This window comes from Tenrec ecaudatus, chromosome 6, assembly GCF_050624435.1.
Source record: "Tenrec ecaudatus isolate mTenEca1 chromosome 6, mTenEca1.hap1, whole genome shotgun sequence".
Classification (NCBI taxonomy): Eukaryota; Metazoa; Chordata; class Mammalia; order Afrosoricida; family Tenrecidae; genus Tenrec; species Tenrec ecaudatus.
Genome location: NC_134535.1, coordinates 142,963,645 through 143,035,733, shown reverse-complemented (window position 1 = coordinate 143,035,733; position 72,089 = coordinate 142,963,645). Strand labels below are relative to the sequence as shown.

General features: G+C 41.6%; 1 protein-coding gene across 4 annotated transcripts; it reads right to left on the bottom strand.

The window, feature by feature from the left end:
- Nucleotides 1-26,905: 26,905 nt before the first annotated feature.
- Nucleotides 26,906-55,041, bottom strand: LOC142450415 (uncharacterized). 4 transcript variants are annotated; one of them, XM_075552305.1, is made up of 7 exons: nucleotides 54,618-55,041; nucleotides 50,448-50,578; nucleotides 48,774-48,992; nucleotides 41,235-41,560; nucleotides 38,500-38,694; nucleotides 35,402-35,528; nucleotides 26,906-34,401 (listed from the first exon to the last, which is right to left on the bottom strand). In XM_075552305.1, exons 5-7 carry the CDS (start codon nucleotides 38,512-38,514, stop codon nucleotides 32,120-32,122), a joined length of 2,424 nt encoding a protein of 807 aa, XP_075408420.1. In that variant the 5' UTR covers nucleotides 38,515-38,694; nucleotides 41,235-41,560; nucleotides 48,774-48,992; nucleotides 50,448-50,578; nucleotides 54,618-55,041; the 3' UTR covers nucleotides 26,906-32,119. The 4 variants fall into 4 exon arrangements, with proteins under 4 accessions (XP_075408420.1, XP_075408419.1, XP_075408421.1 ...); XM_075552304.1 differs by having other exon boundaries at nucleotides 41,415-41,560; XM_075552306.1 differs by having other exon boundaries at nucleotides 41,415-41,560; nucleotides 50,448-50,504.
- Between the last annotated feature and the right edge of the window lie 17,048 nt (nucleotides 55,042-72,089).

Sequence of the window (72,089 nt, the reverse complement as noted above, 5' to 3'; positions counted from 1 at the left end):
CAGCAGTTCTTGTGTTTCAGGATGTCCAATGTTGAAGGCTTTGTGAAAGACTGCCCCCTACAGTCAAGGAATAGCAAGGGGTAGGTAGATGGGTGATACCAAGGGTCAAGGTGAGGATAGAAGCTTAAAAGTACATGAGATGGATTCAGGAAAGAGAAGACTTATGAAACATTCTGTTATTTTGGGTAGGGCCTAGGTTCAAAATTTTCTAAGTAATACTGACAGATGCCAAACAACACAAACTATGAAAAGGGCTGATTGACTTCGTTTCAAGGATGTTTCATCCATGGTCTTGGTCTCCTAGGAAGAGGGAGAAAAGCTGGTGCCTAGACTTGAGTTTGTGAAACATGCTCCACCAGGAGACTGGAGGGGGAGGAAAACAAAATGAGTGCTGTGGGAAGAGCCAATGCTGAAATAAAGTAGGGAAGCATTAGCCTGAGTGCTTAACTGGAGATCATGATCACTGTCCTTTTGCAACCCCAGAGAGTTTCAGAATGCAGAGAAGTGTGAGGTGGCCCTAATTGGATAGGGAATGGGGGTTCGAGCCCCTCTAAAACTAGTCTGCAATTTAGGCTACTAGGAAATTACACAATTTGTTTTAGACTTTTTCATGTATAGTCATCATATATTCTTGGCATATAGGGCTCCCCATTCCCCTAAGTTTTAAGGACAGGTTTCAATCACAGGTCTCTGAGGCAGTTTGGTTGTAGAGCCAGGTGGGCTTCCAGTTCACTTGTTGAGAAATATTCTTTTAAAAAACATCATTTTACTGGGGGCTCATACAGCTGTTATCACAATCCATGCATTCATCTATTGTGTCAATCACCTTTCTACATATGTGGCCATCATCATTATAAAAACATTTTCTTCCTACTTGAGCCCTTGGTATCAGCTTCTCATTTTTTATCTCCCTCTCTTATCCTCCTGCCCCCATGAGCCCTGCTAATTTATAAATTATTATTATTTTCATATCGTATACTGTTCGATGTCTGCTTTCACCCACTTTTCTGTTGTCCATCCCCCTGGGAGGGGGTTATATGTAGGTCTTTGTGATCGGTCCCTCCTTTCTCCCCCCACCCTCCCCTTACTCTCCTGGTATCACTACTTTCCTGAGGGGTTTATCTGTCCTGGATTCTCTGTGTTTCCAGAACTTACCTGTACCCGTGTACATGCTCTGGTCTAGCTGGATTTGTATGGTAAAATTGGGGTCTTAATAGTGGGGGAAGGGAAGCATTAAAGAACTAGAGGAAAGTTGTATGTTTCACTGGTGCTGTACTACACTCTGACTGGCTTATCTTTGCCTTCTGACCCTTCTGTAAGGGGATGTCCAATTGGGCTTTGGCCCTCTACTCTGCACCCCCCCTCATTCACATTGATATACATTTTTGTTCTGGGTCTTGGATGCCTGATGCCATCAATACCTCATGACCTCACAGGCTGGAGTGCTTCTTCCATGTGGACTTTGTTGCTTCTCAGCTAGATGGCTGCTTGTTTAACTTCAAGCCTTAAGACCCTAGATGCTATATCTTCTGATAGTCAGGCACCATTAGCTTTATTCACCACACCCAGGTGAGCATCATGGAATGTCAGGTTATTAGAAAAAAAATGTTCTTGCATTGAGGGAGCACTTGAATAGAGGCCCAATGTCTGTCTGCTAGCTTAATACTTAACATATAAATATATTTACATAGATCTATTTCCCTAAATATATTTATATATGTACATGCCTGTATTTAGACCTATATAAATGTCCTTTGCCTCCTAGTACTTTCCTCTATTTCCTTTTACTTCCTTCTTGTTCCACTATCATGTTAGGCCTTCATTCGGTTTCAGTAATTCCTCTCGGCTACATTGCCCTTGATCAAGTCCCATCAGGCATCTATACCCTCTTCACCACTGATTTTAGATCATTTGTTGTTCCCATCTCCCTGGGTTGGTTAACAATCTCCTTCCTTTCCCCTACCTATCCCCCTCCCATGTCCCCGTGGAACTGTTGGTTTTGTTGTTTACTCCTCCGGATTGCTTATCCCACCTACATTAACTAAATAGACACGCAGAGACAATAATAAGCACAAAAACAAGACAGAGCAAAACAAAACAACAACAAAAACAATAATAAAAAAAGAAAAACCTATAAATAGTTCCAGGTCTGTTTGATGCCCTTCAGGAGTGTTTTCCAGTCGAGTCTGGTGGGGTGCCACACCCTGGCCTCAAAGTCTAAATTTGGTATTTCCTGGGGACCTCATTGCTTTGCTCCCCTTGCTCTCTATTGCATGCCTGTAGCAGGAGAAACATTCTTAATCTTAGCTTGAAAAAGTTTTAACTCTTTTCAGAAGAACTATTAGCTTTTGGAAAATTAGAAAACAACAGAATGGTGAGAGTAACAGTCAAGAAATTAATAGATATATTGCATTGGAAAAATCTGCAGAACAAGTCCTCTTTAGAGTGTTGAAAAGCTAGGTACTAGGTTCACCAGACCAAAAACATGGTGTTGTAAACTACTTCAGATGCATGTGAAAGTTGGATACTGAATAAGAAAGACTAATGATAAATCGATGTCTTTTGTTTTTTTGTAGTGCTGGCCAAGATTGTTGAAAGTGCAATGGACTTTCAAAGGATAAAAAAGTCTATCTTGGCAAAAGTAAGTTAGAGTGCTACTTATAGGCAAGGATGGCGCGAGTTTACATTATATACTTTGGACATGTTGTCAGAAGAGCACAGTCCCTAGAGAAGGATATTGTGTTTGCTAAAGTAGAGGGACAGTTAAAAATAGGAATGACTCTGAAAAATGATTGATAAAGTGACTGTAACAATGAGTACATCTTAAATTGTGAAGATGGCAGAGGGGAGGGCACTGTTTCATTCTGTTGTGCACTGGGTCGCTGTAAGATGGAATTGACTCAATGAGAGCTAACAAAATAGCAGCCTCAGTAAACAATAATCAATACCCAAGACACACACTAAATGCTAGTGTGATAGTTATGTTTATGAAGGCTATTTCCATGGTTTCAGATGCCAACACCCTCAAGTGACATTTCCTAAAACTGAAAATTACAGCAAAAAAGGTGATGATGAAATCACTGAGAAATTCTTGCCTCTCATTGATTTACACCATTCTCTTGGAGGTGTGCTAAAGAAAATTATCCAAGGTCCACCCAGCACATCATATGGCAGAGTATTTCCCAAAATCTGGGCTCTAAGGTAAGGATAGCACACAGTAACATAGATGTTAGTGATGATTTGTCTGGCAATGGTAGTGTAAATCATTTAACCTCTAAATTGTGTTCAGCCAAGAGATCAGAAGATCCACCCAGAACAAGGGGTCTACGGTAGTTGAGTGGGTTTCAGGCTATTCAGAATGTCTATAACCAATTGAATCAATATATAATTCCATGAGAAACGTCCAGCCTAACTGTAAGACAGACTAAAGTACAGATTCTGACAGCTAGAGACTGGAGTATTAAGACCATATGAATAAACACCATTTTACTGTTTTGTTACTTATGTTCAAATTATTGGGTGAAAACATAACAATACCTATGAGAGAACACTTACTAAAACTTTCGATGAGACCAGTAATAACCATTGTCAGATAACCATTCTTCAAGAAATCTGTGGAACAATATTAATAATGAATTCACATGAAAAAGTTTTTTAAAATATTGGAAATATAGTCAGATAATATTTTAAAAATAATTTTACCACGGTTTTAAAATAATTATTTAAAAATAATTTAAAAATAATTATTTAAACCATGGTTAAATAAATTTGTCCCAAAGTTGATTAATATAAGAAAATAAGCACCATAATATACCAATTGTTGGGGGGAAAAGAACCAATTATCTAAGTAAACACAGAAAACATATGAAACAAAGTCAAAAGTTTTTCATGATAAAAGAATATCATCACATATACCTTTAAGATCATTTTGGCGATGGTAAAAAAGAAAGCAAAGGCAGAAAATAGTTCTAAAGGTTTATTTCAGAGTTTCTGGGCGAAGTTCATGGGTCCCTAGGTGGGGGTCTCTAGGTACCACCTGGAAGGGAGAGGAGTACAGAAAGGGGACGGGAGTATCCTGAGCTCCCAGGTAAGGTTTCTGAGTCCTCAAATGGGGGCTTGTGAAGCTGTGCTGCCTGCGAGGGAGAGGAGGGTTTTATAGTACTGGTCTGAGGTAAGGGCAGCAAGACAGGAATGTAGTAGCAATGGTATCTCAAGCTGCCATCCATCTGTGTCTAGGTTTCAAAGGCCATCATCGGGAGCTGTGGCACACTGTCATCAGGGTATTGTTCCACTCGCCCGCCCCACCAGTTACCATTTCTGCATGACAATGCCAATAGACACTCGTGAAAACCAAACCAAATAAGGCAGATGTAACAATCAGTTGAAAGACAAAAAAAAAGGCACTTCACCTAAGAAACAGAACAAACATACATGTCCACTTTCACCTCTGATATTAGAAATTGTACTGTATGCTCTAGCTAGAGCTATCAGAAGAAAAATTTAAAAAGGGAAAAGAGGCTTCCAAAGAGAAGAAATACAAATTCCTCTAATTATAAACAAATATTGTTCTTATATATAAAATATTCTAACTATGCCATAAATAGCATAGCTAAAAATATTAAAATGTTGTAGGCTACATTTCAACACACAAAAATAACATTGGTACTTAACTTCCTCAGCATTAACGGCTAATCACCAACTCCCAAACCATAAATCCTTACCTTTTAACATGGTAAGCATCCTTCCAACATAATGGCAATATCCTAAAACACTGAACCCCTAACTACATGAAAAGCCTCTTACTATCCAGAATGTCTTCTAACACTCTGAGCATCCCCTGAAACCCACGACAAATTTGACATGCTTAATAAATCCTACCACTGGAAACTATAAACCTAGTATAATGCTTCTTTCCCAATCCTATGACTCAGGATCACAACCTTGAATATATTCTATAAACTTAATCCAAAATTTATGACCATGGATCCCAAATTCAGGAACCAAACTCCAAAATTCTAACCTTTAAACCATAACGCTACATGATTATACCTTAATATATACCCTACATACTCGAGTATAAGCCAACCCGAATATCTGCTGAGGCACCTAATTTTACCACAAAAACCACATAGAAATGTGCTAAAAAAACTCAACTTATACTCACATATATACAGTAAGGTTCCAATCAACTCCAAACATAATCTGTTAGGCACTAAATGTACGAACCATAAAGCTGTTCAATCTGGTTACTAAGACCATACTCTTAAATCATGGCATTTAACTCCTAACTCTGTTTTGGCTCTTATACTTTAACTGGAAACAATGATTAATCCCAGAGCCTAGATTTTGATTTGAAGGACAGACTATGAACCTACAACCCTGAACTGAACCCCAAATCTAATCCATCTAGAAACTTATGTTGCTAATTGTGTGTGTGGAGCTGTCTTTTCTTTCAGGCTTTACCTAAATGTAAGGAACTGCAAATGGTAGACAGGCAAAATCAGGAAGCACAAACATATCATTTGCATTTGGTTCATGGCATTTGGAAAATAAAGTAGTATACAAATGTTTAAATATTACAAACAACATAACGGCCATGGGATATCACAGGTATTTCGTGGATCTCTAATCGACGGTGTCCTAGCCTAAAGGAGCCTTTTCTGCTACTAGACATATGCAAGGATATATTAAACAATAAGCAAGATGACCGAGGCCTCAATTGTATGTATTCACTAATATGTAGATCCTAATTTCACCTGGTTTATCGATCAAAGATGTGCTGAAAGCAATGGTAAATACAGCAAATTAATTACTGGTTATTCTATCATCAACCCCTTCCATTCCTCATTCCCAAGGGATCCTCATGTCATTAGAAATGCAGAAGCAAGCAAATTAAAAGTATTTACATTGGAACTATTGTCTCCATTTTTCAAAACTAACACTGGCCCTTCCCTTAGACCTAGGAAAGGACTCAGAGGATGATTTTTTGTACACCCCCTATACCAGTGTGATCTGGAAACCCTAAAAATTGTGGATCCATGGCTCCTTGAGATTCCTGTGAGTCAGCAACTTTCATTCCTATGACTTACAAGACATATGCAAGTAGAAGCTGTATCTGACCCCCAAACTGGAAAGGTGTCAATCTCAGGAATAGCCTGGTTATCTAGTGCCTGGAACTCCCTCTCCAAGCATACTAGGGCTCTCCACTCATGGAGAAATAGTCCTCAAAGAGTTACTCCTGATAACAACAACAGGCCAACCCCTCTCTGAGGGATTCCCTAACCTGTGAGAAGCTGACCAGGCACTGTGGCCCCGTGGATATCTCAATATACCCTGGAATGAAAGCGAGGCCCTGGTGTGGAAAATCAGCAGCTAATAAGTCACTAGTGGAGGTTTCAATGTCAGGATGTTGTCAAAGGACCGTGTAACTCTGAGTTTAACCCCAGGGACTTCCAGAGGCAAAAGGCAATGTTCTTCCTGAGCCTGTCTTACATACCTACTACTGGCTGAGGGTAAGTGTCCTGAGGTAGGTCCCCCTGTCCAGATTCCAGAGTCTTTTACCTTCCAGGAAGCACAAAATATCCAAGCATGAATGATCCACTGTCTTATCATGCAGCAAAGCCTGATCTGAAATCCATTTCCACCCCAATTATAGAAGCTTAAATTCTCTTCCTCCAGGCTCACCTGGTTCCTGAACCTGAGTTGAGAAATAAAGGAGGGAAGGCTAGAGACAGATTAAATGGTAAGCACCTTTACTTACTGAGGCAGTTAGTTTATTGTGCCAACCTGGCCGATAAACACATGTGGGGTTAATTGAAGGGCGAATAGATAAGTGGCTCAGTGATCCTCGCTTTTCTAGTTGTCTGGTCTCTTGCTTTGTGATGGTCGGACCAGGGTGCAGCTGCCTTAGCCAGTTCTCTGCTTTAGTTGGCAAGGCTCACTTCCTGCAAGATATCCCTGAAGAGAAGCCACATGGATCTACCCTGATGCAGCCTGGGTGTTGGAGCAGCCGTGTGGAGACCCCTGCCAGCGCTGAGATGTTTACACATTCACTGATGGTTTTCCTTCTGCGGTTGGCATCTGTTTTGTGAGATGGAGGAGGACTTTGTGGATTGGTGTCGGACATACGGACTAATGTTGGACTTGCGTTCTTGGGCAACACTGGGTTGGGATGTTTTCTTAATGCGCACTTAAACTTTATATAACACTCTCTCTCATATGTATGAGTTTCTGTGGATTTGTTTCTCTAAAGTACCCAAACTAATACACTTACTTCAGCATGATTAGTAAATAAGCATGATTTATCCTCCAGGCACCTTGCTTATTGGAATAGCTATCACTGGGTTAGTTCAGGTGAAGTTATAGTAGACCCCAAGTGGTTCAGGTTAGGTTTCTACAGGGAAGTGAATTTAGGGAACACATGTAAACCCTAGGAGCATCTTTGTTCCTCCACACATACATACACGCACACAACTAAACACTCATTAAACTGGTAGCAAACTAGAACTTAACATAAGCAGAGAGAATGGGGAATCTGAGTGAAAGTAAGAGACGATGGATACTATTTCAGATCCATTAGGGTAACACCTACAACCCAGAGTTTAACACTTCTGCACATTTGCTCCATTTGAAAATGTGACACTTTGTGACACTTTTTCTGTTAATCTGAATTATCAGACCACTTTTGCTCAGCAGTAAATGTACACATTGTCTAACATCATTAAGCATTGTTAAACCCTTTAAGTTTTAAATATGCTCTCTGTGTTTCTTCAAGTTTTGACAGCTTAAAATTTGTCACTGTTTTAATTTGAGTATTAAGAGGGCAGTATAGCATTGTAGCAGAACATAAAAAAATTAACGATAAAGGTTGTATTGGCTTAATTCTGTCTTCTTCATGTGTTTCTTATTTGAGGATATTTAAATGAAAGGAATTCACAACTGATGGTAAGCTATTTTCTGTTCAAAATTATTTATAAAATACTGTCCAATTAACAGTGTCTGGTGGCCATGTTACATATATATATATATAGCTGCTGCTGTTTTCCCCCCAACAGTTTTATTTGCACATAATTTACATATCACACGACTCAAGAGTTCACTCATTCAATCATATCAAGGAGAATTGTACAATCATTACCACATCAATTTTAGAGCATTCTCACCCCTGTTGCTAAATCACCTTTAAAATGAGTTGTGTACTCACAATCCATTCCAGTTCTCCCTTCCCCTCCCGCTTTCATTATTTACTCCCGAAATCTCCTTTCCCTCCTGTCACTCACCCCTACCCCTGCATTACCTATAACCCGTGTATCATTATGCATTCTGAATAAATGGATATGTTCATTGATAAGATATGTTAAGTAACATGTATATTGTGATTTTTCCTAAAAAAAACACACGAGAGCATTGTACTTTATCAATAAAACACACATTTTAAGCCTTGTCATTTCCACATTAAAATGTCTTTCCAAATTATAGAGAAAATATTTTAGTCATATAAATATTGCCATGTTCAATGAAATTTTTGAGTCAATATATACCATATGCCCAGGTTAACATATTTAAGAAGCTTAACTCCTGAGATAATATTTTCCAAAGTTTACAGTTGAACTGGAATTAAGATAATCTCTGGGTAACTTTTAGCTTGCCATTCTTCTGCTGTAAAATATGGGTATATTTTGGGATATACAATGAGTACAATATTACAATGAACGAGTAAAATAATGAACAATAAGCAAACTTCCTCTAACCTCCCAGTCAACAACAACTTTAAGCATATTTAGACCCCAAAATGACTCTCTTCGATGAGACATTATCAACTTTGTGAATCCTATTGAATGCAATCTAGGAAAACATGATTGCATATGTTGAGTAAATTTTACAAGTCCCCCATTTTGACACTTGATACTGTACCTGATCTCTTTACATGGCAACAAACAATAGTAGTTCTATCTGGATACATTCTCATCATACCTCACCCTGAATATCAGGTACTCCTCTCACATTACCTGCATTTTGAGGCAAGCATTGGGGGGAGGGGACTGAATGAACAACAGTAAAGGAAAACAGGAGGGCAAACAGTGATGTGTGCATTCTACCCAGTACTCATTTGGAGGCTATATTACTTAGGGTTTACTTTCTTTATCTCTAATTTAATAATTCCTTCTAATCTATGGTGGTTGTTGTTTTGTGTATATTTGTTAAAGCAAGTGTATTCATATGGTCAATAACTTTGTAAAAGATATCTATCAATCTGGGTTCCCCACAATGCAAACAGGTTTAAGTGCATGCACTTAATTGGGGAAAATGCTTGTAAGAGAAAGTGCAGACACCAATCAGGTTGGAGGAGCACTAAGGTAAGGTGCAAGTGTTATTACCCTGGGAGAAGGAACAGAAAATGAGATCCGGGAGGAACTTTCTTAAGTGACAGCGCAGCCCAACAAGTGTTCAAGAAGTTGAGCAGGTTACGTCAATTCAAAACCATCCAATACCGACTGCCTCATTTCTCATAGACATATGTCTGTGTTTTGTTTATAAGCTCTTCTTGAGCTTGGCTTGAGCTAGCCCTCAGAACTGCACAAACTCGTGGTGGAATTCAGAAACAGTGTTTCTTCCTTGGCTCATTATGCGCCTTGCGGTTACAGGGATGGAATTACATTCTCAAATTTGATAGTGCTATTATCTTCTTACATTAGAAAATGTGTTCATCTTTTCTTGAAAGACACATAGATATTTAGGATGGTTTATTTTCTGGATTAGATAGAAATAAATGCTTTCTCATGATCAACATTCTCATGTATAACAGTTTCAAATTTTCTTTCTGAATAATATCCTGTTCCCCTTTGCTTGGGACTTTTATTACATTTCCTGAAAACTGCTTCACTCTTCTCTTTATTTCCTTTAAAAGATAAAAATGTAGTGTGTGTTTGTTATTAGTTAACTCAGAAAATTAGCTTCCCAGTTGACATTTCCTTCACACATTTTCAGTAATATTAATTATATATTTTCTTACCCCAATGCTGTTATTATTTCTTGCTCTACCTCACCTTGTCTTTTCATCATTGCCTTGCAGTAATCACTAGATTTTTGGACTTATAAGCATATATATATTGTTTAGATTTCCAACGGTGTCCTGTAGTCAAAAGTAATATTCTTTAACTTTTGTGACATCTTTGGTTTGGGACAAAAGTTGATTCCAGGGACAGTTTCCTTTCAAGGTTGAAAGTATTGAAGGAAGAGAATATCAGATTGTCCCGCAGACTTAAATGGAAGGAAGACAAATACTCCTTAAAGAAAACCTGGTCTTATTTGTTCTCTTAGCATAGCTATAAATGGTTCGGATATATTTCTTTTATTGATTATAGTGACTTGTGTACTTCTCAATCTAGTGACATTCATATGTGACAACTTCCAGTCCTGTTTAATGCCTCTATCCTCTTCTCCTGGGAATTTTATTACATACCCAAAAGACATTAAAACTCTGAATTCTTTACTTTTTAGATTCTTATCTACATTTTCTATCTATTTTATATTTTAGAATGAATGTTGGATTCTGACTCAGAACATACCACAGATAATCTCCTCCTCTTTCTCCTCCTTCTTCTTTTCACAATACTCAATCAATGACTGATAGCTATATGTTTTCAAGAGAAAAATGAACACATTTTTTGGTTAATAAACACTTTCCTAATAGTATGAAAGACACAACACTCTTCATCTGTTGAAATCTGTTATGTGGTTCATTTTGCTTAAGCATGAATGTAAATGTACTCAGAAAATCTTGAAAAGAATATAATGAAGTCATCTTTCTGAAAGTCAGAAACAGTGTACTGCTTCCTTTCTTCCTGCTTGCAGCTCAGAAACGAGGTTAATGCTTCTCAGCCCATCTTGAGCGCATGATGGGATTGAGAAGGGAACACGCTTGCTTATAGTTAATTCTCATACATGTCAATCAATTTTTCAAAATTGTGTTTCTAACCTATATTTGTAGATCATGGCATAGAAATCCCTGTGACTCAATGTTCAAGATCATGGATGTTAAAAAAAAAAGATCATGGATTGTGGGGGGAAATGCCAGCCCCTCACCACTAATCATGAGTTTGATAGGCACAATTGTACGATTGAGATGTATAAATATTATATTAAAGTCATAGAGAGCATGAGAGATTTAAATAATGGAGTCAGACATAATTCATAGTAACATGCTCACTTCAGCCCCGATTGGTGGTCCACATGGAGAGAGAGGGAGGGGAAAGAGGACAAGGGGAAAGGAACAGGGAAGAGAGGATGGGAGAGGAGAGGGAGATGAGGGAGCCTGAGAGAGATCAAGAGGGGAACCGAGAGGGAGCTCTTTATTGCTAACCCAGACCTATATATCTTTGTGGGGAGTGCAAGCCCACCAATTAGAGGTAAAGACATACGTCATAGGAAGGGGTGGAACTATAGGTTATACAGCAATGAGAGGGGGACAATCTAAGGATATACATACAATAGGAAGAGAAGGGGTTGGGGTCACATATGTGACAAGAAGAGTGGATCCTAGATTCAGGATGGCAACTTTGGATGTCACTGAACTGGTTTGACCTGTTCTCTGGGTCTCCACAGAAATCATTATCAGTAGGGTGTAAACCCCACCTACAGGAACTAGACTAATGGTCCCAAGTCTTTAGGGAGAAGTAGCCCATTGTCCTTAACAGCAGGGAGCAGGGCCTATCAGAGGTGGACCCAGACAGTTGTCTGGCAACGGACTGCCTTCAGGGACCTCCCACCATATGCTGGCAAATAGCCTCTAATGTTTGTCATATCTTTGGGAGAGACAAAGCTGGAGAAAAGTCTCTTTATAATCCCACAATGGATGTTATTTGAAAGGGGAGCAGTTAAATCCACCAGCCTGTCTCTGTGCACACAAAAGACATAACAATCTGCATCCACAAAGATTATTGTCCAGGGGACCCTATGGAGAAGTTGTAGCTGAAGATAAGTAATTCACAGTTATGTCTGGAGACAGAGCTCAATGTTCCTGGAGAAGTTTGGCCCAGGAGAATGGACATTTCCCAGTCATTCTTAAGTATGATGCCGTCTGGTTTCTCCCTATAAGAGATTACCCTCATGACTCTTTCCTGGTGCTCCGAATTCTGAATTCTAGTCTTAGTCAGCTGTTTGGGACAGCAATACATTTGCTATTTCTGATACTATTTATGTATCACAAATAATTTTCATTTTGTCTTTAAAATGACATGTTTTACTGAGGCATCTGGCTTCAGGTATTACTTTCATTGTGACTTTGAAATTCATTAAATACTGTTATAGTTTGCTTTATTTGCTGCTGCACCCATTTTACTTTCTATTAGAACGTGATCATCTCTTTAGTCTTCTCACTTTTTGTTTTCAGATTTCAATATGCTCTGGAGAGTGTTTTGTTTCATGGTCTCCTCTTCTGTGAAGAAAGACTCTGTTTCATACAGCACCCCATTGCCAGAACCATGTGTCCTACACACTCTGTTAGAAAAACGATGGCAATTTGTTAAAGAATTTTGATTGGTTGAGAGGTTGAAAAATATTCAGTTCCGTTTTCAATATAAAATAAAGTTAGAAAACCTTCAGTAAGACTAACGAGCTAGATTTGAGGTATGACAATACTTTATAGATATAATCTTAACTACACAGAAAATAAATGTTCAAATGACACTGATGTATTCAGAAAATGAAAAATTGATCTTACTATTTTTTAAAAACATTTTATTAGGAGCTCATACAACTCTTATCACAATCCATACATATACATACATCAATTGTATAAAGCACATCTGCACATTCCCTGCCCTAATCATTCTCAAAGCATTTGCTCTCCACTTAAGCCCTTTGCATCAGGTCCTCTTTTTTTTTTCCCCCTCCCTCCGCACTCCCCCCTCCCTCATGTGCCCTTGGTAATTTATACATTGTTATTTTGTCATATCTTGCCTTTCCAACCCACTCACCCTCCACTCTCCCAGCCTCGCCCCTCACACCCCTGGTCCTGAAGGTATTGTCCACCCTGGGTTCCCTGTGCCTCCAGCTCCCATATGCGCCAGTGTACAACCTCTGCCCTATCCAGTCCTGCAAGGTAGAATTCGGATCATGGTAGTTGGGGGGAGGAAGCATCCAGGATCTGGGGGAAAGCTGTGTTCTTTGTGACACTGTGCCCTGTAACAATAACAGGCAGCTCACTCTCCCGCCCGGTCAGGAATGGATGCCCTGTAACAGTAACAGGCAGGTTACCACCCCCCACCCCCCCAACCCCACCCCCCCCCCCCAGTCAGAAATAGAAACATTTTAAAATTGCAGCCTGAAACAGGTGTAGCCCAGCTCAGAATGTTTATGCTCCAAGAAGCAGCCTAGCATCGTTTGGCAGACCACTGGGGACAAACTGATCTTAAATGTAGAACTTACTTTATTAGACTTAAAAACTGTTTTGTTTCACTTTTCTGAGAATGCTTTGCCAGTTTCACACAAGAACTTGCCTTCCCCCTCCCCTTGCTTGGCAAGACGCCCCACAAGGATGTATAATAACTTCCCTTTGAAGCTGTTCGGGGCTCTCGCCTTACAGACTGAGCCTGCCTCAGTTGCTGGTGAGGGCCCAGATTCGAATCTGTCTGAATAAAGCTTTACTGTTTCCATCTCTGTTTCAGTGAGTGGTCTGAGTGAGGGTCTCGCTCTCTAACATTCTTCATGGGTACTACCTCGCACCCTGACTGACCCATCACCTCTCCTAAACCCCTGTTTGAGGGGATCTCCAGTGGCCGACACTTGGGCCTTGAGTCTCCACTCTGCACTTCCCCCTTCATTCAATATGGTATATATACACACACACATATATATACATATACATATATATCTATTTTTTTTTTGCATGATGCCTTATACCTGGTCCCGTTGGCACCTCGTGATAACACTGGCTGGTGTGCTTCTTCCATGTGGGCTTTTTGCTTCTGAGCTAGATGGCAGCTTGTTCACCTTCAAGCCTTTAAGACCCCAGACACTATCTCTTTTGATAGCCGGGCACTATCAGCTTTCTTCACCACATTTGCTTATGCACCCATTTGTCTTCAGCGATCCTATCATGGAGGTGTGCAGTCAATGATATGATTTTTTGTTCTTTGATGCCCGATAACTGATCCTTTCGGGACCACTCGATCACACAGGCTGGTGTGTTCTTCCATGTGGACTTTGTTGCTTCTGAGCTAGATGGCTGCTTGTTTATCTTTAAGCCTTTAAGACCCCAGTCACTATCTCTTTTGATAGCCGGGCATCATCAGCTTTCTTCACCACATTTACTTGTTCACCCACTTGATCTTACTATTTTTCAAGGAAGAAACTATATCATGCTTTTTCTCAGAGCTAAGTGTTGTGAGGATTTATGCTAATCTGGCAAGAGCTTGAAAATATTGTTTGGTATATCTCATTAGCTTTTTCTCCTTAGAGGAGCAGATTCTTCCCTTTCAAAATTGTAATCCACAATTATTATACTGTATCTCACTTTTGATGGTGATAAAGTGAAAGGACAGAGAGTTTTCTGTGGGAACTTCTGATTGAGTCTGCATCATATATAGGACCTGGGTAGTGGGGCTCTGATCTTCATGCCTGCGGTATATTTATATTTTCCTCTGTCAATGTCCTTTCCTTCATTGCAGCATCCCTATTCTTTACCTTTGAACTTTTTTGTTCGTGATCACTGTGCACCCTACTTAGGTATCAAAGGGTGTGTGGTTGATAGAGGAAATATTTTCTCTCCAGCTATAAAAAGTCAATGAAAGTGATCTTCCTCTGGTTAGACATATTTTGAATTAAGGACAGTTCTCATTTCCAGTGTCAGAAAAATGAAGGCTAATTTAGTGTTCGGAATGCTTACTTGAGAATCTGGAGGAGTTTCAGTTAAGGCACACAGAACGTGGGGCTCCATAATGACTCCCCCAGTAGTTTCTCATTGTCACAGTAATCAACACTGCACCTCTAGAAATGTATCACATTTTAATTTACTTGTTCCCCCCCCCCCCAAATACATGATCCAAGCAAGAAGACTGCTGTTGTGCCTCTCTGAATATACTACTCTCTAGATTTTGGGTGTCATTTTGACATGCCAATTCACTTCTGTTCTCTGATGGGTGAGTTTTTAATATATCTTGTAAAGTAACTGAATTTATTTGGAGAATAATATCAGACTTATGGTGATAAAAATAATATTCCCTTATATTTTAAAGATTGTATTGCTTTGTTTTACATGTTTTTTGGGGTTTATATATTTCTATATTATTCAATTGGCTCTTTTCAATTTTACTTATGTTGTGCTTTGTGGGCTGGTTTTTATGTTAGTAGAGAAAATGAGCAAAATTTATGCCCAGTTAGATGATATTTTTATTTAAATTCTTTTAAATGAACATGAAAATATAAGTTCATGGAAGATATAGATTGCTATTTATGAAAACACACACATTATATAAAGAGTAAGAGTGAGGTGGATACAGTAAAATTAGTAAGATTTCCCCCTCCCTCCAGGTAATCTGTGAGAAATCACTACACCTCATCACAGACACAGAGAAATGGCCCCCTTGAAAGGTCAATATTAGTGCTTGAGAAGTTGATTTTGTCACATCTCACCTATGTAGTGTAATTGTAAGAGTGTGTGTAAGTGGATAATATCTGTACCAGTCATGACCAGCTGTCAGCCTGCTTAATGAGGTACAGCCATTATTAGCCACCAGGATTCCAGAATATACTTGAGATGTGAAGCTCAGCTATCCCTAAGTGTATTGTCTAGTATTTAGGCTTCCTATTACTTATACCTGATGTAGACCAGAAATGCATTCGTGAATGTGAATTATATGTACATACAAGTGCCAAAGAGAGTTGAAGGCTGAAGCCATAGCCCCTGATGCAGCATTAAGCAAGGACATTGCACCTAAACCACTGACACCAAAGTACACTCTCATTCATGGGATGACTATGGAGCTTCATTTTCTTTTCCTTTAAAAAAATCATTTTATTAGGGGCTCATACAACTCTTATCACAATCCATAAATACATCAATTGTGTAAAGCACATTTGTACATTCATTGCCCTCATCATTCTCAAAACATTTGCTCTCCACTTAAGCCCCTGGCATCAGGTCCTCATTTTTCCCCTCCCTCCCCACTCCCACCTCCCTCATGAACTCTTGATAATTTATAAATTATTATTTTGTCATATCTTGCCCTGTCAGATGTTTCCCTTCACCCACTTTTCTGTTGTCTGTACCTCAGGGAGGGGGTCACATGTAGATGCTTGTAATTGGTTCCCCCTTTCCAACCTACCCTCCCTCTACGTTCCCAGTATCGCCACTCATACCACTGGTCCTGAAGGGATCATCCGCCCTGGATTCCCTGTGTTTCTATTTCCTATCTGTACCAGTGTACATCCTCTGGTCTAGCCAGACTTACAAGTTAGAATTCGGATCATGATGGTGGGGGGTGGGGGGCAGGGAAGCATTTAGGAACTAGAGGAAAGTTGTTGTTTTCATTGTTGCTACATTGCACCCTGACTGGCTCATCTCCTCCCCGAGACCCTTCTGCAAGGGGATCTCCAGTGGCCTACAAATGGGCTTTGGGTCTCCACTCTGCACTCCCCCTCCATTCACTATGGTAAGATTTTTTTCTTCTGATGATACCTGATACCTGATTCCTTTGACACCTCGTGATTGCACAGGCTGGTGTGCTTCTTCCATGTGGGCTTTGTTGCTTCTTAGCCAGATGGCCGCTTGTTTATCTTCAAGCCTTTAAGACCCAGACGCTATATCTTTGGATAGCACCGTCAGCTTTCTTTGCCACATTTGCCTATGCACCCATTTGTCTTCAGCGAACATATCATGGAGGTGTGCGCACAATGATATGATTTTTGGAGCTTCATTTTCCTACTGGCAGTCAGCCTAAGTAAGGTAACACACGAGGCTGGAGAGAATACGGTGGCAACTCCATAACCTATACCTTCTGGTTCACTTCCTCCCAGGTGTGTGTGCCCAGAGGCAGTTAGTGCAGTCTGGGGTCAAGGTGAAGAAGCCAGGAGAGTAGGTAAAAGTGTCCTGCAGTACTTCTGGTTACAACTTCCCCAACTACAGTATGAATTGAGTGTGACAAGCACCAGGAAAAGGCCTTCAGCGGATGGGCTGGATCAACACCTACACTGGGAAGTCAGCATATGATCAGAGCTTCACACAGGACTCTGTCTTCTCCTTGGATGCCTTAGTCATCACAGCTTACCTACAGATTAGCAGTCTAAATCTGAGGACACTTTTGTATGTAGCCTTCTCATCTCTCTGTGTAAAGACTTCCATCTCAGTACTAAGAACTGTGCAGACTCCGTGAAGGGTCGATTCACCATTTCCAGAGACAATGACAAGAACACAGTGTAACTGCAAATGGATGGTTAGAAAATGGAAGACAAGTCCATCTATTACTCTGTGAGAAAGAGAGTGAGAGGGGAGTCAGTGTGATCCCAGACACAAAACTCCCTGCTGGCAGAGAGCTGCCGTGCAGGAGGTGCTCAGGACCCACAGATCACAGGATACACCCCAGAGGCAAGTACAGATGGACAGTTTCACGGCTGGTTTCCTGTTGTGGTCTGTGGATGCATCTCCAGCACACTGTTTCCCCAAAGGAATTTCGCTATTTTTATGACATAAGAATACAATATTAACATATAGGGAAGATGTAAAATTGGACCTATTGGATGTGGGATGTACAATAATATCATTGAAATTTCAACAACAGAAAGCAGGGAAGAAGCATCAAATAAAACTCTATTTTTTAATTGTTAGTGTTATGCCTCACATATTTGTATGTTAAACGTGGCAGCAAATATATTGTTCAAGTAATGTTTAATAATAGTTGTAAGTTTGGATTTCCTTGAAGGCAGATTTAATCTTATCACAGACAGTACTGTATTTCATGATGTATTTAGCAAGATCCTTTCTGACAATGAATGTCATGCCATTTTTTGATTGTGTTATTCCCAGCATAGTAAATCCTAAGGTTTCCTGATTCAAATTGGCCAGTAACAACCAGTCCAATTAAGCACAGTAATTCCTAGAATACTGATCCTAATGCATTCCATTTCATTTTTGACCCCTTCCAATTTTCCTAAATTCATAGTATGCAAATTCCAAGTCCTAAACCTTAGAAGATTTTTGTAGCTGTTTCTCTTCACCTTAATTAAGTCATGCCCCATCAGCAACTGAAGATCCTAATGGCTCCACTCCCAGAGGCTTTACCCAAATCGCGTCATCATGGAAATCAAGATGATTTCAGCTCCTCTTCAGTCACATTTTGAGTGCCCTCGAACCTGAGAGTTCCTCCTCTGGCAGTATCTTCAACAGTGTTTTACCTCCTTTGCTTAGGCGTCAGCATTTGACAATGCTTCAAAGTTATGCACAAGGCTCTAGCAGCTTCTTCCTCTGAAGAGGAGGGTGGGGTCCTTCTGCATTTTCTGTTCTTAGTCTAGAAGCTTTGCTGAAATCTGTTCACTTTGGGGGCGAGCTGGCATTTGATATTCCAGTGATATAACTTCTATCATCACCACAATACACAAGCCACCATAGTATGATAAACTGATATACAAGTGGTGGGAATATAACATTATTCCTCCAAAATATATCAAACAAATTCTTGATAATATTTTAAATAAGTAACAGCATAGCTTGGCCAAATAGTGGAGTACTTCAAGTCAACATTTTAAATTATGGACTTAACATTCAAATAGAAGGTCCATGAGGATATCAAGAATTAATTAAGTAAACAAACAATTAAATGGGTCTAGCAAACTAGAACCAATGATCAATCTATAGCACACTCCACCAAGAACAAAACATATTTGCTCCCATTAAGCTGGAATGAATTTCATAAATAAAGTTAAGTTTGAAAGGGATGGAAATAGAAACAGAAACATAGGTAATAGAAATAAAGACAAATGGCAGAGAGAGTCAAGATATAGCCATGATATGTAGAGAAAATAGATGATAGCCAAATTGATAGTCCAGTAGATTGGTAGATCAATGAATAGATTTATGATAGATAGCAGAGATAGGAAAATGTATAGATGGATGTGTGTGTGTATGTGTGTGTATGAGAGAGAGAGAGAGAGAGAGCGAGAGAGAGAGAGAACGAGCAAGCAAGTGCGAGAGAGACTTGTTCATCGACTCCAATGTCATTGTGATTTCAGGCTTAGGGGTTTGGGCCATGTCTAGGTAGATGGTGTTCAGACAATACTCTTGTCTATCTTGGGATAAATTGGAAACTAAATGTACAAACTAAAATGTGAGGTGTTTCATCAGAAGTAAGTTATTGTACATGAATGTTAAAAAAACGACTCACTCTTCAAGAGATCATCTCAAGTACCTGAGTCCCCACAACAGGAACATACCACTCATTTTATGCCTGTGGTGATGCAGACAAAAGTAGGTCAGGGAAGCTATGTGAGACCAGATTGTAACCACCACGAAGGGAAGATTGGGACCTATGGCACAGGACCTCAGGACAAACAGGCACATGACCCTGATTCAAGAGTCAGTACATGGGGAGGAAGACATAGGTTTCCTAGCAGAGTATGGGGACCCCCCCTATCTCATGCTTTGAGTCCTCTTCCTGCCCCTGATACTCAGGATTTAGATGTTTTTAGCATAAACGTTGATCACAGAGAACAGAGGGAGGAAAATGAGACATAGAACTAGGACACATTCTCTGGGTCCTTGTTTGTTTCTTGGGAGACCCAGAGTGCACAACTGAAGGGAATATGTTTTGATTTTATTTTCTCTTTAGTTCTTCTTGTGGATTGAGTGAAGGTTTAGTGAGATTAATGTCCATTCAATAATTCATACTCTTTTGTTTCATTTCACTGACTGCAATACACACAAGGAAACATCTTTTATCCAATTCCCCACACTGTTTCTCCTGTTAAAATCACTTTTTCTTTCTGAACATCCTGACTTTTCCCCTGGATAAATGTTGCCCTTTTGACCGCAGAAGTTTGAATAGTCTAAGGTAATTGTATCTCCCCAATACTATTGTTTCCTTGTAGACTTGCCTATTGCTTGGCTGGAAGTGTTTTCAAGGGTGAATTCAGTCCCAGACATGAAGTGAGGCTAACAATCATAGTCTGAGGGCTTTCACAAGCATATCCGTCCAACCAATAAGTCTATTATTTTCCTTATCTTTTTCATGTTGGTTTCACTTTCTTCCCCACTCTACCCAACTTTCTAATGCTATCCCTTCTAAAGAAGTGGGTAGATAGGAGGACACCACCTAGTCTTCTGGCCTTAGCATTCTGGAGACTCAGATCCACGCTTCGTTACAGCATTGGACAACTTGTTTCCATGTGTCCTCAATGATCATCACTCTAGAAAGGGAGAGGCAAACAGTTGCACAACAGGTGGTTTAAAGACCCCAGTCACTGCTCTCAAAACCCATGGAACAGTGTCTTTGTGGACTATGTTATGTCAATGGTTCTTGGTGTTCCCTGAGACTATGCCCTGAACCCCAAGGTCTCCTCAGAGAGAGAGAGAGCGAAGAAAAAGTTAACATTTTGTTTTTTTTTAGTTAAGGTCCAGATAGCTCATAGAAATATTTAGGGACAGATTATGAAACCGATGAAGGTGAAATGTTCTCTATGTAGGACTTTTAACTTCTCTTATGAACGGTCAGAGAGACAGTAACAAGGGCCAGATTGACCATGAGTATTCAGAGTGACACACTCATCTTTGGCTTTAATCAGCAGATTTGTCTGACACTCCGAGTAAAGCTGACATCCCCTGAGATTGTTTCCTCTCCTCAGGCAGCAAGAAGCACAGGGCAGACCTGGGCGCTAGGACATACCTGAGAGCTTATTGAGAAGGAGTCATCTAGGAGATCAGATTTTCAAAATCTTCGCTAAAAAGACAGAGGTGCTTTCTATCCTGGACCGAATTCCCCACGGACATTAAGGAGGGGCCATTTGTGAAGGCCCCAAGGCTACTTGGACTATAGCCTCACACCGGTTTCAAATCACTCTCCCTGAGTGTGCACTAAGTCAAGAGCCACAATTCAATACTCTTCAGGGTCAAGGTGCAAGTGCCTCGCTGTGTGTGTGTGTGTGTGTTATGTTATTAGGATCACATTATGCCCCTCCCTTGGGATTCCAGGGTTATGAGGCTGGAGGAGTCTGACATGGAGGACATGGCAGAAATATGCAAAGTGGAAGACATCCATTTTAGACCCCCAAGCTGCCTCCACAGGGGAAGCGCCCTTATCACCCATATGGGGACCACTGTGTGATTCCTTTCCATCTTCCTTGCAAGGTGGAGTCTGCCACCCTAGTTCTCCTCGTTGTTCTTCTCCCTGGTCATGACCTCTACAGGGTTTGAGATGAATTAAAGGGAGGGCAAGGGGTGGTGGTGGTGGTGGGGGTTGGGGTCTGCGTGAAGAGGGAAACTTGGATCTCTGAATCCTATCTCGACAGGTGTCTGTGCTCAGATGTAGCTGGGACAGTCTGGGGAAGGGGTGAAGAGACTTGGGGAGTCTTTGAGGATCACCTGTAAGACATCTGAGTCCAGCTTTATGGGAAAGTGGATCAACTGGATTAGGCAGACCCCTGGCAAGGGCTTGGAATGGATAGGAAGGATTTATCCTGGTGACTGATACCAGGTACAACCCATCCTTCCAAGGAAAAGTCACCATCTCCACAGACAACTCCATCAGCACCATGTTCCTGCAGTGGAGGAGCCTGAAGGGCTCAGACACGGCCATGTATTACTGTGCATGGGACATAGTGAGAGAACCCCTTCCTAAGAGAGGCAGAAACCTTCAGCCTGATGCAGCTGCACAGAAGTCTGAGAGGCATCTGAGCATCAGAAGACACCCTGTTAGCTGTCTTCCGGAGAATGAGAACATGAGAACAAGAACACAGGCCACTGACATGATAGGGAGACGTCTCCCCACTTGGGAGCACTGAGGATTCTTATTGGATTGGGTTCTCTGGAGTAGCACAGTCTGTGACATATGAATAATAGCAGGCCTATAGAGCAGAGGCGGTACGGTTTCTTAATGAAATTCTCCGAGTTTGGCCCTTGCTGTCCTTGAAGAAGGAGCAGGTGCATTGCCCTAACAGGAAAAAAACAAACCCGTCAGCTCAAATTTCTGGCCTTTCTCTCACCAAGGCCACCCCATTTTATTAGAAATTCTTCCTAATAAGTAGCCATTGTCATCATGTGTGTTCACTTCTTTGCTGTCTTACTTGATTCACCTGCGTACATTCAACTTGATTTTGGAAACAGTTTTATAGAAATCTGGTGGCACCGTGGCATTAGGAGACTGTTCAGGATCCCAGACCTTAATTCCCCAGTTACAAGCGCAGGGAAATACTTGGCACTGTTTCCTGGTAGAATGTGGCCTCCACAGAAGAGACTCCAGCGCTTGCAGAGCTAGCACAACTGCGATTCAGAATTGTCTGCCTCCTTCCTACCCTTCTTCCTGAAGGTGCTGGTCCTACCATGGGGTCAGTGTCAGGGAGAGGGTATTTTGGATTGACTGGATCAAGCAGCACTTAGTAAGAGGCCATGGTAGATGGGAATCTCCTAAGTCACTGTAGTAGTGACTTTGACCCTTCCAAAAACAGTTCCCTCTACACCTGACCTCTGTGAGCACTGAGGACACATCTATGTATTATTGTGCAAGTGGACACAGAGCGGGAAGTCAGTGTGGCCCTCATATAAACTATCCTGTAGGACAGCTTGGGGTGGGGTGGGGGCTGGACTGTACAGGGCGTTCAGACCTGCAGGGGGCGCTCAAGACAAACAGCACAGGCCCAGGATCCAGGAGCAGGTGCACAGCTGAGCACAGATTGGGCTTTCTGCTATGTTTTGAGCTGGTTTTGTTCCCACAGCTCTCAAAGAGTCGGGGGAAATCTCTATTTACAAGCAGAGGAAGTGTACTAGTGCCTCCTAAATTGTAACCTGAAACTCTCACTGACATCGAGTTAATTTTCAACCCAAAGTGACCTTATAGGACCAGCTTGCACTACTCCTGTAAAAGGTATTTGCATAAAATTGGCTGGTCTTCCAAAATTATGTCATGTGATCTGCAGGATTTTCATTTTTTTCTTCGTTTCAACTTAGTTTAAAATATAGAAAATATGACATTCATTACATAAATAAACCTGGAGTGTGCATGAAAGTAACATAATAACCTGTGAAATAGGCCCCATGGGGCCGAGATATAAAGAGGCATGGTGTTGTTGAAAACTAAGTATTGGGCTTCTAACCACAAGGTCACTGTTTCAAACCAAACATCCTCTCCTCGGGGACTGTACTACTTTGTCTTAAATTCAAACAAAGGAAAAGAGAGTAAAACCCCTAAAAGTTGGTGCTTCTAGAAGGGTTAAAACATGGCACAAAAGTAAAATACCATTATAGACCACAAAATAAGTGAGAAAAATGGGAAACTTATTCCCTATAGATAGTGGTAAATTTGTGAGTCCAGGGAGCTGAAGGTGTGTGGGTGGTCAGGCAGTCCCAGTGGGTGGTGTCTGTTCACAATATTCCATCCTTTGCAGTGTAGAAATGAATGCATTTCTAATTTGCTAGTATTGTGATGAAGGTAAAATAAATTTATTTTTTTATGTTGACATTTAGAGAACTGTGAATCTTTTTCATAAAATGAACATTTTCATAAATGCTGTTTCTGAAAGTTACTGCAATTTGGTATCACAAGTAGAGAGTATTTAAGAATAGAAATATATTTTGTTGAAAATATGAAGACTAGAAGTTCAAATTCAAGGTCAGCTCTAAGGGAAATCTACAGGGCAGGGTAGACTCTTGTGAGTTTCTGAAGCTCTAACTGAAGATGAAAGCCCCATCTTCCTTCACCTTCCTGCTGTCGGACCCTGGTTGCTGCCAGAGCCCTGGAGATGCGTCCTCCACCATTGCATCCACAGGACTTTTCACCCACCAGCCTGTGATATTCCTGTATTCTGCATCATTTAATGTGGCTTTGTGAGTCCAAAGAGGGACTTATAGACTAATATCGGACGTAAGGACTTTAGCTGGTCTGGGCTGGGATGTTTTCATGATATACAATTTCACATTCATATAAAGCTCTTTTTACACGAATGTCCCTGCATTTGTCTCTTAGTCAATCTGGCCTGATACATATGTGCTATCAAGTGTCAACTGGGTCTAATACATATGTGGTATCAAGTGTCATTAGTAATTACTTGCGAATGCAATGCAAATGTTGGTAAAAAATCATTAGCTAGCAAACACAACCTTGGTGGTAGGAAGGATTCTATACATTTCCTAAGGAAAATGAACAACATGGGCACACAGTCAATGCGGTTAATTTGGAGAACTACGGATACCTGGGTTCCTCACAAACAAAACTCGGGAGAAATGAAAGAGGCTCAAATAACCCATTCTTCTTTACTTAATTTTCTAGAGGGAAAATGAGGTCTGGGTGTAGCATGAATGATTGAACTAATTGATGGAACTGTGACTTTTGTGTTGTTGTTGGTCTTTAGGAGTGTTTTCCAGTCCAGTCTGTTGGGGCACTATGCCCTGGCCCCAAAGCCCACCTTCAGAATTCCCTGGAGACCTCGCCACTCTGTTCCCTTGCTGTTCAGTTGCACCCCTTTAGTGCTTTGCCTCAGTGTGGCGGGATCAGATCGGATGCAATTCCCGCAGGGCCATGGGTCAGTGAGGGACGTCATGTTTCATAGTAGGGCCGGCCACGCCGTTCTCTCTGTGGACTGGCTGCTCTAATTGGGGTCATCGTCCTCACGGCCTGGTGGGCCAGGATGTGCTCCACTCTCCTCCTCCCCCTTCATCTACTCTTGTGTGCTCTGACCCAATATGTCCCTCTCCCGGAGTTCAGCTTCAATGCCATCCTTTGAAATAAATTCTTCTGGGGGGAGGGGCAGGTGTCCACGTTGGGATTGGGGCCGGCCCCTCACACCTCTCCACTAGTTCCCTACTCCATGCCGGCATGTTACATTCACATCTTGGAGCACTGGGTTGAAGTCTGGTCCCTCTCTCTCTGTGGAGATATAATAACACCCCCCCCCTTGGGTGGGTTAGTGCCCCGTGCCCCCGCTACCCATTTCTTCTTATTTTTCCTTTCCCCCCCTTTTCAGTTGTCTATGCTATGCATTCCTGGATTTGGTCTGGCCCCTGCCATATTACCCGGTCCTTGCCCCGGGAATGTTTGTAGACAGTAGCTTTTTCCCTATGCCCCTTTTGCATTTTTTAAAGCTTACCTCAGCAGATTCATGTTGTACTTGTCCTTTTGTGCTTGGCTTACTTCGCTTTTCATGATTTCCTCCAGTTCTTCCATGCAGCGATGGGCTTCATACTTGCATCACTGCTTGCTTTTTAGCGATGCGTAGTTCTCCACTGTATGTATGTACCACTGTTTTTAATCCATTCATCGGTTGATGGAAATGTGGGTTGCTTCCAACTCCTTGCAATTGGGAACTGTGCTGCAATGAACAGCAGAGCACAGATGTCTGGCCGTGGTTTGTTTCTTGCCTCTTCTGGGTATATGCCCAGTAGGGGGATTGCTGAATCATATGGTAGCTGGATTTCCATCTGTTTTTGATATCACCAGAAAGATTTCCATAGTGGCTGTACATAATTACAGGTCCACCAGCAGTGGACGAGAGTTCCTATTTCCCCATAGCCCCTCCAACACTTGCTGCTTTCTGATTTTTTGAAACTGTGACTTTTGATGGGGTTTTCTCTCTTTAGCCACTGGCATCCTCTGTTAAATATCTAGTGGGGTTTGTCATCCTGGATTATTGCTTTAACATATATCTGTGAGAACAAAGAGACCAGGGGACTGTCATTTGACCAGAGATCCTCCTGGTTCTTTTTCCTGCATGAGAAAATGAAATTTAGAATCTTTTTAATCTACCTGTTTCTGTAATCTAGCAATAATGACGTGGAGATGTGGGCCCTCGTGGTACCCGCCTTACGTTTTCTTCTTTTTGTGGTGGTGGCGGGGCATGTGAAATATATTGTAGACAGTAAGCTATCACCTTTTGCCATACTCAGAAACCAATTTATTTTACTTTATACAAATCTGAAATGTTTTAGTAAATTACCACCACCTGAAATCTAAGATTTTTTTCCCCCTTGCAGTGGTACGACCATTTCAGTCTCTCCAAGTCATAGGAAGAAAGAACATTTCTGATTCAGAAGGTATCTGAGTGAGGCCACGGTATTGCAAAATAGAGTATCTATTGTGTCATGTTGGATATCAAAATGGGTACAGAATTCATACCATTGGCTTTGAAATGTACTTTGAGAAGTCATTTATAGATATTTTACATGAACTCCGGTTTCAGGATAACCCTGGGAAACATCTGTTATCCATCAGCAAATATAGAGAATAGCATTTTTCAAGCCTTAGGCCAGCTTCACAAGGTCTTTGTTTAATAAATTGATAGCGGGTTCCAGATCTTAATAACTAAAAGTCACATAAAGAAGAGAAGATTCTCAGCATTAGCTGGCCCTTTTAGGGGACATCCACACCCAATCTATCTGCTTTTGAGCAATGTGGACAGTTATAAAAATTCCATAACTTCATTCCATAAAGCATCTTATATTAATTGTATTTTCTAAGGAGAAATTTCCTAAGGATATTAGTAAAACAGTTTAGGGTACACGAGGAATTAAATGCAAGGATTATTTAATAAATATATATATTTCTATGCAAAATTTTATGTGAGTCAGTGATGGGGAGATGAGAGTGTGAATGAAACCTTTAAAATATACTATAAACCTACCTGACTACACAAACCTAAAAAACCCATTTGCTAAATAATAAAAACAAGCCAAGAGGAAAATGGTGACATAATCATGAAATGTAATTTTAATAAGATAGATAGCAAACAGTATTAAGAGAAATATAATTAAATTTGTCTTTTAAAGACTTCCAAAGTAAAAGTGTACCTTGAAATTTACAAAATTTCATTCTCACTGTAGATCAATACAAGTTAATCATCCCATTATTGTTTCAGAACAATCATATGCACAATAGTAGCAAATATTGCCTAGTCCTACACCACAAAAAGAGAAGGAATTTGAGAAAGACTCATTGAGATGGACTGACTCATGGCTGAAGCCATGGGCTCTACTATGACATTGGAGAGGAGGGGACAGGACCAGGCAGTGCTTACTTCTACTGTAGGCAGGCTCACAGTGAATCAGAAGTGACCACAGGGCACCCAACGGTTGGTTGATTACACGGAATCATCATAACAATAGCTGCTGTTTGAGCCTGCTGTTGCAGTCCCTGTATCAATCCATCTCCTCGAGGACTTTACAGAAGGAAATGTCCTGTCCAGGGTCATCTCAGGCAGCGCCGCCTATGTTCAGACTATCAGCCTGCAGTCTGAGGACACTGCCACCTATGACTATGCAAGAAACACAGTGAGAACCCACATCCTGAAAATGTCAGAAACCCAGGACAGAGCGAATGACTTTGACAATTTGTTTGCTGTCTTTTTTTCTTAGTGGTTAAAACTTAGTGGGGGAAAAGAAAAGGAAGCTTTCCTTTCCTGTGAACTATTTTCAGTTTGGGGCTGTTAAGCCAGCTCCACAAATAGGAGGAACACGCTCTTTGACTCAAATCGGACAATTAGGCCATAAGCACCGTCACCGAGTCAATTCCAACTCACAGGGGCACTGTAGGGTCTGCTGGATTATAAATCTTTTGAAGGCAGAACCTTTAATCATTCTCCCTAGAAGTTGAATTTCAGGTGGTCAACGTCCTACCCACCATGCTGCCAGGGGGTTTCTACATGATCATAGCAATTAAACAAACCAAACCAATCTAGTACTCTTTTAGAATCCATGGGGGTGACTGATTCACTCTGACCCATTGTGCACAGAGTAGAACTGCATTTCTAGGTTAAAAACTGAGACCTTGGAGAAGTAATTCACTGAGTCTGATGTCCAAAGCATTCTGGGTAAGTCTGAATCACCAGTCATTTTGTTAGCAGTGCAGTGCAGTATGAACCTCTCCCAAGCTTGACTCGTGTGGTCCCATTTTAGTTTTTAAAATGCTGTCCAGGCCTCTTTCATCGCTAAAGTATGTAACCTCTTTCTACCCCACAGCTGATTTTTCCCCTTCACAGTGTGTTATCCAATGTCAATATCCTCCTGTTCTTGGAAAGTGTCCTTTGTTACGCACCCCATTCTAAATCTTCTTCCGGACCTCCAGCATGGTTAAAAAAGCATGCCAAGCAGGCAGGACTGCAGGTGATGTTAGAAAATTCCCACTCAGGGCCTTTGTTGAAAACAAGGGTAGTGTATTTCCTACCCCAGATCTGCAGGAGCCAGTCCCTAAGGCAGTTTACTCTGCACTTCCCAAGGAGTCAGACCTTCCCCTGCCTCATGTTAAACACTTGCAGGAAGCAAATGCCCCATTAACACCTGCAGAATCAAAAGATAAGCCTTTGTATCCTCTACACACCCCTAGTGAGGTCCCTCAAAGGGTCCTAAGTCTTGAAAGAGACAAAGGTCAGGTCCCAAAACCAACCCTTGTTAGTTTTGCAGTTTACCCCATTCCCTCCTGCCTCCCAAAGTTAGGAAAAGATGAATGCTTATCTTACCCTCTCTGTAAACTACTTGCTGAAAGGAATGCTGAGGCCTCAATTCTTCCCTGCTTACCCACTGAAAATAATGTAATACCCTCCTGATTACCAGACCAGCTTCGGGTTTTGTTCTTATAAACCCAGCCTGCATACATATTATTTTGGACCTCGGGGAATTTCTCAAAGACTTGAATCCTCCCAATGGCCCCCAGCTAGAATAAAGACACCCAATTTGAACATAAAATGGCATTATAGTGGTTATTAATTTCTCATGACATACAACACAATATATCCAAAATATGTAAGACAAGTCTTGCTACCATTTCCTCAAAGGAGCATTCTGGTCCTATTTCTTCTAGGACAGATGTTTGTTGGCAACAACCCATAGCGACACCATACACCACAGAACAACCCTATTGCTGGGCACAGAGAGACTACCTAATATAACGGAGGAAGCACATTCAGTAAAGACAAGATAGACGATCTGGACATGCTGACATAACATCACTTACGCACGTCGAAAGAATGCAGGAGCCCACAGAATGGGGAACAATTTTATCAATGACACATCGGACAAAGGGCTAATTCCGAAAATATACAGAACTCTACATCTCAGTAAGAAAATAACAAGAGCCCTAATCAAGAAATGGGAAAAAGATATAAACAGACAGTTCAGCAAAAATGAAGTGAGTGCAGAAGAGTAACACATCAACAAATGCTCACAATCACTAGCCTTCAGGGAGATGCAAATTAAATCCACAATGAGATACCACTTTGCTCCCACAATGTCAGGTCAAATCAAAGAAACAGAAAACAACAAATGCTGGAAAGGATATGGAGCGATTAGAACATGGATATACTGCTGGTGGACATATAAATACATACAGCCACTGTAGAAAATGATAGGGGGTTATTTAAGTAACCAGAAATTAAAATCCCATATGATCCAGCAATACCATTATTAGGTATCATGGATTTGATATGCAGAGAAAGTATGTATATTAAAAAAACACATCATTTTTTCCTCTTCCCACCTTCCCCACTCAGAAGCCCATGAAAGATTGTACATTGCTATTATTTTTATCTCACACCGACCGCTGTCTCACTTCAAGAGGAGCTGATACCAAGGGCTCAATAGAAAGTAAATGGCTAGAAAACAATGAAGGCAATATATGTACAAACATGCTTGATTTAAGCGGTGTATGGATTGGGATAACAGTTGTATAAGCCCCCAATAAAATTAAAAAAACAAAACACCATCAATAACAAATTAAAAGATAAAATTCAATCTCCAAAGAGGAATATTAAAAACTACATGATTTAAAATGCGTCAAAAAGGAGCTCAAAGGATAAAGGGATATATTTTAACCTAACTGCATCTGCAACACTTCACTTTCCAACGCACTCTGCACAACATAGCAAAGTCATTCACATTCCTGGTCTAGGGTCAGAGTATTTTTTTCTTCACTTTTTTAAAGACTGAAAGTACGTTAACATGGGTCAAAAGGGACATCACATGTACAATCAGATTTCTCTTGATATCAGTGTTTATACAGACAGGATGAGCCTATCAGGCTTTCCTAGGCTCTGTATTCATATGATTTCCCGCAGTATACAGTGTAGTCATACAATGAGGAAGACATTTTGTTCAGTCCTCCTTTCCAATTAGTGCATCACAGCTTATCCTATGGGCTTTGCGGAACATAAAATGTAATTCTATACGTCAATACATACGTACTGCCACATTCACTGTATTCATATGGTTTCTCTGCTGTACAAGTCTTCTGTCACTTTAACTCCTTTCTGGCCAAAGGCCGTCCCACCAGAACTATATTAGTTACATTGGATCCCACTGGGGTTTATTGACATGAGAGAAGCCAGAGAAGGCATATGCAAAGTCACTACATTGTCAGGGCTTTCCTTCTGCATAGATCACTGTATGTAATGACACATGACTCCCTGAGGACAGCTTTCCCACCTTGACTGAATTTAAATTTTCCTTTTTGTGTTTATGTTAAGAAAACTTAGAAACACAGGTAAAACTCATTACAATTACATGGTAACTCTCCTAACATGTAATCACTGACACATAAGCTTTCCGTTTTGGGGGAAAAATTTACTGATTTAAAATTTAACAAAGTAAATTGGTTTTTCATTCACCAATTCATACATTGATTGCAGTTCCCCAGCACTCTTCCCACTTGCGCCCTCCCTGTGCTTTTCATTATTCATCCTTCTTTCTTGTCCCTTCTTGCTTTCAAGAGCTTTTATCTGGGGTTTACTGACACACGAGAGAAGCCAGAGAAGGCATATGCAAAGTCACTGTAGTGAGGGCTTTCCTGCTGCATAAGATCACTGTATGTGTCTGACACATGCCAGTGTCATTAGCAAACACTGTCCTCATTTTGTATGCTTCGTTATTCTGAGGAGTGTATACCTCTCGGATGTTATTCTTCCCTTCAGCCTGCATATTTTTTTTGGCTGAAAGCAGAGTCAAAGAAGAGAGTATAGTTCAGGGAGTGAATTGTTAATGAAGGCCATAGTTGGGATTGCAAGTATCCATCAGACCAGTAAGCCTAGTCTGTTTTATGATTTGGGGTTTTGTTGCACTTTGTGCTCCCATTTAATCAGGACACTCTTTTGTGATCCCCTTCAGAGTAATTAGCAGTAGAAGCTGGGCACTATCTACTTCTGCTGGTCTCAGGGTCATGGAAGCTGAGGTTCGCTGTGGTCCATTCATCGTCTGGACTAATTGTTCCTAAACATCTTCTATTTTCTTCATTCTTATTTTGTTACTTTTGTGCTCTCTCTGGAGGGTAACAAAGAGCATGCAGATGGGGCAGGCACTACTGGCATATGGGTGGGCACTCTACTGCTTGGTATAGCTGTGATCCAGAAACACCAGGTCCAGCTCTCTTTCGGGCACTCAAAGTTGGAAGAGCAATGAGGTGCCTATGCACCCTGGGGAGGTCTGGACGTCCCTCTCCCCACACCCGTGGGCAATGTCAGTAGAGGGACAGTAATTCAGAGCATGGGTAGGCACATAAGAAGTCACAATTGTCTGGTCCCACGCACAGCCCTGGCCAAACCCTAGGCCTCTTCCTTTGTTTTGAAAGCTTTGTTACACTCTCTCACCCCATTGAAAGGTTTTCTCATTACGAATTGTCTCATGTTGAATAATACTTGACTTTAAGATACAAGTTTCCAGTTAATTCATGCAAAGGGCTTCTTTCCTATGTGAAATGTCTACTGTGTTCAGAAGCATGGTTTCTGACTGAAAGCTTTACCACACTCACCACAAACATAATGGTTTTTTCCAGTATGAGTGCAGAGGAGTTTTGAGATGTGATGTCTGAATGAAGTCTTTGACATATTCATCACATACATGGGGTTTCTCTCAAATATGAGTTTGCTGAAGAACAGCAAGGTCTTTTTTCCTGATAAAGGCTTTTTAACACTTCCCACATACATGGGTTTTCTCTCCAGTATGAGTTCACTGGATAGTGAACTCATTATTCCAGGTAAAGGATATTCCACATTCACCATTTACATGGGGGTTCTTTCCAGTATGAGTTCGCTGATGCACAGTGAGTTTATTCTTCCTGATAAAGGCTTTTCCACATTCACCACACACATAGGGCTTCTCTCCAGTATGAGTTCGCTGATGAACCGTGAGTGCATGCTTCCAAGTAAAGGCTTTTCCACATTCACCACATACATGGGGTTTCTCCCCAGTATGAATGCGCTGATGAGCAGTGAGAGTATTCTTCCTGATAAAGGTTTTTCCGCATTCACCACATACATGGGGTTTCTCTCCAGTATGAGTTCGCAGATGGACAGTGAGTCCGTTCTTTGTGATAAAGGCTTTTCCACATTCACCACATACATGGGGTTTCATTCCTGTGTGAAATGTCTGATGTGCTGTAAGGGATCGCTTCCAGCTGAAAGCTTTCCCACACTCACCGCATACATAAGGTTTCTCTCCAGTATGAATTCGCTGATGAGCAGTGAGTTCATTCTTCGTGATAAAAGCTTTTCCACATTCAAAGCACACATGGGGTTTTTCTCCAGTGTGAGTTCGCTGATGAACAGTGAGTTCGTTCTTCCAAATAAAGCCTTTGCCACATTCACCACACACATGGGGTTTATCCCCAGTATGAATGCGCTGATGAACAGTGAGAGCATTCTTCGTGATAAAAGCCTTTTCACATTCACCACATACATGGGGTTTCTCTCCAGTATGAGTTCGCTGATGAACAGTGAGAACATTCTTCCAGCTAAAGGCTTTTCCACATTCACCACATACATGGGGTTTCATTCCTGTGTGAAATGTCTGATGTGCTGTAAGGGATCGCTTCCAGCTGAAAGCTTTCCCACACTCACTGCATACATAAGGTTTCTCCCCAGTATGAGTTCGCTGATGAGCAGTGAGTTCATTCTTCGTAATAAAAGCTTTTCCACATTCAAAGCACACATGGGGTTTCTCTCCAGTATGAGTTCGCTGATGAACAGTGAGAGCAGCCTTCCAGGTAAAGGCTTTTCCACATTCACCACATACATGGGGTTTCTCTCCAGTATGGGTTCTCTGATGCACAGTGAGAGCATGCTTCCTGATAAAGGCTTTTCCACATTCACCACACACATGGGGTTTCTCCCCAGAATGAGTTCGCTGATGATCAGTGAGAACAGTCTTCCTGATAAAGGCTTTTCCACATTCACCACATACATGGGGTTTCTTTCCTGTGTGAAATGTCTGATGTGCTATAAGGCATCGCTTCCGGCTGAAAGCTTTACCACACTCAACACATATATAAGGTTTTTCTCCAGTATGAGTTCGCTGATGCACAGTGAGAGCATGCTTCTTGATAAAGGCTTTCCCACATTCACCACACACATGGGGTTTCTCTCCAGTATGAGTTCGCTGATGAACAGTGAGAACATTCTTCCAGCTAAAGGCTTTTCCACATTCACCACATATGTGGAGTTTCTTTCCTGTGTGAAATGTCTGATGTGCTGTAAGGCATTGCTTCCGGCTGAAAGCTTTACCACACTCAGCACGTACATGGGGTTTTTCTCCAGTATGAGTTTGCTGATGAGCAGTGAGATCACTGTAGCTGGGGAAGCCTTTCCCACATTCACTGCATACACAGGGGGTCCCTGCCACATGAGTTTTCTGATGTTCCTGGAGATATGATTTATTGTGATAAGCTTTGCCACATTCCAAGCATTTAAATGATTTTTGTCCTATATGAGCTGCTCGATAATGTGCAGTGAGTTCAAATACTTTGTCGAATTCTTGCCCGCACTGACTGCAGGTTTTATCTAGTACATGAATGATCTGATCCTCACAGAGAAAAGATTGCTTGATGAAGGTTTTCCCACATTTATCACCTGCGTCTGGTTTCTCAAATTTGTCAGATTCCTGATGCTGAATGTGTTGTGACTTCATGCTACTGGATTTTTCACACGTAGAGAATTTCATTTCAGTACAAAATTGGTCTTCTTCAAGAATGAAAAAAGTTTTCTCATCTTCATGGAGCAAAATTGACTCCTTTACTTTGTTACTACTCTTTTGATTTAATACTGGAAGGATTAAATCTGGTTTTACTATTTTTTCATGTGTGCCAAATAGCTCATAATTTTCCTTTAGAGGAAAATTGTTTTTATGATGAAGAATATTTTCCAATGTATTAAATTTATAGAATTGTTCAGTCCTCTCCACATTCCTTTCATGTTGCGACTGATCGAGCAAATGATCATCAACATTCAGGATCTCTATAAAAGAACAGAACATTGAAACTTTTCACCATTTTCATTAATAATGGAACCCTGAAAACACACAGATTGATACAAGGTATATCTTTAGTGATAATGCTCTTATATGAATGCAAATAAAACAAGTGTGTAAACAATACAAATGGTAAAAGCAATTACTGTAGATTAAATGTGAAAATAATGAGTGAACACAGATTTGGTAGGTGCTTAAATAGGACCATGAAAATATACTAAAAATGTATATACACACAAGACACTGAGACCCACAGACCACAGGGGTAGTAGGGCTTCTTATCTCAACTGTTAGAGGGCAGATGTAGTCATTCCATCAATCTTTACTGAAAGACAACTTAGTACTAGACAACCTTGAGAATGAGAAAGATGCAGAATATTCTACTTGGGTGAAAACAACTGTCGCAGCTATTTATGAAAGGCATTATGGTACACAACATATCCCTTATGTTTATGGAATCCACACTCTAGCTTCACCCACTCATCTTCCAGTGGCGTCCTGTGGTGGCTTACATGTTGCTGTGGTTCCGGAATCAATGCCACCCAGTATTTCAAATACAAGTAGGATCACCCCATGGTGCACAGGGATTAGTAGAGTTTCCAGAAATTCTGACTGGGCGGAGAACCTGGTGATCTACGTTTAGAACATGAGCCCCTCAGGTTTTAACTTCTCTAACTACAGACAACAGTAATGATGTGAATGCAGCAAAGCTTTGGGGACCTTCAGTGGGTGACATGGCATGACTGAAAATGAGAAAAAATAGCTGCAAACATCTACTAATAATTGGAAGACAGAATGTATGAAGTACTATCAAGAAAAGCTTTTCTGGGGAAAAAAATGTTCAAAGCAACTAAGTAAGGCTGTTCTCTCAAGGGTAGAAGACTGCCCACTAACCTAGGTCCAGAGAATGCAATGAGAATCTTTCTCTTTGAGAACAACAAAGACCCTGCCAAAGATTTTAATGCAAAAGATAGGAATTCTCCTCACCAATGGACACCAGGTTGTGATAGTTCTCCAACATCACATCCTGATATAGAGTCTTCTGAGCAGGGTTCAGGAGCTGCCATTCCTCCCAGGTGAACCTTACTGCCACATCGTTGAATGTCAGTGATTCCTGTAGTTAGAGGAGCCTATTTAATGAAGTATTTTCCATTTGAAGATTTAAAAAATATATCTTACAGTAAAGAAAGCGAAATAGTAATTAAAACTATTCTGTGATAGTGCATTCCATAATGTGTGGTAAACTGAGGGCTTGGTAGAAAGTTTTTGACCTAATTTCTACATTTCAACCACAGCATGGAAAACAAGCCCCGTTTAGAGAAAGATCTCCATTGTTTGAGATAAAAATGTTTTCAAATACATGTTCTCCAGGCCAAGTAATGTGCCCCCAACAATAGCACTCCATTAAGGAGCAGATTTAAAAGAGCTACCACAGTAGATGAATCATTTCTGTGTCTGGCTACTTCACTATGCCTGAAGGTTATCTGTAGATTAGCGCAATCAGGTCCTATAGCCAACCCACCATATATGTAGTAAACTCCTGGGCAGGGCTCGGGGTGGATTGAGGTCAACTAGCTCTCAGATGGTGACTCACCTCCTTCCTTGTTTATTATGTTACCTGCCTATGATATTATCCATTGACTATGTCTTTGTTAACTGTATGACAGGCATGCCTTATGAAAGATCTGTAAGCCACATTAAATACACGCATGTAAAAATGCATTCGCTCTCTCAGTCCAGACATGGGAAGAGGAGCCCCTGTGCATCACTGTCAGTGTTTCTTTAATGTTTTGCACAACTGAAAAATCACTCCTGAGAACTGTTTCAAGTGTTGGGGACATGCTTCCCCAATAATAATGTATCCACTCATAAAATTAGACTTTTGAGTAGCAGTGAAATGATCTGAATTAGCTAGAAATAGCTCAGATTTCCACACAGCAGATAAAACTATACCAGTTTATATTAAGTTTACAGCCAAACAAGTTTACAGTACATTGTGATCGAATTAGTCCTAGCAGTATCACCATTATGCAACATACCTCAGCTCTCCAACATTTTTATAAATTCTTACACAAGTCTTTCCTCCCACACCACTATTCGTCTCTCTTCTGGATTTGATAATCCATTGCTATGGCCACACAAAACTCATAGATGAAAGCGGTTTATTAATGAACAGTGTACAACTCAGGATCAAGAACAAGAAGTGACGAATCAAGAACAAGCTCATAGGCAAAGTCTTCCTTCCTGAGTGCAGAACAATTTTCTAAGTTCTTACAGGCCACCTCGACAAACATCTCTTGTCTACCTTATGACAAATTCTTCTCAGCCACCTTTGGACAGTATTGCCTTAACTGTAATTACAAGGTCTTCTTCAACCTGCCATATTTCATCACATGCTCATCAATGGGTCCTTCCTAGTTCTGCTTCCATTGGCTCGACCTGTAGAGTCCTCCTAATCTTGCCTAAGCAGGGAAGGTGCTAGGTTGGCCCAAGAAGCCATCATATCAAGAGGGAGAGAGAGAGAGAGAACTACCTACAGGAATGGTTGAGAAGAGGTAGTGAGACAATGGCCTGTCTTTTGACCTGTTGATTTGGTATTGTTAGTGCCTGCAGCTATATAGTTCAGAATAAACCCGTGGACTGGGATTTGCCAGCTTCCAGAAATGCATGAGCTATTTCCTTAACATTGTTGCAATTGGGAGGCACTTATGTGACCTGATTTGAGAGCTTCCTCCACTCCATGAGCCAACAGCCTACTGTGTGACCTTTCAATGTGGGTCCCTCAACCCCTGAAACCTATTATCTGACCAGATACTGCAACTTCGCCTTGTGAGGCAGTGGGCTGTTGTCTGACCTGATGTTCTGGTTCATCTGCCTTTGCAAACACATTGATGAACACAACCCTCCAAACGGAACCTGACCTTTGGATTTGGGACTCACTAGTTTCCACATCCTGAAGACTTATTTACTTGATGGCTATTTAGTTTTGCGAGATGGTGCACAGCAAATCATGGAACATCTTGAACCTCTACTTCATAGGGACTGGTCTCCTGCTGGCCCTGCACAATGAACTGTACTATTCATGGGTAAGAGCTGTACCAATGGAGACAACAACCAGGGCAGAACAGACACAGTGACAGAGCCAATGATGACAGTTTGGAAAAGGGCACTTCACCTAAGACAGTGGGACAGGCAGGTAAGATCAAGAGGAGGATATCCTCTTGATACTGAGCGGAGCCTATACAGATGGAGCTAAGCAATGAGCCTACCTTCGGGGGCAAAATGTCTGAGAGGGACAGAGACAACAGGCCTGCCATGAAGAAGAGCAAATTTGCCAACATGGTTCTTTAATATGAATCCCAGTGTGTAGCCTATTGATTCTGATACCAAATTATATCTGGACTGTAGTTTGTATATGGCCACTAAAAAAATTAATGAGCTGAGTAGGAGAGGACTGTGGGAAAGATACCTAACTGGTGTCATAACTGGAAAAGTATTGGAGGGCACAGGTATGTTTAAGCTCTGCCTCATAGGAACCAGGGCTGATGCTGATGGTTGATTCTCCTACATCTATAGTTTTATAGGTGAGAAGCTGTCAATCATTTTAAAACTACTATTGCTACAAGGCCCATTTTAGATGCATTAATGAGAATGCTGCCATTTGGATGACTACATAACATATTATCTGCAGAAAGAAACATTAAAGAAACTTAATCAGACAAACACCCCATGGAATACTGAACTGTCCTAAAGAAGTGATCTTATTTCTCCTTAAAAACTAGATATAGCACATAATTTAAATGATTCTCATGGGTTGGTCATAGAATAATGAATTATGAGTTGGAAGGTAATATCTTCCAAAGAATCCACCCTGACATATTATGTTCAATGTCAATAGTTTAGTGTTAATCCTAGATTAATATATTCCTAAACTTCTCCGGCCAAATGTTCAAGTCAGAATCAAAGTTTATCCCTAACTTCTACTATTTCAAATGTCCACTTCTGCAATGAACTGAATCAGCATTATAGAGGCTTCTACAATTCTAGTAGGAAACACAGCAAAGGATAAAACACATCAGAATCACCTGAGCCTTGGTCATTTTCTTTAGTCCTTAGAACACTGCCGGTAACTGGGATGCTCTATTTTTTTCTTATCTGGATCAGCTTTAATGATGTTCACAAATTTCAATCTTTCATGAGGACATCACAGAAATATTAATACCCAAACCAGGCACTTCTTCCTCCGTCCTCTAAGCTGCTGGTGATTCACAATCTGCAGGCTGATGAGAGAAAACAATGTGAGTAATACATAACCTGTAGCTTCAGATGCTGTTACTGTTCTTTCCCTCTTCTCAACCCCAAGTCCCCAATACTGTTAACAGTGCTCTTATTGAGTGACAGAAAACATGCTTATAACATGAGCAATAAAATCTAAAACTCATAATTGACAGACATGTGAATAAAACATGACTTTATAATAAGTAGAGATTGGACAAATATACATGTCAAAAAGAAGAACAAAAAAGCTGCATCCCTACCTCACAGCATACAGAACTATCAATTCCTTACTGTGTCACTCTCAAGGAGAATGACAAATCAATGAGCCTTGAAGATGATTATGTTAATTAAAGCATCTGGAAACATTTTAAATGGGCTATTTTAAAGAGTTATTATAAACCGAAGATTATTTTATAGAGAAACTACAAATTGTTCAAGCACTTTAGAAACACTTTAAAACTCACCATCAAGTAGAGTTAGACGTATAAACATCTGACAGGACACAGGAGAACTGCTCTACAGTCTCGAGACAATGAAGCCATGACAGGAAGCTAATGGGTATGCACCTCTTACCTTAAGGTAGCAGTCCAACTCTTAACACATGTCAAAACCAGGGCTCCATAGCACACACTTACATGTCATCGATTAGATTTAAATATATATATATTTTGAAATGAAGTATACATCCCACAATACTGAATCCCAATATAAATAACATTTTAATGTAGCATTATTTATAGTAGTGAATGCAGTTAGGTTGTTGGCCTATAATGTATATAGTCTCTCTAGCTGTGGCCCCGTAAGTCCTTCCAAATATTTAGCTGGGTGTGTCATCTGTCAATGTGAATGAGGCAAAGGAGCACTGGTGGCATAGTGGTTACTGTTGGGCTGCTAACTGCAAGGTCAGCAGTTGGAAACAAATTTCTCCTCCTTGAAACAAAGATGGCGCTTTCTTCTCCAAAGAGTGACATGGCTTTCTACTCAGCTACAGAGTTACAGTCTTGGGAACCCAGAGGTGTAGTTCTAACCAGTCATATAGGCTTGATATGAGTCAGTGTTAACTTGATGGCAGTGAGTTTGCGTATTTTTTTGGGAGGGGTGGGTTTAAGAGGATTTGGCAGCTTGCCCAACAATAGATTGGTACCTGTGTGACTTGCAGCTACATAAATAAGCTGTCTGAAACCTAAGCTCAGGATCAGTCACATTGGAAATCATGTTAGGATTTCAGAGTCAGGAATTTGGATCACACTACCATCAAAAAAGAAGAGCCAGGAGTAGGGGACTTTGGCCTAGATTTTTCCATTGAAACTCTTCAATCCAGAAGACAGAGCTGTGACACAAGAGAGAAAGCGATGGGGAGGAGCAGCAACAGGCACATGATGGCATCAGAACCAAGAGACTGAGACAGAGCAGTGGGATTCCCAGGCCACAGAACAAGACAGCTAAGTGCCTTTGGGCAGGAGGTTAGTAGGTGAAGTGGCGTGCATCTCAGTACGTATCTGGGGAACTAGATTTACTAACCTACACAGAGCTGAGTGTGTTTGTTCCGAGGCTAAGGGCTAAAGTGAGTACTTATCCACAGAACTAAAAGACCTTTGTAACATTTGCCCATTTAGGACAGAAATCAAGGAGCTGCAAGGACTGACCTTACCTGCAGGTGTGGCTGTCAAAATTCCGTCCCAAAGAAGAACTGTACCTTGAGTCATTTATAATCCTAAATTGTGTGTTAGTGTAGAAAAGTGAGCCCTATTTCAAATATAGTAATCGAAGGAGAACACTTATTAAACTCTAAGAGACAACAAAAGACACACATACATCATATGGATAAGGGAGGCCATTAGCAGGACGTAAAAACAACTGAGGAGTCAGTCTGGACCCTGGATAAATAGGGCATACCTCAAAAGAATGGTGGCAGATCAATACATCACAGACACAGATGGAACTGCAGCAGCAGGAATGGAACCATGATTAGGACATACACATTATAGATACAAGGACTTATAAGATTGGTCCAGGGCCTTCACACAAGGCAGTCAAGGTCAGACTCATGACAATGGCCCTGTTCTGTCTTCAGTAAGGTGACCTCGATCAAGAATACACCTAGGTAGGCCTACGGAGAGGGGCTGGCTGGAATGACAATCTACTTCTAAGGCATTCTCCCCGAGGGGAAGATGATCTGCATCCTTGGTGAATGATGAGAAATAATTCAATGGAGGCTTCATCAAAGTGGGGATGCAGCAAATGGACACTGAGGTGTCACTGTCCTCAGCAACCCAAACCTAAAGCCCAAATCACTGCCATCGAGTGGATTTTGATTACAGCGACCCTTTAGGAGGTGATGGAACTGCCCCCGTATGGGCTTCCCGAGACTGTACCTCTTTACAAGAGTAGAAAGCCTGTCTTTCTCCCCAGGTGGGACTTGTAATTCTGAACTGCTGACCTTGCAGCTAGCAGCCCAATCTGTAACCACTACGCCAACAGCCTTTTGCAAATTGGAGAGCTCAGAACTTAAGTTCTAAAACAATTATAAACGGTTACTTACCCAGTGAATTCTATCATTCAGGGAAGTGCGTAAAGACCTTGGACCCTGAAGACCAGGACAGCCTGGGTGCTCATACACTGGCGCTCTCCCAGGGTCAGACCCCAGGAAGCATGGATTCCTCCTGCTTCCCCTCAAGCTCCTCCAGCTGGCGCTTCCCCCAAGAACCCCAGGGTCCCTCACCCTGTTTGGAGTCAGGTGAATGGAATTGGTTCACAACTGATAGAAGTTGAAATCCTTCCTTGTGATGCTTCAGTGTGCAAGATAGTAGTGTAACAGATTTCTACTTCCCTAGCTTGGACCGTATTTCTCTGAGGCAGATCGTTTTTCTGAAACAGAAGAGGAGACAATATTGAGAAAGGCATGCCAGGTTCTTAGCCTGTACTTTTTTGTGAGAAATAGTGACCACCCCCACACCCAGGGATCAAAACCATGCTCCAATCTGAGGGTGCTTGCATTGAACACAAAGCCCATTCTCTCTTTACAGAGCAATTTTACTAATTTCTCATATATCATTATCAACTTTGGATCCACATCCTATATATACACAATGATTTATTTTTAGAATACAATGGAAATATTTGTGTTAGTCTGGATACTTTAGAGAAACAAATCCACAGAAACTTACACATGTGTAGGAGAGAGTTTTATATAAAGGTTAAGTACTCATCAAGAAAATATCCCAGTGCTGCCCAAGCCCAAAAGTCCAACAATAACCCATACATCTGACACCAATCCACAAAGTCCTCCTCCACCTCACAAAACACATGCAATGACACCAACTGCAGGAGGAAAGCCCAGTTAGAGAATGTGCAAGCATCTCAGCTCTGGCAGGGGTCTCAACACAGGTGCTCCAGCACCCAGGGCAGCATCGGGGTAGGTCCATGCGTCTTCTCCTTGGAGATGTCTCACAGGAAGTGAGCCTTGCCAGGTGAAGCGGGGAACTGGCTTAAGTAGTTACACCCTGGTCCAACCATCACAAAGCAAGAAACAAGAGAACTAGAAAGGCGAGGCTCACTGAGTCATTTATCCCTCCGCCCTTCAATTAACCCCACATGTGTGTATGGGCCAGGATGGCACAATAAACTCGAACTATCTCAGTATTTAAGGCTTCAATATTCTCAAGCTCCACTGGAGGTAAATATCTTTTCACCAGCAATCTAACTGAAGAAAGGAATGTTTTATGAAGAACGTTTTTACCAGTCGGTAGTGCACCTCGGACCATAACCCTTGACATATTTAGCTAAAGTGATCAAACTGAATCATGCCCACATATGCCACTCCAACCCATGCTGAAACTTTCAAGTTTAACCTGTTCCAATCCTCTTGCATCATGTGTATTCTTCATAATATCTATTGTGTGTGAAGAAATGTCTATGGTTGGGTAGCCCATTTATGGCCAGTAGAATATGGTTACAGAAACTTATTTTAGAGGTGGACAACAAGAGACAGGGACACCAATAGGGCATCCGAGATGTACCTTGGCCAAGACAGAGCTGTCCTAAACAAGAAAACAAGCCAGGGCAGTCCTTATTTGCTACTTTCTTAGGCTCTTGTGTTTACAGATGTCCAATTCTAAAGCCTTTGTAAAAGACTGCAGCCTACAGTCAAGGAATGGCAAGGGGTAGGCAGATGGGTGAGACCAAGAGCCACGGTGAGGGCAGAAGCTTAAATACAAGACAGATCCAGGAAAGAGACGACTTAACAACCATTTTGTCATCTCGGCCTAGATTATGGATTCCAACCTTTCTAGGTAATACTGACAGATGGCAAACAACACAAACTGTAGGAGAGGGCTTATTGGCTTGCATTAGAGGATGTCCCACCCATAGCCTTGGTCTGCTGGGGAGAAGGGGAAAAGCAAGTGCCCAGGTTTGAGCTTGTGAAACATGCTCCAAGAACCACCTATTTTGGCAAGAAAACAAAATGAATGTGGTGGGGAGAGGCAATGCTGTGATAAACCAGGGAAGCATTAGTCTGAGTGGCTAGTTGGATATCATTGGCACATCCTCCTCTTGCAACCCCCAGGGTGTCTCTGAAGGCAGGGTGTGTGAGGCTGCAGTTATAGGATAAGGGGTGCAGACTAGCGCTCCTCTAAAACTAATCAGCAAGTCAAGCTACTAAACAAAAGCACAATTTGTTGTAGACTCTCTCATGCCCAGTCATCAAGCATATCTTGAATATAAGGCTCATCATTCCACAAAGTCTTAAGGACAGGCTTCAACTCAGGGCTCTTACATTGGTTGGTTGCAGAGCAAGGTTGGCTTCTAGGCCCCTCCTCAAACAACATTCTGAATCTAAGCTTGACTAAGTTTTAATTTTTTCCAAAAAACTGTTAGCTTATGCCAAAAATACAAAAACTCAGAATGGTAATAGACATTCTATCACCAGTCAAGAGATCAAGATACATTGTATTGAATAAATATACCTTATTAGGCTTGCTGAGAGTGTTGAAGAGCAGGGTTCTTACTTTGAGGAGTAGGCTCACCTCACCCAATTGCCTCACATCACATGTGTGTGGAAGTTGAACACTGAATAAGGAAGACTGAAGAAGAAATCAATTCGTTTGAATTGTAGTGCTGGCCAAGAATATTGAAATAACATTAGTATTCAAAAACACAAACAAGTCTGTCTTTGAAGAAGTAAGCTCAGAGTGCTAGTTAGAGGTAAAGATAGCGAGAGCCCATATTACATACTTTGGACACTGGTGTCAGAAGGGAGCAGTCCCTGGGGAAGGATAGTATGTTTGGTATAGTAGAGGGGCAGTGAAAATAGGAATCCCGGGAAGGGGGAGTGGGGAGGGGGGGGGAAAAAAGAGGACCTGATGCAGAGGGCTTAAGTGGAGAGCAAATGCTTTGAGAGTGATTAGGGCAAAGAATATACAGATGTGCTTTATACAATTGATGTATGTATATGTGTGGATTGTGATAAGAGTTGTATGAGCCCCTAATAAAATGTAAAAAAAAGAAAAGAAAAAAAAAAAAGAAAATGATTAGGGCAAAGAATGTACGGATGTGCTTTATACAATTGATGTATGTATATGCATGGATTGTGATGAGTTGTATGAGCCCCTAATAAAATGTTAAAAAAAAAATAGGAATCCCTCACCTAAATGATTGACACAGTGATGGCAACAATGGGTTCACCCTAAATTGAGTCTGGCAGAGAAGGCAGTGTTTCCTTCTGTTATCTACCGGGTTCCTATGATGTGGAATCAACTCAATGCCACCTAACAACAGCAACAACAACGACCTCAGAAGACAGGCACAAAATACAGGTCTGAGGGACAGTGAACTGGCCCCGTTTAAAAAGTTCGAGGACCTCTGCACTAGACACTTGGGAAGGCCTGCAGTGGGAGGGATGCACATGCCGTCATGGTAATAGAAATTAAAACTCGCCCTTCCAGTCAATTCACCATCACCAGAGACACATCAAAGAATCAGTTCTCCCTTCAGGTGACCTCCGTGACTACTGAGGACAGGACCACGTATTACTGTGCAAGGTACACAGTGACAGGGAGCCAATGAGAGTCAGACACAAGCCTCCCCGGCATGGCAGGACCTGGGCTACAGGAGGCTCACAGGATACACAGAGCACAGGACTCAGACCAGGAGCAGATGGTTTCAGGGCTGGTTTCCTTTTGTGGTCTCTGATTCTTGTTTATCGCACAGCATCCTAGTGAATCTTCTTCCTTTTTATAAAAGTAATTTTGTGTCTATCCCTGATAGTTAGGCACTTATCATTTTTAATAGGGGAAATTTTACTGCCTTACAGCAAAGTCACAAGAAATAATCTTCTGCTTTATTAAGGTTCCTTAACAGTCGTTAACACCTTTCAAACAGGGAAGAACTGAGTGTACAGACTGGTGGACAATGAAAGTCTAATAATCCAGCTTCATTCTAAACCCATACTGAAGAGAAGGGCACACAATGGCAAGAGAGCTGCCTCGCTGAATAAAACAAGTCTTTTAAACATGATTAAAGAAAATACAGGATGGATCAAAATTATAGCCTTTATTTTACAGAAAGGAACCACACAATTATTATTCAGATTAGAACCCTGAAACCATGAAATTTGTTTCCACCCATTTTGTGATGAAAGCCATGGATTTAGGTGTGTAGTTGTCCGCAGTGCTGAAGCTCCTCATATACTGATGAATTAATAACCGAAAACAAGGAATTTCTTTAACATATGTTAGTGAATATATGTGTAGAAAGAACACATAAATCAGACAAATGATAAAAAATAAAAGCCTCTATTGTACATACTTTCTCTTCCATTGGAGGGAAGGGAGAAGCTCACCTCCTTACATAAGCACAACCAGGTTATTTACCAAAATATGACGCCCAGGGTGAGCGCAAGAGAACAACTAGGAAACACTGCAGAATTTGTATGTTCCCCTTTAGCCCCTCATTAGCCTTGGAGAGCTACTGGTATGAACTAAGTGTACCAACCCAGAGCCTGGATTCATGGTATTCTCTTGAAGAATTCTAGGTGATCAGGAGCTGACACATTATCTCCTGAAAGAGATGATTATTTGGGGGAATTGTGAATTTCCTGTAGTGTTTCTGTGTGACACACCGACTTTTCAGTCACTCTACGGTTGCACGCTGGTGTATTTTGTAGCTTCATGGAGACGGGCCGGGGTATTGAAAAGGGACACAGGGCCAGAGTGAAAGATAGGTGACAATAGAATACAGTGATCATCAAAAGGTCCCCATTCTGAGACACAAAGCTACTGCAGTGTAATTATTATGGACTGCTCCCCTCACAAAAGACCTGGATACTCACATACATACACACTAAGGGTATATGCTGACAAAAAGCACACTATGTATCATAACAGCATGCCATTCTGTTTGCTGATTGGGAAAACGTAGCTTGATTCCAATTGTCTTCTAAGATGACTGAACTTCAATGCATCTGGACTGTTTACTGTGCAAGGATCCAGGACTTATACACCTTACAGGCTTTCAGATGGGCCACTCCAAGGTGTTCTCACATTTCAGATCATGGAAGGCCGACTAGCTGAACATGATGACCACTAGCATTCTCTCAGCTGTGGGACTGGCCTCTATGACTCGTCCTGCTTTTGTTCCCACATTTGTTCAAGAGAGACCATGCCTGCAGAAAGACATCAGGCTTGATAAGGGAGCAGAGAGGCACAAATAGATGGACACAGTGGCTGTAACAATGGGCTCATTCATGGGAACATTTGTGAGGATGGTGCAGAACAGGGAAATGTTTCATTCCGTGTACATCGGGTTTCATGAGTTGGAATGGACACGCTGACACCTAACAACATAGAAAAGGCTGCTGATGTTGCACTTTGATGTTACATTTTCACGGCATAGTCAAGTAGCTATAAAGTACAGTGACATGAGCGGCCACAGTCATGCTACAATTCCGTTAGGACAGTGTAATGTAAATGTAGATGCAATAAACCTTTCAAAATCTCATCCACAGCAGTGCATCAGGTCACATAATTTAAAGCCTGCACAAGCCTAAATTTCATTCCTTTATGATGAATAAAACCCAAAGTAGTGCTGTCAAGTCAATTCTAATGCATTTTAATCATATAACATTGGGTGAAATTGCTCATTAGTGTTTTCAAGATTGTAAATATGTATGAGCATGAACAATCTCATCACCCTCCCTGGATGAGGATGGTGTGCTTGAACCACATCCATCACTAGGGTTTCTGTCAAACAACATATTCATGATAAAACATTGCATTTATTCAGCAACTACGATTTTAAAGCAATTTCCAAAATGATTTTTCCAGTCACACATTTAGTCCTCTTGCCTCTTTTACGCCGATGTTGCTTCCAGTGGGATACAGCTGAAGAAAGTCACCAACAATTAAGCACGTGTTCAGTACTGCTCAAATGTAAGTTGTTAAACCACGTCAGCATGCAGGCCCATGTGTCTACAACTGAATTCCTGCCATCAGTTCTGTTCATATGCCTACAGTTTGTTATTCTGTCAGTCAACACTTAGAGAGATGACCTGGAGAGCCTCTGTGTAGTACGACGACAGACAAAGAAAACAACCTGTTCAATTCAGACAAATGGAACTCATTTTCCTGGAATAGCCGTAAGTCTCAGACAATACTGGTTACCTCAGGCCCCTGTCTGGCTCTTGCATTTATTAAATGGACTTAGGTAATATAAACACCCAGGCAAAACAGACACAGCATTGGACAAAACAAAGCAAGATCAGTCTGTTCTGAGGGCACACCATTCCAAATCCAATGAAGTTCTACCCTGGACAGGTGAGGTGGCTTTGAGCTGAAAACGACTGCACAGCAACTAATGAGAACAAAAACACAATGTCAAATGGTAAGAACTGCTATGAAAAATGCAGCAGAGCTGGAGCCTAAGCAGTAACACAAGCATATTCCTAGCCAGTGAGCTAGTGTAGGAGAAGCAAAATGATCACGTTAGGACACACGAGCCAGGGAATCCTGGCTTGAGAGGGACATTCTAACAAGCTGGGAGTGCTCGATGACGAGCCTGCAATGATCATTTAGATTTCAGATGCTCCAAGACTTCACTCTCCACGTACAGGCCAAAGGAGTCAACGAGCGCCCAGGGCTGCACACCGAGGAAAGGAAGCCCCATGGTCACTCACCAAATGGAAAGCTCATTAGCAATACGTATGCGTGAAAATTCCCACTGGAAACATTCATGGACATGAAGATTAGCAAGAAAGTAAACAAAAGAGGCACTAGCTACACGAAATGCAAATGAGGACTTCCAGGTCTATGAGCAATATGGGAAGAGCCCAAAGTCACCATTCCTGCCCCGAATAAAAGAGGTGACCACATTGAACGCAGAGTGCTGAGGTCACACACGGTTTGTTCATTTGTAGATTGCCTCCAAATCAGATAGAGATGGATACCTCACACACGACCCAGCTGAAATTACTGTCCCGTCTCTCATTTCGTTGAAGAATTTATAAAAAGAACAAGCCCAGTCAGGACCCCATTAACAATCAGCACCTTTTGCTCCAATGTCTCTTTCATTTTCTACCTCATCACACATTGGGAGAGGTGGAACTACTGTTTTAGAGTTGCTGTACAGGTTCTGGTGTCAGGGAGGGAGGGCAGGAGGTACCATGAAAATGAATTGCAGAAACAGGACAAGGGTGACTCTGGAGGATCTTGGGCTTGGCCTCCTCCAAAAGCACAAATCCATGTTTGGACTCTGGTCACAGAGTTCTCGCATTAAACACAGCGAACCAAGAAGACCCAGGATGGCGATGCTAACTCTTATGATGCCAACTCTGAGGAACCATAAGGAAGGAAAACCCAGGCAGGCAAGGTTTGTGAAACAAACAAAAAAAAAAAAAACACACATTCACAGAAAAGGTCCAACAGTAGAGATGGTACCCTTTATGCCTCTTAGGGCTCAGGTCCTTGGCTTCTTCTGGCACCCCTTAACATTACTGAGAAACCTCAGGGCCAGGAGTAAAGAGTGCACAATGTTTTCCAGCCTTTACCTTTAATGTTACAATATCTCAGTTCTCTATAGTACCCACCTTTCTAGCTCCCGCTTCTGGAAGTCTTGTTGAATATGCTGCTTGGGGCAAAAACCCACTCCAGAAAGTGGGCTGGGAGTAGAAGCAGAGTCACTAAGCAGTTTGGAGGGAGGTGAAAGACGTGTGGTCCACAGCCAGTTAGAACATTAAAACACTAACTTGTGGTATCGTGGATGTGCAAGATGGTTGTCATTGGTCTCCAGTTACCACATCGAGGACCTAAAATGGAAGGAAATACAATTGAGTAAGGAGGAAGTGACAGGTTCTCCAACGTTGGTTTCTGCCCTGGTCAAAGACTCCTCCCAGGCTCAGGGCCATGCTCCACTCTCAGGGTATTTTCTTTTACGGCAAACGTCACTTCAGCACTTGCAATGACCATATACCTGCACAGGCCTCTTCCTCTGGCAACAAGGCCAAACCAGGAGGATTTCCTACTTTCCATGGGAATCCCTTTGAGCTAAAAGAGAACTCTGATATCAAAGGAGTGGAAGATGTACAGCAGCAGCAACAGCAAAACTAAAACCAGGAGCCCGAGCCCGAGTGGTGAACAACCCCAGGAACAGAGCAAGTAAAACTGCGTGCATCTGGGCATGTAGAGTGGGGTGTCTCTGGACACTTAATTGGGGGAGCTGGGTTTGCTGCTCCACGGACCTGGAACTGAGCGCCTTTGGCTTGATACTCAAAGCAAAGTGGCATGCACTGACGGAACGTATTCAAGCATATTACAAAAGACATTTACATGCCTGTTCTCTAGTGGATCCTACTTGTAATAAGAGGAAACACTCGACTTCCATAAAGAAATACAGCCGTGGAAACGCACAGGTGCAGTTTTAACCTGTCCTATTGGGTACCTGTCACGTAGGAATCCACTAGATGGCAGTGAATTGGTTTGCACTGCAATAAGAACCTAAGTAAACACACAGCCTTCATTTTCAGTCCTATCTTAGCTAAACAAATCCAAAAGTTTTCTTCATTAAATATGAAGGTTTCTACCCAGCATGCAACCTGAGTGAAAAATACAAGGAGATGATTGGTAACCAATCAATCCTTCATGTCATGAATGCACGAGGGGCCTTCAAAAAGGTCAAGGAATATGAAGCAAAGCTAAAGGAATTTATTCATGAACATTTATGCCACTGCCTATCTGTTCCTAATATATTATGCTAAACATAATGTATCATTCCTGAAATATTGTACATCTTGACAATCTTTAGTATGCCTGTTGATCTTCCATGAAAACTCAGAAAGAGTATTAAGTATTTTACATATGACATCTCTCTCGAAGATCCATTAAAGTTGATATTAATTTTTACATTAGCATCCAGTTAGGGTAAATGATATCTATGTGCTTTACATACAAATCTGTGGGAACTGAAAATCAACGGAAGGAGTCTATTCTCCTTTACACATTAAAAAATTCAACCTCGTTTTATAGTTTGGGATTTGCCTTCACTGAAAGGTGTCGAACTTACATACGTTCTGGCTTTTCAGTGTATGCGTGTGTGCATTTGTGCCCTGCTTTGTTTTTGGTGTCCCTGAGCATTAAAAATGGTTGACATGGATAGGTTGGAATTTTGTGTCCACTCAGAGTCTCCAGGGAAGAAAGCCTGGGTGATGCACTTTGAGAAACCAGTCACTGAAACCCCTATGCAACATCGCTGTGCTCTGACTCACGTGGCGTCTCCAGGAGTTGGTGTGGATTTGATGGCATCTGTTTGCTTTGGTGCATTTCTACGGGAGAAAGAAAGAGGATTCTGGCTTCATTTGCTACTCTCATGGCTGACAGTTGAATCCCACCAGGAGATCTGTAAGAGGAAAATGAGGCTGGTTGCTCCTGTATGGATTTTGAATCTGAGACACCTATGGAGGAACACTATGAGTCAGAATTGACTTTGTGGCAGCGAGTTTGTTTTGTGGGGTTGGGGACAATGAAGGTTTCTAGGTGACACAAACAGCTTGCAATGGATTGTTCCACGGAGCACTGACGGGTTAAACTCAGCCTGCATTACTGTGGAAGAACAGGCCTGGAGATCTGCTTCCACAAATATGATGCTCAGAAACGCCATGGAACTGTTCTGCTCTATACCACATGAAGTTTCCACGAGATGGAATTAACTCCATAGCACCAAGCAAAGTCAAAAGTAAACATGATGATAGCATATTCATGTCTATGTAAGCCCACTATTATTATGTTTAAAAAATGAATATATAAGAAAAATAATTTCAATTAAGAATCTCCATGTCCATAATGAAAAACATATAAGCCTAGAGAGAACTTGGCATATCTAAATTAGTCAGTGAAGAGCCTGTGGTAAAATGATGGGAAGTTACATGAAGTGAAAACAGTCGTGTCCCATGATGTGGCAATCTGTTCACATACAGATTATAGCATAGAAACCATAAGGAAGAGTTTAAGGTCCTATGGCATCACTAATAGAATCCACTGCACTATGCCTGAGAACAACAAAGCAGCGAATAAAACAAACCTTTTATCAAGAACACTTTGATAAAAGGTTAGAACATTCAAGTATTACCATGCAGTGGGACAGAGGAAAAATGGCAGCTTATTTTAAATAAGCTCATATCATACTATACATAAGAATTATATATCTGAATGTTGCCTTGTAGTAGGAATAGTTATGACACAATTTAAAAAAAATGAGTAGCTATTAGAACACAGTTCTTACACAGTGAGGTAGTTCGTTTAGTGTACCAAGCTGGCTAATAAACACATGTGGGGCTAATTGAAGGGCGGAGCAGTAAGTGGCTCAGTGAGCCTCACCTTTCTGGTTCTCAGGTCTCTTGCTTTGTAATGGTCGGACCAGGGTGCAGCTGCCTTGGCCAGTTCCCTGCTTTAGTTGGCAAGGCTCACTTCCTGCAAGATATCCCCAAGGAAAAGCCACATGGACCTACCCCGATGTAGCCCTGGGTGCTGTAGCACCCGTGGGAAGACCCCTGCCAGCACTGAGATGCTGACACATTCACTGACTCGGCTTTCCTGCTGCAGTCGGCATCATTGCATCTGTTTTGTGAGATGGAGGAGTTTGTGGATTGGTGCCAGACATAAGGGTTAATGTTGGACTCATGGGCTTGGGCAGCACTGAGTTGGGATGTTTTCGTGATGTGCACTTACCCTTTATCTAAAATTCTCTTACATGTATGCGTTTCTGTGGATTTGTTTCTCCAAAGTACCCAGAGGAACAGACACAGTAAAATCAAACTGTGCTGATGAATGAGATAAGGAATGTGATAAGGAAGCTGAAATGGTTCTGGGTGATAAGGAAGTTGTTGCAATGAGAAGAAGAGAAAAACAGGATGATCCCAAGCTTGGGTAAAGGTCAGCTAACTGCAAAATGTTCTGCTTCTGTACCATGCAGCTTCTTAGAAAAATGACAGGCTGCTGCAAGCTAAAAGATAATGCAAAGTACCACATTCTTTCAGTGTGACCCAATAAACTGTAGGTCTATAAAAGCTTGTCCCCAGTCTCAGCTCGGGGTCTGCACCCAGCACTCTGGTGTGGACCCTCAGCACTGAGTCTGGGTTTGGACCCTATAAACCTCTTAAACTATACTTGGTCTCTGCTAGTTTGGTTATTCAACGGCTTGCTTACCACAAAACAAATTGAAGAAACAGTTAACTAACTGAAAAAGTAAATCAAGAAGATAAAAAGAATTTACATACTTAAAATTTGGTTCTAAGAAATGTTTTCTATATCCACTAGGATAACTGATTAATTGCCAATTTAAAGTCTATGTCGCTGTGAAAATAAATCAAAACAGCAAAAAAGTGCTGATCTTTAGGGCCTCTGTCACTAAAATGTAATATTAATGCACAAAACCCAAACTCACTGCCATTGAGCCAATTGTGACTCATAGTGATCCTACAGGAATGTGAACTGCCCTGTTGGTTTTCAAGTGAAATTCTTTATAGGTCAAGAAAACCTATTTTCTCCAGATTAATATATAAAAGGACCTGAAAATAAATGAAATAATTGTTGGCTTCAATAAATCAAGAGGATGTAAAAAGAAACAAAAATTCCCTGTTAAAAAATTGAGCAGGCATTAAATCTGGGCCAGTAATGCTCTAAGAGCCAAGAGGGAATGATAAGGGGGTGGTGGCACAGGGTGGAAGAGTAAAGTGTTAAACAGAAATGAGCCAATAATAGAATGAATCTCTGGAGTGAGGTTTATTTGGGGAGACATCCCCAAGTGGGGCTCTTCACACTCCAAGTAGAAAGGTACAGCATCAGCAGAGATTGGGAGACAAATCTCAGGAGCTGTATTGGAGGTTAAAATCTTAGCACCGCAGTTAGTGAAAGGCTGTGGATGGTAGTGACTGCCTGAAGTCCATTTGAAAGGTCCCCACATAGATTATGCCTCCACTGAATTCTTTCTGATCATTAAGCAAGGACCATCGATTAAATTTGCCCAGGGGCAGAAGACCTTTGAAAGTGGACACCTTCCACCCTTCTCCAGTCAATTCAGGTTGTTCTACAGTCATGAGCCTTGCCTTATCAGTGGAGTCCTGAAGGTCTGGCTCAGATGGCCAGAACAATCATGTAAGACCTTCTATCTGACAATGTAGGCCCCAATTATGGCCCTCTACCTGCTTCTCTAATCTCACTTATAACAATATTGTACTGTTTCACCTATCATGAACTACTGACAGTGTCCTTTCAACATTTCATTAGATTCCCGATTTGAATGTTTCTTGACCTGTGCTAACGATCTCCTTCATATGGTGACTTGTCTGTGTATTCTCGTTGTCTTTTTAAAGACAATTCTATTTGAGATTAAAACAGAACGCAACCTAGTTTCCCACAGGCACAAATGATTCAGAAGGGACATGCAGTCCAGATCTTTTAGAGTAAAAAGGAGACCCCATTTAAAATAAAGTTTACAGAGAAAATGTATTAAATCCTAAAAGACATAAAACGCAAAGACACAAACACACACGGATGAAGTAAGCCACCAACAGGTGGAAATGTCTTCCCAGGTTCACAATTGAGATAATGAGGGTATGGACAGGGGGCAGGGCAAAAGAAATTGTCACAAAAACATGATTGGTGGCCTAGCAATACATCACAATTACAGACACTTCCATCAGCAGATACAAGGCTTCCAAGATTGTTTCAGGGCCTTCTGACCCACACAGTCAGGGCAACACTGATAGGACAAGGATCCCGTCTAGGAGACCCCTGACCTGTCTCCAGTTTGGTGACCTCCATCAGGGACACGCAAGACTGCAAGCCTAAGCAGGACTGCCCCTCCCTGCGCTGCCTGGAAGGTAATTAGCTACCACCTTGGTTAATGGTCAGACCATATACAATGGAGGCTTACTATGTGGGGCTATGCAGGGATTTGGGGCGGTCACTGCTATGGCCCCCTTTCGCAAAGCAAGGTGCTCAGGAGTTAAGCTCGAACACAAACCTCAGTCATGGGTGGGGAGGCCCGATGACTGCAAGGCTGGCCTCTCCTTTCAGGAAATGCCACTCTCGGGTCCCCTGTTCCCAGGCCCGGGACCTGACACGGGAGGGACGGGCTCCACGCAAGAACCCGGCCCCAGTCGCGCCTTCCCGGCGTGAGGAGCGCGGGTGCAGGAGGGGCTCAGAGCAGAAAGGGGGTGGGGGAGGGCAGGGTATTCCCAGGCCGGAAGGCAGAGAGGCCTGTTACCACCTGGGCAAGGATTGAAATGGAAACGTCCCAGGGGATGGCGGCGACCTGGGAGGCGGGCGGGCAGGTGCGGGAACCGTCCGTCCGCGGGGACGCGGGCACAGCTGGGGACGCCAGGCCCGAAGGGGACTCCGCCACTGGGGCGGACAAAGAAACGCAGAGCGCCCCTTACCTCTCGGGACGCTCACTGGCGCCTTCTCAGTTGCAGGAAGTGGCGTCCACCGGAAATGGCGTCACTTGGTCTGGGGGCGGGGGGTCTGTGCGGGGGCGGGGCCTGGAGCGAATGAGGGAATCCCGCACCTGGAGGGAGGGGCTGGCGCGGCGGCTCTGGGCCTCGGTGACGAAGGCCGGTTCTCTGAGGTGTTTCTCCTCCGTCGGGACCGGGCTGCGGAGGCGGCAGCGTTCCTGAAGTCTCAGCGGGCGCCGGCCCTTTGCAGCGATCGGTGGCACCGACCACAAAGAGGCGCGGCTCGCGGCAAATCCGATACTTACAGGTGGCCTTCCTGCGTCTGGGCGCGCTCTCGTCTCCCCCTGCTAGCTGCCTGAAACTCCCGTGGCTCGTTGTCGGGGACCCTTCCTGGCGCCCGATCTTTCCATCGCTTCCTTCCCTGCCGCGGGCTCCTGGAGCGGAATCGGGGCGGTGGCACCAGAGCCAGTTGACTCTGTCCTCGCCAGACTCAGTTGTAGTTTGTTAGTGGGTGTGTGTTAAACCTAATTTTCCTTTCCTTTCCGTAACAGCGGCCGTCGTGCTCTATACCTGGTCCGTTAGCCAATTCTCTGGCTATAGACAAGGACCTTTCTTTAAGCGGTTATCCTATGCCCCTTTCACCTCATTTCCTTTGATTTCCTGTTCCCCACAAACCTCACCTCCCTCAATAAATCTATTAATTTTTTGTTGGTTTTTTTGTTTAAAAAAATAATTTTATTGGTGGCTCGTACAATTCTTATCACAATCCATACATCCATCCATTGTGTCAAGCACATTTGTACATTTGTTGCCATCATCATTCTCAAAATATTTGCTTTCTAATTGAGCCCTTAATATCAGTTCCTCATTTTCCTCCCCCCCTCCCCGGTGCCTCCTCCCTCATGAACCATTTATAATCAATAAATTATTATTTTGTCATATCTTACACTGTCCAACATCTCCCTTCACCCACTTTTTTGTTGTCTCCCCCAGGGAGGAGGTTATATGTAGATCCTTGTAATCTGCTCCCCATTTCTCCCCCACCTTCCTTCCACCCTCCAGGTATTGCCACTCTCACCACTGGTCCTGAAGGGGTCATCTGTCCTGGATTTCCTGTGTTTCCAGTTGCTATCTATACCAGTGTACATCCTCTGGTGTAGCCAGATTTGTGAGGTAGAATTCAGATCCTGATAATGGGGGGAGGAAGCATTTAAGAACTAGAGGAAAGCTTTAAGTTTCATTGTTGATACCTTGCACCCTGACTGGATTGTCTCCTCCCCACGACCCTTCTGTAATGGGGTGTCCAGTTGCCTACAGATGGGCTTTGGTTCTCCAGTCTGCACTCACCCTCATTTACAATGGTATGATTTTTTGTTCTATGATACCTGATCCCTTCAATACCTCATGGTCACACATGTTGGTGTGCTTCTTCCATGTGGGCTGTTGCTTCTGAGCTAGATGGCCGCTTGCTTATCTTCAAGGCTTTAAGACTCCAGACACTATATCTTTTGATGTCCAGCCACCATCAGCCTTCTTCACATTTCCTTAGGCACACATTCATCTTCAGTGATTATATTGGGGAAGTGAGCACACACTGATATGATTTTTTTGTTCTTTGATGCCAGATTCCTTGTCCCTTCTATACCTCGTGGTCACAAAGGCTGCTGTGCTTCTTCTATTTGGACTTTCTTCCTTCTGAGCTAGATGGCTGCTTTTTTACCTGCAAGCCTTTAAGACACCACACTATCTTTTGATAGCCAGACACCATCAACTTTCTTCACATTTGCTTATGCACACATTTGTCTTCAGCTATCATGCCGGGAAGGTGTGCATCATGGAATGCCAATATAAATCTGTTAATTAAAGGTCTCCTTTTATCTCTTGTCTCTGGAAGACCTTACAGAAATCCTGCTGAAACCTGTTCCCTTTGGGTGACCCTGCTTGCATTTGAAACACATTTTCATGTGAATCACAAGAACACACAAGCCTTTGAAGACAGAAGACAAACTGACCCAAAAATGGTGTGTGGAGGGCATGCTTTCAAACTGGGAAGTTCCCCAAGAGACACTGCAGCTGCATGGACCACAGAGACACACAATTGACAGCAGCTAATGCCATCTGCTCCACTTGATTATGTCTCTCTTGGCACCATATGGCTTTCATGTGAACTTCTCCCAACCACCCAAGTGGAAGAAGATACCCAAACCTTGTAGAATCAAGAGCCACAAGCCTTGTGGAATCAAGAGATGAGGAACCTGTTTCATCCTCAGACACTCATTTCAAGCTTTGCTCCCCAAGCTACACCACCCAGACTCAAGCCTTCTTTCCCTTTTGTGTACTCAGGTGAGAATCAAGATGGGGAATTCCTGAAAATGCCACAGTTGTGTTCTGCTCTGCCTCTTCTCCTTCCCCTCTGTCTCTATCTCCTCACTACTAAAGATTTGTTTCCCCCCATTCTGTGGGTTCTGTTACCCTTTGATGAAACCTTTCTATTTGCATAAGTGTCTCATTTTCAGCAAGTTTCAGTCATCTAACTGTCCTTCGCTGTGCTTGGAATGTGTTTCCTTTAATACATTTAATGTGTTGAGGTCACTCCCTTCTATTTCTATGTTATTGATTGTTTTTGTTTTTAATCAGGTATCGGTGTTGGACGTTGTCAAATGCTTTTCTATATCTATATGATCATATGGTTTTTATTCTTTGTCTTGTTTATGTGGTTGATTATATTAATAGATTTTCTAATGTTGAAACATCCTTGCATCCCTGGTAATAATCCCACTCAGTCAAGGTGAAATATGAACTCAAAGGCAGGGATAGGTGATCTCTAACTCATTCCATCCCATTGCCACAAACCTGAAGATAAACTGTTAGGGTGTATGATCTAATCACTTTCCTAAAGCAATTAGAGCTATATAATCATCACATTTGTTATTAAAATACCAGTATAGTATATGCTCTTTTAGAGAGTATTTTATAAATAATTTATAATTTTACCCCATATTCTCTGTAATCATATAATTTTGCTTTAAAGTTTCTTATGCGAATCTAAAGTTTTTCAATTTTGTTTTTTACTATTCATTCATATTGCAGGTACATAGTTAAAAAATCCTGATTTTAAAAGATTGTGGAATGATTATTACTTTACTGCTTATTAAAAAAAACCTAACATTTCACTACTTATTGCACACAGAGTCAGTGTACGAGGGAGATGGTGGTTGTTAGGTGTCATTAAGTGAGTTCCAAATCACAGGGACCTTATGTCCCACAGGGAGAAACACTCGCTACTCCTACGCCATCCTCATAATTGTTCTTATATTTGAGACCTTTGTTTCAGCTTTTGTCAATCTAAAAAGTTTCCTCTTCTTTGCTGCCCTTCTACTTTACCAAGCACCATGGTTGAAGTGATGTATCTAAGGTATTTGCCGCTGTTTGCAAATAACACAAACACACTAAGTTTTTACTTACATGGAATAAGAGAATGCACTTAAAAGAAGAACAATCAAGTCAGAGCTGTCATTTGAATTCTGCCACATAAACCACAGAGAGCCGAGTAAAAGTGTTTGGGCCGGGTCTGGTCTGTGTAGCACCTTCCCCCAGCTCTCCAGGAAGATATCCGGCTGGACTGTGCGGGCCCCCTTACCCCACATTCCAAGAAGCTGGTCTGTGAAAGACTTAGGCTCTGCAGGTGCCCTCCTAGGAAGCCTCCCTTCACCTTATCAGTGCAAGCACCATCAGCTTTCTTCACCTCATTTGCATATTTCCCTAACCCCAATCCTACAAATATCCCACTGCCCCACCAACAGGCACGATTTCCCTGACCTAACTCCTTGGGTCTCCGAACCCGCCTGGGAGCTCGAGATGCTTCCATCCCTTTCTCTGCCTTCCTTTTCCTCCCAAGAGCTCTTTCGCTACCCGAATAAAGCCACTCTTAACTTCATGATCTTTGTCTCAATTCCATCTTCCTTCTGTGTCTGTTTATACCTCTCAAAAAGCTCCTTAGGCTTTTTTTTTTTTACATTTTATATAACCTAATGTTTCATCTTTACCACAGCAGGTAGTGTTCTCAGAAACAATAGTCCGAAACTAGACAGGTGATGTGGTGCTTTTTCAGTCTCAGACATGGATAAGCACCACATGGCAGTTCAACAGTGTACTTGCGTATCCAAAAGATAAAGAAATATTTTGTTTTGTATAAAATTAAAATTGGGTTGACAGGGTAGAAGTATATTATTAATTGTTTTATGTGGCCCTGAGCACAGCTGTGAGATTCTGGGTGTAAGAGAGTGATATCCTTACCCACTACCAATGTGACTGAGGCATCACCCTTTATGATGTGGACATCCAGTGTCACATAAGTAGATTGATGCCTTTAGTTCAGTCAGTGCTCTGAGGTATGTGACTTTGATCATCTGATAATAATCTGAACCGCTGTCAGGATAAGAATCTGTTGGGTTTTTTGTTTGTTTCTTTCTTCCCACTAAGACCTTCACATTGTATTATTTCCAATTAATCTGAATCCTTCCTGTTATGTAGAAAAAAACTTTCAAATATATCGGTGGCAATTTAGGCACCAGGAACTGCTGTTTATGATGTTATATTAATTTATTTCACATCAAGGAAGATACATATTTTCCTGAATGTCTATGCTTAATGAAGTCTTATCTATGACCGATTTTTCACTTATGTGTTTCTGGATCACAGCCATTACTATGCTCCTCCCATTCCGGTTCACTGCTGAGACAGGGACGGAAGTGGCAGTGTCCTAGCCGGACATCAGCTTCATATTACAGATTCGATTTACTGTGCACTGTGTAGTCCGGTGCGCCCAGGTGGGGGTCTCGCAGGGACTAGTTTGGGGTGGCCCGGGTGCACACAGCAACCTGCCACCCCCTGCCCTGTGCCACGCCCCTCATGTAGTGAGGTGTGGGAGGGTGGTCCCATCCCCCAGTTTTGGATTGGTTGGGGTTCATGGTGAGAATCGCTGTTGGAGAAAGGGGGATCCTAGATTGAGGCTTTGAGCATCACTTTGCGGTCTCTCTCCCCTCCCTTGTTTCCTTTCCACACAGCGTGCCTTCTCCCTGTGATTCCCGAAGTGAATGCTATTCAGGAAGCAAGTGGCTGCAGCTGGTGCACAAAACGTTAGGGCTTCCTCCTTAGGTTTGCCCAGTCTTGTCACCTGTGTGGTAACTTTCCCCGGGAGCAGAGCGGGGTGGGTTGGGGGTGGGGGGTGAACACATGGTCCAGGTCTAGAAACTCCCTGGTTCATTCTTGCTAGCTGGTAGGGTGGCTGCAAGGAGTGAGCTCAGCCTTGAGGGTCATGAAGTGATATTCTAGTACAACCACGGGGTGTTGAAATATGAGAGGCATTCCCAGGTTGCTGGGGTAAGTCATTCTATGACTGGAGGCCTCAAGGAGATGGCCCAGTTTGGTGGCTATCAGTCAACAGTCTGGCAGGTGGCAAGAAAAACGAGACAGAGACGGACACAGCAGTAAAAAGATGGGGTTCAGAGAGTAGGAACCCAGCCAAAGAGAGTCCCAGTCTCTCTTTGGGAAAGCTTTTATGTCTCTGTGGGATACAAAACGATTTCTCCCAAGTTGTCTCCCCCAAATATATGCCCAACCTAAGAAGCTACTTGCTACCCATGGTAAGTGACTATACAATGAGGTCAACGAAAGTAGGTCAGAGGTTATCCTCCTTAAGGGTATCAGCCACCTAGGCCAACCAGACTGCAGTCTGACTCACCCTAAGTAGGGCCCACTCCCTTCTGATATTGTTCCCTTGAAGGAGTGCCATCAGGCACTCCAGGATGACTAAGGTTAGGCTACTATATTGAGTCTAAAGTCCACCCATCTTGCCACATATGTACCCCTATTCCTTCTCTTTACTATTGCATGTACGCCCCTAGGTCATCTCCCTCTTAATGCTTGTATTGCCTGTGTTACGACCCCTTCCTATGACGTAGATAGTTGAAGAATGAGGTGTGGCCATGGCCAAGGGATTGGTGTGGGGGCAGATGGGAGATATCAGAGCCATTTTGGTTTTGTGGCATATAAGGTGAATGAAGCTGACACTCAGCTTTGTGATGTCATCAGAACAGATGATGTCATACATGTGACCAAGGGGACAGATTTTGCATGGGAAAAGCATAGAGTCAAGCTTGGGGACCCTCTGGATGTGGATCAGGAGCCAGGATGTGGGCATCTTAGGTTGGCATTTATGTTGCTTACCTGAGACAGGGCCCCCGGAATAACTTGCTAAGTTGGCTGCCAGTTAACTTTTCCCTCTGTATCACAGCAAGGGCCAACCTGCCTTAAGCTCTCCTGAGATGACCAAGCAGCTAGACTACGACCTGGAGAAAACTGAGAACAAAGAAGAACCTACCCTAGCCAGGCTTCCCAATTACCTCACAGTCCTGCAAGGTGGGGCTGGCTGCCCGGGGGTGTGGGGTTCAGGGCTGGGGAGTCAGGGGATTCTGCTGGCTTCTGGGAAATCTCAGTTGTTGGCAGCTCTGCCTTGAGTGAGTCTGAAGCCTGGGGGACACTACTCACCCCAGTGGGCCATGTCAGTCAAGGTTTCATGAAGGCCCTGGTCCTGGTCATGCAGGAGGAAGAGCAGGCCAGCAAACAAATCAGCAAGAAATATCCCCAGTGATGACTACTGGAAGTTTCCCACAAATTTTTTGAAGCCCCTTTGTATATCTGTCACACAACTTTTGCCCATTCAGTTATTTACAGGTTTAAGCCTTATTGACAGCAATTACAAGAATATGTTTGCAAGCTAACATTCCATGATCCATGTAGTTTTTCTTTTACCCCTATGCTCCACCCCCACTTTCTCTATACTGATGCTAGTAACCACTAATAAAATTGGATATCTATACATTTGCCTTTTTTTGTTTCTATGTAAGTGAAGTCATGCAGTGTCTTCCCTTTTGTGGTTGACTTGTTTCATACAGCATGTCTTCATATTCTATCCTTACTATATCAAGACTTCGTTTCTTCTGACAGGATATTTCTTGTATTTACCACATTTTGTTTTGTGTTTTCATCTATTGAGGAACATTTATGCTATTGAAACCTCTTGTTTATTGTTGACATTACTGCAATGAACATTGGTATGCTTGTTTCTCTTTGAGGATCTGCTTTCAAGTCTTTTGGGTATGTGCACAATCAGAGTGGATGTCACTGTTCATCTGTCCGTTGGTCATATTGTGATTTGCATGTTGCTGTCATGCTGGAAGCTATGCCAGCTGATATTTCAGATACCACTTGTGGTAATCAGGCTTCAGCCGAGTTTTCAGACTCACACAAACTAAGACCACCTCTGAAATATTAGCTACTGAAAACATTACGAGTAGCAGCAGAACATCATATAGTACCAGAAGATGGTCCCTCAGGTAGAAAGACACTCAAAATAAGATAGTACCAAAGATAGGTCCTCAGAGATCCCTCAAGTTGGCTCCAACTCATAACCACCCTATGTACAAAACACTGGTCATTTCTGGGCTAACCTTATAATTAATTGTGTTTAAGCCCACTGTGGTAGGCACTGTGCCAATTCATGCTATTCAGGATCTTCCTCTTTCAATAACCCTCCATTTTGCCTACTGTGATAGCCTTTTCCAGTAACTGGTCTCTCACAACATGTCTAAATGCGTGCAAGTAAGGCTTACCCTCCTCGCATCTTAGGAGCATTCTGGCTGTTCTTCCTCCAAGACAGATTTCATTTATTCTTCTGACAGGTCACATCCAATGTTCTCTTCAAATAGAGTTGACCTTAATTATCTGGGTGAAGAAAGTCTTTTGGGACCTTCATTGGCTAATATGGCATAACTCAAACTGAGAAGAAAACTGTTGAAACTTCCATTAATCAGGACGTGGAATGTACAAAATATGAGTTTTGGAAAATTTGAAGTAATCAAGAATTGATTGGTACAGGTCATTTTGAATCAGACAAGGTTTACTCTGTTGAGAAAAATTGAAGAGGAATGGCATTGTATTTACCTGCTGCACATTGTTTATTAACTTCACATGTATTACAATCTAAATAGTTTGTCTTCCTTGGTAGAGTTTATGCTTCAAATAAGTATTTAATTTTAAAGATTCTCTAAGGCCTAGCACAGTGCCTTCTAACAGTAATTGTCCTTAATTTTTGTTGGCACCAGTCTATGCTGGGAGTAGGAGGATGGGGTGTTGCACAGGGGGAACACTGCTAAAAGTATGCTTGGGGGAAGGGTTTTTTGGCACCCACATAGAAACATGCTCTGGGTGGATGATAGCTCTGGAGGGGTCTGGTCCCCAGAGCATCTCTCTGGTGGGTTTCTGGACTCCCAGAGAATCTCTCTGGTGATTCTCAGATGCCTCAGAAACTTTTTTCTGGCAGGTCCAGGACCCCTAATTTATCCTTCTGGTTTGTTTGTTCTGGATCCAAAGTAGCATAGTTCTGGCAGAGTCACGGATCCCTCAGAGGATCATTCCAGCAGGGTCCCAGAATCCCAGAGAATCATTCCACCAATGCTTCCAGTGAGTCATCAATTTGTTGGAACATTTTGATTGTATTCAGTTAGTTCTTGGCAACTTGTTTTGGCTAATTCCGTCAGTGTAGCTTGAACCTCTTCCATTAGTACTATTGATTCTTGTTTATCTCTTACCTCTTGAAATGGAATGCCAACTAGTTCTTATTGGTAATGTGTATTCTTTCCATCTTCATTTGATGCTTCCTATATAGCTCAATATTTTCCCCATAGAATATTTTAATCTAGCACCTCAAAGCTTGGATTTGTTTTTCTTCAGTTATTTCAAGATATAGTGAATAGGTTCTTCCATTATGGTTTCCTCCCTCTAGGTCTTTGCACTTTTTATTATAATACTTCTCAGGCTGTTTTCTGAAAATTTCTGTTCAGCTCTTTGACTTCATTTGTTATGAAATGTCTTAGCTACTCCATGATTGAAAGCAAGTTTCAGAGTCTGTTCTGACCTCCACTTTGATCTTTCTTTCCTGTCTTTTTAATGACTGCTTTCTTCATGTTCTGGGTGGCAGCCCACGACTCATCAGGGCTCCTGTCAGTAGTGTTCACTGAGTCAAATCAGTTCCTGACATCTTAATATTCAGGTGAGGTAGACTCCAGGTTGTACTTGGCTCCTATGGACTTGTTTTAATTTTCTTCAGCTTGAATTTGAACTTACCTATGAGCAATTGATGGTCTGTTCCACAGTGGGCTCCCAGACTGATTTTAGCTGCTGATATTGAGCTTCTGTATCTTGTCTTTCCACAAATGTAGTGAATTTGATTCCTGTGTATGCCCGCAAAGGTATTTGCTATGAACAAGTTGTTAGTTCATAAAATTCTATCATGTGATCTCCAGCATCATTTCTGTATTTTCCAATTACTGTTCCTTCCTCTTTATTTCCAACTTTTGAATTCTAATCGCCAATAATTTCCCATGCATTTAGACTGTGTGTTTGATCAATTTAAGCCTGAAGATGCTAGTAAAATTCATCTGTTTCTTCATCATTAGCTTTAGTGGTTGGTGCATGATTTTGAATAATCGTATTGACTGGATTTTCTTGTATGCAGATAGATAGTATCCTATCACAACAGTATTGCACTTCAAGGTAGATCTTGAAGTGTTCTTTAGGAAGATGAATGTGATTCCTCTTGAATGTGTCATTCCCAGCATAGTAAACTGTATGACTGTCTGATTCAAAATTTCAGGTATCAGTCCATTTCAGCTCACTAGCACCTAGGGTGTTGATCTTTATGAGTTCCATTTCATTTTTGATGACTTCTAGTTTTTTATATTAATACTTCATACATCATGAGTTTCAATTATTGGATTATTGTCGCTGCTTCTTCTCATATCGAGTCATCCTCTATCAGCAAATGAAAGTCTCAAAGGACTTATTCCATCCATGTCATTATGATCAACTCTGCTTTGAGCTGTCAGCTCTTCCCTAACCATATTTTGAGTGCCTTCTGTCCTAAGAAGGAGCCTGGTGGCATAATGGGTATGCCTGGTCTACTAACTACTAGTTAGCATTTTGAAACCACCAATCGTTCCTTGGGAGAAATACAGGGCTTTCTACTCTCATAAGAGTAACAATCTGGGATCCACAGAGGGACAGTTCTATCCTGCCCTATAGGGTCACCAAGAGTTCACATCGACTCAATGGCAGTGAGTTGAGTTCTGACTTGAGGGGTCATTTTTTGGCACGATAGCTGATAGTGTTCTCCTGCTATTCATGAGGTTTTCAGTGGATAATTCTTTATATGAACTGCTGTCAGGAATCATCTAGGTCTCACCTCAGAAGTTTAATTGATTTGGATTGTGGCCTGGACCACTGAGTTTTTTTTTTAAAGCTCCTTCACAGGTGATTATACTGTGTAGCCAGGCTTGAGAGGCACCCCAATCTGAATCAGTTCTTCCGACCTCAATCCTGACCAAAAGCCAAGAGAACATACCACATGTGCCCAAATCTTCAAACAGGAGACAGCTGTACATCCCTCAGAACCCCACTGTGGCAGCTAAATGGTCTGATTTCCAGCCTCCCCTCTTCAAAAATGTGTTCTATAAGCCCCTTCTTTGGCAAAATTATTTTTGTTCAGTCATTTCTCTTTATTTGAATAGAGACCAAGACCATTCACCTTCTTACTTGTTAGACATCCAGGACACACAGGACTTTTCCTGTTAAAATCCATGGAGACAGAGGCAAGAATAAAACACTGTGCCAGTGTTCTCATGTTGCAAAGACTGTGTATCAGGACATGAAGACACACTTAATACTGTAATTTCAGACTGCAGTGCATCAATTCCATTATAAATAAATAACTACAATCATATCAACTAGAAATTTTTTCGGAAGTAATTTTTATATGAGGTAAAACATTGTGGACACCAGCAAGGGAGACATTTTTATAACTGAACTACTAGCAAAATAAGTCAAACATGTAGGCTATCCCCAAGACAGAATTTCACAAGAATAATGAAGCATATGTTGGAACTGGGCACATGTTTGGAAAACTTGAGAACTGTGTCCTTTAATCCTCAAAGCTGTAAGGACACTTAGGTTAACTTACCAAGGTTCATACAATCAATAAGTAGCAAGGGTGCGATTTCATCCTCCGTCTGACTCCAGATGAACCAACCTTGGTGCTGAAACCTGGAGGAGTGGGAGTTATAACAACACCACTACCAACAAGTCTATTCGAACTCATCCAGACTCTCTCTCTAGCACAGATCTAGAACTGACCCCTGGTGTTTCCAGAACCTGTAAGTCAGTGTTTCCTAAAGTGGGCAAAAGTGCTCCCCTGAGGGTGGAGGTGGGTGTCACTGGAATGATGCAGGGAGGTTGCAACAGCAGATCCCTACACTTTATCCCAGGTTATGGGCTATACTACAGAACTTCTTAATTGCTAGGGAAGTGCTGAGTGTTTATTAAGTTTGGGAACATATGAAATTCCTTCTGGGAAAAGATAGTCTCATTGTTCTCCCATAGACCAGCTGGTGGCATTGAACTGCTGACCTTGTGATTACCACCCCAATACATAACGTGTTATGCCATGAGCTTTCCTTAAGCAGATGTTAGTTAGCCAAAAGCCAAAACAACCAGTTGCCGTCCAGGGGATTCCAAAGCTCAGTTACCCATGTGTGTTAGAGGAAACTCCACTTCTTGTGGTTTTCAGTGGTCGTTATATTTTTGAAGCACGATATCAGGACTTTCTTCAGGGTGTTGTTGCTTGTGAATTTGAACTGTCAATCTCTTGATCAGTCAAGTGCATTGACTATCCCAATCAGGGACTCCAGTTAGGAAAAAAATAAAAACAAAAATCAAACGAACTCACTGCCATGGACTCAATGCCAACTCACAGTGACCCTACAGGACAAGGTAGAACTGCCCCTGTGGGTTTCTGAGACTGTAACTATTCACTGGAGTAGAAATCCTCATCTTTATCCTGAGGAGCAGCTGATGGTTTTGAACTGCTGGCCTGCAGTTAGCAGCGCAACACATAGCCACTATGCCACCGAGGCTATTCAGGATGATTATGAGGAAGCGAGAGCCTGGAAATTTTGAGGGATTTAAAGGAGATTATTGTTACTGGAGCTTGGATTCTGATAGAGAGGGAAGGCTGATGACTGGATAATGCAGAAAAACAGGGTAACACTTCCAAAGAGAGTGGAAACACTTGGAACATTTTAGACAGAAGATTGACACATACGGCTTTCTCTTTCAAAAGATTGTCCCAGTTATAACATGGGAAGTAAGTCATGGGAAGCCAGAGTATGTGTGGAGGATGTCCTGATGGCACTACATTAAGCAGTTCTCAGCAGCTAATTGAAAGCTGTACTGTGTAAGAAATACCTAGCCGTCTATTCCTGCAGAGATGATAGCCCGAGAAACCCTGTGGGGTGGCAGCTTTATCCTGCCATATGGCTCTGCTGTGAGTGGGAGTCTGACTGACGGCACCTTCAGTAAGATTGTGCCTAGAGGAGAGGTTATAGCGTGACCTTTGACTTTGTGTTTTAATGGTTTTATTGATATATCATTCACATAACATACAATTCAATAGTTCAATCATAATAAAAAGAGTTGTACAATCATTAATAAAATTTGGGACACTTTCTTCTATATTGTACTCATGTTATTAGCTTCAATGTCCCCTGCCATACCCATCAGGAATCATTAGTTCAGTTACTGTCTCTGTAGACCCTAGACTCAGCATAATAGCTTAACCTTACTCATCCATGAGTGGTCCCAGGCTTGCCTTTGGGCACTCCTTCAGGGGAACAATATCAGAAGGGAGTGGGCCTTACTTAGGGTGAGTCAGATTATACAGTCTGGTTGCTCTAGATACCCTTAAGGAGAATAACCTCTGACCTACTTTCAGTGACCTCCTAGCGTACAGTCATTTACCATGTGTAGCAAGCAGCGCCTTGGATTTGGCATATATTTGGTTGAGACAACTTAGGAGAAATCGTTCTGTTTCCCACAGAAATATAGGAAAGATAGACCCCTCAGAACCAATATTGAGAGTAGCAATACCAGGAGGGAAGGGGAAGGTGGGGGGAGAAAGGGGTAATGGATCACAATGATCTATGTATACCCCCCTCCCAGGTGGACAGACAACAGAAAAGTCATGAAGGGAGACATCAGTGTAAGACATGAAAAATAATAATTAATAAATTATCAAGGGTTCATGAGGGAAGGAGGGAGGGGGAGGGAAAAGACAAATGTACAAATGTGCTTGATACAATGAATGTATGTATGGACAGTGATAAAATTATTTAAAAATAAAAAATAAATATTAAACAGTATTATTGTTGATGTTAATGATAACTATTTGCACCAAGCACTTCACACATCATTTTATTTCAAATGTTAAACCAACCTATGAATCCTTAGGAGTCCCTGGGCTATGCAGATGGTCAATGGGCTTAGCTATAATGTGAAAAGTTGGCAGTTCAAGTCTACCCAAAGATGTCTTTGAAGAAACGTCTGTCAATCTACTTCTGAAAAGTCAAGTCAGCATCAACTGAGACAGGAACTAGTTGGCTTTTTAAAATTTTTCAGCTCAAACCTCATATCTGTCACATCTTAGTCTCTGTGGGATGGTTAGGAATTATGCCATCTAGACTCTCCTGGGTAAAGGTAGGTGCAGAACCCAATCTATCAATTGGGTCACAGCCTGATGACACCTCTTGGTGTCATAAGTCTTTTTGTATAAGAGAGAGAGACTGAAGAGTGGAATCCTCTAGCCCTCCCCAATCTGCCGGGGCTGAAACTTGCATATGGTTCCTTGATCTCCTGTTTTGTCACCTGCTGATCCCAGGAGCTGGGAGTGGACTATAAGTGGATTCATTTGGCCGACTTCAGACCTCTACATGTACCAGTCTGTGCCACTGTCTTCATCCCACCTCTGTCTCTGCTTTGTCATCCTACTTCTGTTCATCAGCTTCCACGAATCAGGAGAATCCTGACTTGGAACCATACGGGATGGAGCACTTCCTACATCTGTAAAAGGCAGTTTCTTGGTAGAACTACTTTTCTGTCTACAACACATCCAAAGACCACTGCCTTTGTTTCTCCAGGGAACCCAACCTAACACACTCTTCCTAGATTGGTTCCTGCTGTTGACAGAGTTTGAATGGTGGCTCATCTCTAAATTTTGGCTGTGGCTTGTGAACTAACCACCCTGCCACTTCAGCCACAGCCTATGACTAGAAAGATAACCTCAACAAAAATGAAGAGCAGCCTATGAGGTGGACGGTCATGCAGTCTTGCCCAAGCAGGAACCATGACGAGAGTCCCTCATGAATTTAAATAGGACATTGGAGGAGTGAGTCAGCCAGACAGCTGGAAGGTGGAGAGGAGGCTGTGAGAGCAGAGAAACGAATAGGAGCCAGGATGTGATGGCGGTGGGATGGGGTGGCAGGCATTGGTTCAACACAAGCAGAGAGGAGCTGAGTTGCCAGAATGTGGAAGGTTTGGAACAGTGCAACTCTACACCAACCCCGTGCTCCATAGCTTGCCTTTCAAGACTCTTCCCAGACTGACCCCATGGATTCTTGTCTTGCTGCTCACTTGTCTCTGTCTAATGCGGCTTGAAAACAGATCTCTGGCTTGAGCAGGGCTGAGCATCTACTCTGCAGGGACACATTGACAATAAGATGATGTCACTTTTTTCAGAACATATATTCTTTTATATGAATAAATGCTTAAGAGGGCCTAGCTTTCATATGATAAACAAGCAGGTAGGCAACTGAGGAAAATGCAAGATATGAAAATAATCTATAGCTTATAAAGGGTTCATGAGGAAGGGCGGATGGTGGAGGTAGGGGAGGAAATGGGGAGCTGACATCAGGGGCTCAAGTGGGAAGAGAATGCTTTGAAAGTGATGATGGCGGCACATGTGCACCATCAAATGTGCTGGACACACTGGATGGACCAATAAATGTAAGGACAATTTAAAAATTAAAAAAAAACATGCAGGTAAAAAAGGTTTTTTTAAATCATTTCATCATTACCATTGATAGTAAACATAATTTTCCTCCTCAATTGTCTAACAAATCATAAATTTAAAACTCTGGTACAACCATAATTGTCAGTGAGTTAATAAAATATGGAAGAGTCATATAAGTGGATATATGAAAACTATGTTTCCAATATGCAAAAGATAATTTACATGTATTTAAATATATCATGGTAGAAATCTTGACACATATTATTACAAATAGATTCACACAATCCCCCCCCCACATACATATATATCTATGTATATGTAAGAAAATGTTTTTAATCTTCTATTAAAGTAACTGTTGACTGTTTGAATTGATTGGTATTTCTCCAGTCATAATTAGGCTAATCTAATTAATATATAGGATATACATATGTATATGTAAATCACATAATATATGTGCTTAAATTTTATATTCAAATATAAATATAGATATCTAGTAATCTGCAATTTAGTAATTCTACTCACTGTGACTCTAAAAGGTAGCATAGAAATATTTTTATGTAAGAATGATAATGTCATTTTTCTCATAGGTCAATGTGTTAGAACCACTGTCCTTTCAGTTAGCAGTCAAATGCTTAATGCCACAAGCCTTATGTGTTTGTGTCTACATATACATAATATACAAACATACATTCATATTCATCTACAGTAACATGAGATGGGCATGAAAGGTTTCTGGAAAAATTCCACTTCATACTTTTTTGATGCATCAACTATGTCTAAAATTCACGTTTATTGAGTATATTATGACTCAGTTCAACCCTTTAGGTCCATGTAAAAATTCTCCTGTATTTTTCTGAGATGATAACTCTTTAAGAGAGTAGAAGGTCTTAAGTTTCTCCCCTGGAATGGGTAGTTCTTTAGAACTGCCAACCTTGTGGTTAGCAGGCAATATTCAAAGAGAAATTGGCAATTAAATTAATCCTTGAAGTTTAACAGTAACAGTAACATATATAGATTATAATTAGACGATTACGTTTAAAAGATATAGGCACACTAAAGATGAAAAGAGGATTTTTTCCCCCTTCGCCACTACACCACGTGAATAGATTAGGATTGCTAATCATGGTGCTGTTGAAATGAAGAAAATTTATTTTTGTATTTAAGATGAGGAGACCTACATTTATAAAGATTAACATCCTCAAAAAAAAATCCTATGTAGCACTCCAGTCTGTAATTGTCACTATAATTTCAAATGGAGCAGTGGTTGAGTATGTGTAGATGCTGTGTTGATTGTATACAAATGGTTATTTATTTATCATATAAAACAATTGATCTTTATATATTTATAACAACTTAACTCTACATGAGCATGTAAAGTTATGGTATTATAAGATGACAAGACAATTTTGGCTCATGGTGACTTATCTGTAACTATTAGAGAAGGACATCACCCAAACATTTATTCTCCAGAGTCACTGGAAGGTTCTGAATGCCCACCTTTTATGTTGTTAGCTTAGTGCTTTATCACCTCCTGTTTTTTAAATGCCAAATAATTTGCTTCAGTCTCTTTCCTTATACATGTACTTAAATAACATAATATGTCCTTCCAGCTCGATCCTGGCACATTGCTCTCTCTCAAGTAAATTACACTCACTTGAGTTCTTGTTGCTATCTGCTTTATATTTCATGTAATTTACAGATTTTCTTAGTATGGAAGCACTTTTTTCAGTTTTCAAGAATCTTACCATTACATCTTCAGTGGGTAGTTTTTCTCATTCATTAACATTTGAGTAGCAGAACCAGTTATCTACATTGAACTTCACCGTATGATACAAAAATAAAAGGTATTAAACGCAGACAAGAAGCAGCTCTGAGACAAAAAGTACTTTGCCATATATACATTTTTTAATAGTTTGGCAATGTTCAAACAGCAATTGGAAATTAAACTAATTATTGAAGATTAGCAATAACAGTTACATATTTAGCTTATAATTAGAAGCTCAAATAAGAGAGAGATGGGGCACAATGAAGACAGAACACTAATGATGACTTTTCTTTGTTGGTTATGAACACAGGTGCTATGGTAATGTCTAAATATAATGAAAAAAACAAGGACAGGTATTTGTGCATAATCTTCTTAGGCAAATGAGAGTTTTCTAACTGATTTATCAAACACAATTTCTTCGACCAAGAGCTGGCCAATGCCTTCTTGGCACAGTGATCCTGGATGAATATTCTGCCCTCTCCCTTGGCATTTCTCTTACTACTCTGAGAGAACAAAATAGTTCATACCAACATGGTACTCCTGACAGAAAAAGGAAGTCCAATTAACATTTCCCTGAAATTGTTTCAATACCTTGATTATCAAGAATTCTGGAAACATACAGGTGTGAATTATTTGAAAAATAAATTACCCTTTTTTCTCAAATATTTAATAAGCACACTAAAACCTTGGTGGCATAGGTGTACACATTGTTCTGTTAACTGCAATATCAGAA

Coding starts and splice junctions, on each gene's coding strand:
- LOC142450415 (XM_075552305.1), bottom strand. Junction 34,402..35,401: donor TCACAACCTGGTGTCCATTG/GTGAGGAGAATT, acceptor GTTCTTTTATAG/AGATCCTGAATGTTGATGAT.